The sequence below is a fragment of the Dipteris shenzhenensis genome, chromosome 10 (assembly GCF_047967505.1).
Source record: "Dipteris shenzhenensis isolate YYH24624 ecotype China chromosome 10, Dip_SZ_1.0, whole genome shotgun sequence".
Taxonomy (NCBI): domain Eukaryota; kingdom Viridiplantae; phylum Streptophyta; class Polypodiopsida; order Gleicheniales; family Dipteridaceae; genus Dipteris; species Dipteris shenzhenensis.
This window is the reverse complement of record NC_141605.1, coordinates 46,720,485-46,792,573: the sequence shown is the minus strand read 5'-3', so window position 1 is coordinate 46,792,573 and position 72,089 is coordinate 46,720,485. Positions and strand designations below refer to the sequence as shown.

General features: G+C 42.5%; 1 protein-coding gene across 1 annotated transcript; it reads left to right on the top strand.

Annotated features, from left to right (window-relative positions):
* Window positions 1-21,332: 21,332 nt before the first annotated feature.
* Window positions 21,333-47,431, top strand: LOC147897903 (calmodulin-binding protein 60 D-like). The gene is made up of 9 exons (XM_087380213.1): window positions 21,333-21,830; window positions 21,917-22,116; window positions 22,210-22,285; window positions 23,152-23,210; window positions 23,402-23,895; window positions 24,295-24,455; window positions 24,624-24,827; window positions 39,212-39,410; window positions 45,703-47,431. Exons 2-9 carry the CDS (start codon window positions 22,034-22,036, stop codon window positions 46,326-46,328), a joined length of 1,902 nt encoding a protein of 633 aa, XP_087236339.1. The 5' UTR covers window positions 21,333-21,830; window positions 21,917-22,033; the 3' UTR covers window positions 46,329-47,431.
* Window positions 47,432-72,089: the final 24,658 nt, after the last annotated feature.

Below are 72,089 nucleotides of genomic sequence, written 5' to 3'. Positions count from 1 at the left end.
TGCATGCCCCATCATTAGACAGAGGTCCATCCATAATTGTGAGCTACTTAGCCTTCAAAATAGCATCAATGCTCACAATAGCAAAGTTGATTGTTGCAAGATCAATCAAAGGGGGGTTGCCTGTGCTCAAAGGAGAGGAGGCTTCTAGCAAAAACTAGCTAGTATACTTTTCTTAAGGAACATACAAATACTACATGGGTTTACATTGGGTTATTGTTATTGTGGCATCAACATGCAGAGAAAGAGGGCAAGTTGCACTTTCTTTGCATATTCTCCAATTGTCATCCCTCAGATTTGTCTATTAGATTCCTGAAAAACACTCTACTGCTGAAGAAATTCCAAAACGATATGAATGATACCCTCGTATTCAATGGAATTGTATATGGCTAGATATCTTCAAACCCGTGATCTTATATTTGTCCTCACTTTAACTCAAATCTACTTAGACCCAAATGATGCTTTTTAATCAATTGCAATCACCAATCCTTTAGGGACCCATGGGCTCCTGTTGCTAAGATTTCTATATAGACCACTCAGAACAAATATACATTAACAAGGCTATGTATTTCTTTAAAAAAGCTTTGAAAATTATTGAATCCAATTCCATCGATCATAATAGACACACCATAACCATTACAAAATAGATTCTGACAAGAATCCTGATACTTAATTCATTTTGCTACCAAAATAGGCTACCAACACAATCAACTAGCACTAATACAAGGCGCATACTAAAAACATTTAAGTGAGTGTTGTTTGCATGATTCTTACCAGATACAAGGATTTGGTTTTATCTATTAAAACAACCACTTGCTCCAACATGGATTCCTCTTCCTTTAGAACTTTCTCCCATTCCAACTTCTCTGGCAAATCACTCTTACAAAACTAACGCACAATTGCAGATGATGATGTGTTGCCTTCAAATAGTGTTTCTTTGTAGCTCATTCCTCCACCCTTATCAAATAGGTGTTGCATGGTCTTGTCATCTTCTCTTACACTCCTTTTCCATCGTAACCTCTTACAAAGCCAATCAAGAAACAAAAGAGGAAATGGAATAGAGCAATGAAGGACAACCCTCACCAATGAACACAATAGTTGCAAACTGACAATCAAATCCTTATTCGCTTGAGTTACCACCTCAGACATTGATAAACATATAAGCCATTCCTTGCCATCATGCAAATTCTATGTCATATCAAATCTCTCCTCTAACTATAGCTATGCATCTAATCGAATTGCCATTATGCATTTGATTCAACCAATTATAGTTACTCTCATCTAGGCACAATTATGGACCTAACACAACCACAATTAGCTTCTTACTTAACCCCCAATTGGTAAGCCACATGAATCTACCTCACTTTTATTTATAAGTGTAAGCTTTTAAAATCCTTTTATAATAAAACTCTCACATCTCATGTAGCTAAAAGGAAAGACCCTATCAAGTGGGTAAAAGATGTCTTTAGTTCAAATCCCCTCTTTGCATGTTATCCCTTTGACCTTAGCTTAATTTTTCACCTAATTGAATTTCTCCATTTTTCAAAGATAACAAAGGTTCAATTGTTGTTGTTTATGCATGTAGGGGTGGCTTTGTGTTTAGGGTTACATCAATGTATGGACCTCATTCTCTGCAAGATAGGATCAATTGCTGGGAGCGCCTAGAGGATTGCATGGTGGAAGGTCACTGGATAGGTGGGGGAACTGAAAAATTCATGACCAATGAGTTGAATCGGTTTCACCCAGCCCCATCAATCACAGCTCTAGAAAAGGATTCATGGGAACAGTTGGTGATGAGCAAAGGCTTGGTGGACTCTATTGAGCTAGATCCTGTGAATCTGAAAGGGTTCTCATTTTTAAACCACAGAAAGGGTGAGGAATTCAAGGCTGCTAGGCTAGATTGATTATATGCTTTGGAAGAAGGGTGGTGGATAAGAGGCCCCATTCATGGTGATTGGATATCCCTTACACCTTTAAAAAGAGTCTTCTAGAATCAAAAACATTCTACAAGGAGATTAGGGAGTTATGGGTTGATTACAAAGTAATATTTTCTCATCCGTGTGTTAAATGGGACGCCGCCATTTGCAAAGTAGTTGTCAAATCCAGGGAGGTGGATCACAGGCTGCGAGAGAGCAGGAAGAATGAGGGGGGTCACCTGATTCTGGCACAAAAATCCACTGAGGTAGCACTAGCCTTAAAAATCGGCTAGGTGATAGGTAGTCGGGGACTATCCCTCCATGTTCTTCTTTCAGATGGTGAAAGCAAAGCATGAAAAAGACATGGTGGACAGAGTTATGGATAGGGAAGTCCACTTGGTCACCAGATTCTGGCACGTGGCGGACGTGTTTAGGAAGGCATTAAGTGCAATTGTGGGTGAAGATGCTTGTACTGAGGATGAAGGTTGGTGGGAAGAGGTGGTAGATTACTGGAGGGTGTCCACCCAAGGATCTCTAACTATCAATGTGGCTTGCTTGCCAGCCCCTTATCCACAAAAGAGCTAGAAGACACACTCATGGGGAGTGATCATGCCCTTGGCCCCGATAGCCTTCCAAAAGAATTCTTTATACAGCTCTAGGGAGTGATATGTAATGATATGAGGGACACGGCCAATAGGGCCATCTTTAGAGGTTCCCTCTAAGAAGATGTGAAAGCTAGGTTCATAAAGCTCTTTCTCGATAGCCTTCCAACGGAATTCTTTATACAATTATGGGGAGAGATATGTAATGATACGAGGAACATGGACAATGGGGCCATCTCTAGAGGTTCCCTCTAAGAAGATGTGAAAGTTGGGCTAGTGAAGCTCTTCTTGAAAAGACAAACACTCCTCAAGGCTGGGGACTAATGTCCCATAATGATGCTTAACACCTCCTACAAGCTGATTACAAAAGAGCCGGCAATAAGGATTCCTGAAGTCTATGCAGAGATCATGGACCAAGAATAGAGTGGATTCATCAAAGTCTGTGACATTTTCAATGATATTCTAAATGTGTCACTTGCTCTGGATATGTCACGCTACCTGAACAAGAGGGCCTCAACTCATTTTTTCCACCCAGCCACGGATTCCCTTAGTTACATGAACTTACTTTCTTTTTTTTAGTTCCTTCTGGAATCCTCCCTCCTAGCCTAGTGCCTGCCACATGGTGTTCTCTTGAGTGCCATATGTCCATTTGGACCTTAGAGTCTCTATGCCCATTTAGGCCTTACTTATGCACTCCGTATAGATGCAAGCACTATCGAGCCCTCTAGTTTCCTGCTTCACCATAACCACACTAGACGATTCCGGGATTATGGTTGACGTAACATTCCCTTCCCCTTAAGAATTATTTACATCCTCGAAAACAAAATTGGGAAACCTCCTCTGGAGACTGCTTACCTTTTCCCATGTTGAACTCTCTTCAGATCTATCTTTCCACTTAACCAGACATTCTTTCCATATATTATGTCGTGTTCTTTTTTCTTGTGTATCTAAAATTTTTTCTGGTTCATGTGGTAAATATGCGGGTTCAATAAGTTCAACTAGGACTTAATTTCCAATGAGATTATCATCATCTCCTAATTTTCTTTTTAGCCTACTAACATGAAAAACTGGATGTACTCTACATCCCTCAGGTAAGGCTAATTTGTAAGCAAGTTCTCCAATCCTCTTAAGTATTGTGAATGGTCCACAATACCTAGGAGACAACTTCGGACATTTACCTGTTTTTAGAGATTCTGAAGATTCAAGTACCTTAAGGTAGACTTTCTCATTTACTTCAAACTCCAACTTTCTACGGTGGGGGTTTGCATAACTTCATGCTCTATCTTAAGCTCTTCTTATGCTATCTTTAGCTAACTTAAGCATTTAATTCATATCCTCAAGAAAGTCTTTGGCCACTTGAACCTTCTCTTTTTCAAGTCCCACGGTCATTGGGGCTCTAGGTTGAAATCCATACATCATCATGAATGGACTAAAACTTGTAGCTGAATGTTTGGCACTATTATATGCAAATTCTAATATGGGCAAATACTGTTCCCAATTAGTTTGCCGTTTATTTACATATGTCAAAGCATATCCTCAATTATCTGATTGACTCTTTCAGTTTGACCATCACTCTGTCGATGGTCTGCGGTGCTCATATTCAATAAAGTTTCCAGTCTCTTAAACACAGCCCTCCAAAAATGGCTGTTAAACTTGTTATCCCGATCACTAACAATACTAATTGGTAGCCCATACAATCTATAGATATGCTTCACAAATAGCCTAGCTAATTCTGGAGTTTTAACATCTTCATTGACAGGAATAAAATGAGTCATCTTGGTCAACCGATCCACAATTACCCACATAGAGTTGTGCCCCCTCTGTGTTCTAGGTAGTCCCACAATGAAATCCATGGAGATGTTTTCCCATTTGCCAAATGGAATCTCCAATGGGTGTAGGAGACCTCCTACCTTAAGGTGTTCAGCCTTATTGACCTGGCATTTTTGGCACTTTAATACATAATCTTGGACGTCCTTACCTATTCCAGGCCAAAAGAATTGTCTTTTCAGAAGTACATATGTCTTCTAAATTCTCGGGTATCCAGCACTCGGACTATCATGACATTCAAAAAGGATTTGGCACCTATTTCATTATCATCCGGGACACATACTCTGCCCTTGTAGAGTAGGTAGCCATCTTCAATAGTATATTTTCTCCACTTGAGTCCTTTATCACCAACCTGTGGTGTGTCACCATTTCCATGTGACTCCTCAGTGAAAGCCTCTCGATTAGTTGGATCCCTGTTTTTAATTGCTTTCCATATTTCAGAGAAGTGAGGATCAAATTCACATTTCCCTTTTAAGGACTCTAGGAAATCATTCTAAAATTGAGTGAAACTCACTTCATTAACAATTGGCATTCGGCTAAGAGAGTCTACTAGCACATTAAACTTCCCTTTCCTATATGTCAATTGTATATCCAACTCTTGCATTAACTCAGCCCATCTAGCTTTTCTACCTTTAAGCTCTAGCTGATTACAAATCCATTTAATGCTTTCTTGATCAAAGATGATCTCAAATTTTGCACCATATAAATAGTGCCTCCACTTCTTTAAAGCATAGACTATAGCATATAGTTCCTTCTCATATGCTGAGTAATTCCGTTGGGCACGATCTAGCTTTTTGCTTTCAAAAGCTACTGGTTTAAGACAGGAGCTGCTGCTATAGCTACCTTTAATTTTTTAAAACTTCTCTTTTGAGGTTCATCCCATATGAAGGTGCTTCCCTTCCCCTTAAGCTGGTCCGTCATCAGAACAGCAATCTTAGCACAATCTTGGATGAATCTCCTATAGAATCCTGACAAACTTAAGAATATCTGTAATTCTTCCAGATTTGTAGGATGTGGCCATTCCAATATGGCCCTTACTTTGTCAGGGTCCATACGAACCCCTTCTTGGGATATTATATGTCCCAAGTATTTCACTTCTTTTGCAAAGAATTCACATTTGGATTCTTTTGCAAAGAGTGAATTATCTCTAAGCAGTTGGAACACTTTTTGCAAATGTTCCAAATGTTTTTTTTTTGTTTTACTATAAATAAGGATATCGTCTAGAAATACTACAGCAAATTTCCATAAATATGGCCTTAAGACACTATTCATAAGTGTCATGAAAGATGCTGGAGCATTTCTTAATCCAAATGGCATTACTTTAAATTGATAATGCCCATACCTAGTACCAAATGATGTCTTAGGGACATCTTCTTCCCTAATTCATACTCGATGATATCCTGATCTTAAATCAATTTTAGTAAAGTATTTTGCCCCTTGCAATTGATCAAAGAGCTCATCAATGCGAGGCATAGGATATGGTGATTTTATTTAATGCTCGGTAATCTATGCATAAACGCATAGTACCATCCTTTTTCTTTACAAGTAAAACTGGTGCAGACCAAGGTGAACTACTTGTTTGGATTTGGCCTTTTCTAAGATATTCCGTTAACTGTCTTTCGACCTCATGTTCCTCCGTTTGATGAAGCCTATATGGGGGTTTACAAACAGGGGTAGATCCAAGAATTATATCTATTTTATGATCTACTTCTCTCTCAGGAGGTAAACCATCAGGTAAATCAGACGAAAAAACATCTTCAAATTCAAACATTAAATCTTTGAAAGAAGATTTATGCTTTTTAACATTATCAAAACCAACATTACTTCTTTCCGATGCAAAAGACATAAAATCACCAATAAAAGTAAGTTCACAAAGATATACCTCGCATTCTTCTTGGTGTAGTAGTCATTCCAATTCCATTGAACAAATAAGAGGAGAGTTAGGCACATCATGTTCTCCTTGAATCTGAAAGACTCTCCCCTCTTTTTCAAACATAATGGAGTTATTAAGATAACTCCTCTGTAAGCTATGCCCAAGACTATACAGCCATTCTCGACTAAGCACTACATCTGTTCGGTCGAGATGCATGATTTGGAAATCCAAGGCATCTTGATAGCCTTGAATATCCATCTCTACACCATATATCATGGTGTCCCAAACTTTTTTATCACTGCCCTTCGCCAAAGAGACCACATATTTATGGGCACTAGGACTCTCAGGCAATTTTAATTTCTTAACTAACGAGTAGTTTAAGAAATTATGTGTTGCACTATCATCAACCATCACTCTTACTCTTTGCCCCTTAATTTTTCCATGCATCCTCATTAAATCATGAGGACCAAAGGTGGGCTGCCACATTGCCGATGATAGACAGCACATGTGGGTGCTATCCTCATGATAGACCTCTACCTCAGTGTACTTTTCAGTACCATTAAGCGGTAACACTTGCACTGCATGCACTTGTTTTTGTGGAGGTCTATTTGGGGCTTTAGCTCTTGCTAGTTTATCTTTAGGACTATGTGGTAGACAAAGCAACACACTTCTATGCGCGAGACATCCATGACACTGCGCCACCTGCAAAGATGAACACATAACTAGAAGTGGATCTCCCGCTATCCACATGCCTTGCATAGTCTAAATCTGTGTACCCAACTACATGCATCTGTCCTCTACCAAAGCACATACACATCTCCTTGGTACCCTTCATGTACCTCATGATGCACTTAATTGCCTCCCAATGCCTCTTTCCTGGATTAGCCATATATCGACTAACAACTCCCACTACAAATGCAATGTCTGGTCTAGTAGCTATCATAGCATACATAAGACTCCCCAACCATTGATGCATAAGGAACCTTGGCCATCATGCCCTCTCCTCATTTGATTTGGGACTATCGACCTGACTTAGTTTCACATATGGAGGCAATGGATTACTTACTACCTTCCCCCCCTCCATATTGAAACGTTGCAACACTTTTGTAACATAATCCTTCTATGAAAGCCAAAGGAGCTTCCTACTTCAGTCACACATGATGAGCATACCAAGAATATGACCTATAGGTCCCAAATCCTTCATGTCAAAGGCCTCATGCAACTGTCCTTCAATGCATCCAGCTCATAAGTGTTCTTGATAGCCAATAGCATATTATACACATAAAGTGCTAGGAGTATCACGCTATTATCCTTAGCCCTTTTAGTGTAGAGGCAATCTCACTTCTTCCGAAACCTTGGGACCGAATCAAAGCATCAAACTCTTGCTACCATTCTCTAGGTGCTTGCTTAAGGCCATAGAGACTCTTTTTCAGCTTGCAAACCAAATGCTCTTTGCCCTTTTCTTCAAATCCTTCTAGTTGTACCATGTAAATTTCCTCATGCAGATCCCCATGCAAGAAAGTTGTCTTGACATCCATCAGCATAAGCTCCATAACCTCTACTACCACAAGTCCAAGTACACATCTAAGTGTGCTTGTCTTCACAACTGGAGAGAAGGTCTCATCAAAATCCACACCCTTCTCTTGCTTGAACCCTTTAGCAACCAAATGGGCCTTATACTTAGGCACATCATGACCTATGACCTTCATCTTGTAGACCCATTTACATGGCAATGCTTTCTTTCCATGTGGAAAGAAACCAAGTCCCAAGTCTTGTTTTTCATGAGTGAATTCATCTCTGATTGCATAGCATACTCCCACTTGCACAGATCCTCATGCATCATAGCCTCTCTATAGCAAGAAGGCTCCCGCAATTAGTAAGCATCACATAGTCTGCCCCTGGAGCAAATCTCTCAGGCGGTCAAGATATTGTAGAGCTGATCTTCTCAAGGGCATTTCAGCTTGCTGTCCCACCTGCATATCAACTTCATTGGGCTCATTATCACTAGCAATAGATGATCTATCATCTTCCCTTGATTGTGTACCTCTGGGAATACCTAGTGGCACTATTTCTAGCACATTCAGTGCATGGACAACTTGCTATGTATCAACATATGCAAGTGGATTCACATCCAGGAAAGTGATTCTCCTCATCTTTCCACATCCCTCATGGGTGTCTTATGCATACCTTATCATCTACATCATTGGAGACCCCTGATACCATGACAAAATATGAAGATGGGAGAGGAGAAGAGTGGAGATGAGGAGAGAGGGCACAGCTAGAGAGCACACCACAAATGACTAATTGTACACTAGATTTAGTTGAAAATGTAGAATATATACAAACCCATTTAGGGTTAGGGTTAGGGCATTTGACCCTTTCCTTTATAGCACTCTATATGTGTTAGTGCTATGCACATGTAATCACATGATGTTGAGTGTCGTCTTTCAACAAACCTTGCATGGTCTGCTCTTCCAACTTTCAACGGGTTAATTTGCTTTGGGAATCATGGGCTTTTGCTTCTATACAAAGCTACACAAATCTCATTAGTAGAACAGCAATAGCAAATGCAAGCGTTGAGCTGATAAGTGTCATCTTTGAGAACCAAGCATTTAGAAAATTTCACATACTCATCATATACAAAGCACCAAAGACAAACGCCAAATGACTAATTGAACTTCTCCAACAAGCATTAGCAAAAATAGACAAGAAAGAGCTGCTAGTGATCCTTGGTGCCTTCAACATCGACATTCAAAAACCAACACATGTAATGACCTTGCTGGGGTCCACACTTCAAGAAATATTGTGTATCAGAATGATAGCCTAACCAATGATGATTTACCAATCGACATTGCATCACATTTGGACCAACATAAACACCCATAAAGCTATAGCAAAAACAATCTATTCCTATTAGTCAGACCATTCCAATGCTTATGTTATGATCCCAAAGACATAGCTTCCACTTTACATCAAGTACTCTTTCATCCTCTCCCAAATAGTAGAAGAGAACTAGATGCAATCGAATGACATGCTCCTACTTCATACTAGATTGCTCAACCTAGACAAAGAACAAATGTTTGCAAACTATACATCTATAGCTTTTGACATAAGACAATTGCGAGTAGCTGGCATCTATGACTATTCACAATAAATTCATTCTATTTGTGAGATCCTCATGCATACAAAAATAGCATCATCATGCTTGCACTTTAGCTCTGCTGGTCACTGCTCATTTTTGCACCATCTATGCACTGCATAGAGTTTCCTAAGGGCTAATTTCATTTCTAAAATCATACTCGAAAATCCAAAATCAATATTACAGGCTATAACCTAGAATCAATATTGTAGATTGTGATCAATAACCCACAATCAATATTACACACTGCAGACAATAATCCAACAAGATAGAACATCACAAAAAATGAATTCCTACATACAAACAGGAGTCATTTTTTCCCTTGCTCTTATTTTCCAAAAATACAAGATTTAGCTTCATTGTTCATAGTCCAAATTTCTTGCAAGAGCTTGTACCTTACATATCTACCAACTGAAACATAAAAGAATAGAAGTGTTACATATAAACAAGAGCCCATTGTGAGATCCTCAGCAGTTTTTGTCTTATTCTTTCTTGTCAAAAAAACTAGATTTATATTCTTCATTCATGGCAAAAAGTTTCTACAATGCAACTGTACTCAAGATATCCAGAATAACAAGGCCAACAAAATACATCTGGCCATGGGTAGGAAGGATCCTTTTTGCTATTACAATAGCACTCTAGGCCAAGTACCCATGATAAGACAAGAAAAAGAATTTCACTTCACTAAGCATGCCCCCAACAAAGTAGCACTATACCAAGACATAGATATATGAAATGTCCTTAGTTGCAATCAACTATGCAGCAGCAAGAGCCACATCCAATTTCATTTTCTAGGCAAGCTCATTTGATTTATTCATCACACTTGTCCATCAGCTTTTGCCTTTGATGGCTACATCAAGGAAATTGGAATTAGTAGAAATACATGAACCATATACACTTATAGTCCATTGAAGCAAGAAAAAACAAAGGATCCCACTTATGCACAGACTCGAGTCCCCCTACCAACTCTACACACTATTCACCACTACAATCAATTCATAGCTCAACTTGAAACCTATTGATAATAAAAAAAGATGAGCTATATGCTCACCAACATAACTCAATTCTACCGCATTTCACATCCTTTGCATATACATGATGTTCACAAACTCGTTCACATATTCCCATCCCAACACACACAACACTCTCTTTCAAATAAGCCTTTATTAGACCATTTTTTGAAAACTTGCATATTCTCCAGCTGTTGTCCCTTAGCCATGTCAAGGCCATGTCTTATTAGATGTCTAAAAAGCACTCTACTATTGAAGAAAAAAGGGACCAAAACAACATCAAGGGCACCCTCATATTTAATGCAATTGTATATGGCTAGGTATTAAATCAAACATGTGATCTTATATTTTTCCTCACTTTAACTCGAATTAGCTTAGACCCAAATGATGATTTTCAATCAACTGAAATCACCAATCCTTTAGGATCCCATGTGCTCCTATTGCTAAGATTTCTATAAAGACCACTCAAAGCGAATATACATTAACAAGGCTAATCTAAAAAAAAGCTAAGGAAATTCTCAAATCTGGTTTCATCAATCCCAATAGATACATGATAACCATTACAAAATAAATTCTAACAAGGAGTCTTCATACTTAATTCATCACTACCAAAATAGACTACCAACAGAATCAATTAGCACTAATACAAGGCACATACTAAATAAATTTAAGTGACTATTGTTTGCACAACACTTACCGGATATAAGGATTCGGTTTTATCATCTAAAACAACCATTTGCTCCAGCATGGACTCCTCTTCCCTTAGAACTTTCTCTCATTCCAACTTCTCTAGCGAATCACTCTTACAACTTACGCATATGATTGTAGAAGATGATGTGTTCCCTTCACAAAGTGCTCCTTTGTAACTTATCCCTCCACCCTTCTCAAATAGGTGCTGCATGGCCTCGTCTTTTCTCTTACACTCCTTTGCCATCACAACTACTTCCAAAGCCAATAGAGAAACAAAATAGGAAATGGAATAGAGCAATGAAGGACAACCCTCATCAACAAACACAATAGTGGAAAACTAACAATCCACTCCTTGTTTGCTCAAGTTACCCCTGAGTTACCACCTCAACCACATTGATAAACATGTAAGCCATTCCTTGCCATCATGCAAATTCTATGTCATATCAAATCTCTCCTCTAACTACACTTATGCATCTGATCAAGAACCATCATTATGCATTTGATTCAACCAATCACGATTACTCTCATCCAACCAAAATTGTGGACCTAACCCAACCATAATTAGCTTCTTACTTAACCCCCCAAAGGTAGGCCACATGAATCTCCCTCACTTTAACTTAGAAGTGTAAGATTTAAAAATCCTTTTATAATAAAATTTTCACAACATCTCATGTAGCTAAAAGGAAAGACCCTATCAAGTGGGTAAAGGATGTCTTTGCATGTTATCCCTTTGACCTTAGCTTAATTTGACTATCTCTACCTTTTCACCTAATTGAATTTCTCCTTTTTTCAGAGATGATGAAGATTCAACTGTTGTTGGTCCTGCATGTAGGGATGGCTTTATGTTTAGGGTTGCATTAGTGTATGGACCTCATTCTCTATAAGATAGAATTTAATTGCTGGGAGCACCTAGAGGACTCCATGGTGGAAAATTAATGGATTGTCAGGGGGGACCAAAACTTCACGACCATTGAGTTGGATCAATCTCAGCCATCCCCGTCAATCAAAGGTCCAAAAAAGAATGCATGGGAACAGTTGGTGATGAGCAAAGGTCTGGTGGACTATGCTGAGCTAGATCCTGCAAATTTGAGAGAGTTCTCATGGGTGAACCGCAAAAAGGGTGAGGAGTTCATGGATGCTAGGCAGAATTGATTATATGCTTTGGAAGAAGGGTGGTGGCTAAGAGGAAGCATGCATGGACTTAGGTATCTCAGACCATGTGTCGATGGTCTGGACATTTGGCACCCCCTGGTGGTGGGTAGATCCTTGGATATCCCTTACACCTTTAAGAAGAGTCTTTTAGAATCCAAAAAATTATGCAAAGAGATAAGGGAGTTATGGGATGAGCATGGAGTAGCCTTTTCTGACCCGTGTTTTAAATGGGATGCTGCCATCTGCAAAGTAGTTGTTAGAGCCAGGGAGGTGGATTGCAGACCTGTAAGAGAGTCAAAAGAACGAGGGAGATCACTTGATTCTAGCACAAAAAATCCATCATTGGGGTAGCACTAGCCTTAAATCCTATAGATCCCTTTCTCTCACCTTTGATGGTTGAGACAGAGTCAACATTGTAGTTCAAAGAGTGTGAAGAAGCCGAATAGGCCAAGGTTTTAAGCAGACGGATGTGGTTGGCAGTCGCGGGACTACCCCTCTAAGTTCTTCTTTTAGATGGTGAAAAAGAAGCATGAAAGAGACATGGTGGACATAGTTATGGATAGGGAAGGCCACTTGTTCACCAAATTTTGGCATGTGGTGAACCTATTCAGAAAGGAGTTAGGTGCAATTGTGGGCGAAGATGCTACCGAGGATGAAGGTTGGAAGGAAGAGGTGGCAGGATTATTGGAGGGAGTCCACCCAAGGATCTCTGACTATCAACATGGATTGCCTGCCAGGCCCTTCTCCACTAAAGAGCTAGGAGACGCGCTCAATTCCATGGAGAGTGATTGTGCCCTTGGCCCGATAGCCTTCCAGTGGAATTCTTTATATAGTTTTGGGGAGTGATAGGTAATGATATGAGGGACATGGCCAATGCAGCCATCTCTAGAGGTTCCCTCTCAAAAGATGTGAATGATGGGTTAGTGAAGCTCTTCCCAAAAATACAAACACGCCTCATGGTTGGGGACTGGCTTCCTATTATGATGCTTAATACCTCCTACAAGCTAATTGCAAAAGCGCTGGCAATAAGGATTTGTGAAGTTTGTGTGGAGATAGTGGACCAAGAATAGAGTAGATTCGTCAAAGTCCATGACATTGACAACATTCTAAATGTGTCACTTGCTTTGGATCATGCCATGAATGAAGGTCAGAAGGTAATCCTCTTTGGTTTTGACCTTTAAATCTTACGATAGGGTTAGATGGGATTTCATTCTTGATGTGCTGTAGCACTAGGAGTTTGGTTCGAGATTTACAAGGATGGTTGCCATGTTGTTTGGTAATGCATCAGCTATCCTCTACCTCAATGGTGGTGTTTTAGGATCCTACCCCCTTAGACATTCGATGCGCTAGGGTTGCTCACATGACCCACTTTTGTTTGCCATTTGTACAATTCCTTTTATCCATTAAATCAAACTGTGTGTGTCACAAGGTCAAATCAAGGCTGTGTCTCTCTCGTTGGGTCATCAACCAGTCACCCAGCTCTTCATTGATGATACAGTTGCCTTCATAGTCAAAGAGGATCCAATGTTAGGACCCTCATGGAAGCTAGGCAAAATTTTTGTTGCACCTCAGGGTCCTAGAGGAGTCTTGCAAAAACATGTGTTATGGACCAACCGGTCCCTCCTTGGCTAAGCTCCTTGCAAGTTAACTTTATCCCACCAGGGGAAGTAGTCAAGTACCTTGGGGGCTCATTGGGTGTAGGGGTCATGGTTAAATAAAGTTTCAATTAGTTCATGGATAAGATCATGGGCAGCTTAAGGCATGGCATGGTTTACAGTTGAGTTGGAATGCAAGAGTGCTGGTGATTCACCATCTATTAGCTTCCACCTTGACATCCCTAACCACTATTTGGAAATTCTCTAAATCCAATTGGGGAGAGTTTGAGTGTTTGTTGCGAGCCTTCCTATCGGTCAAATATGGTGAAAAACTGTGACTTCGAATACACTCCTTGATGTGTCCATGAGTATGAATTGTAGCTTTAGGTTTACAATTATAAAGAATATGCTATCAGATTATGAATGCTTATTTTAGCAATCCAATACTAGTTAAGTCCACTTACTAAATAGAGTATATCGATCATGTATGGACTTGATGTTTGGATTTAAATGTTAATAACAATTGTATAATTTCTTTTGGGTTTGTCTCTTGATAAACAAGCTAAATTGTAAAGAAGGAAATCATTATCTAAGGCAATGAATGGCATAGTTTGTGATTGTGTTTTGAGTTGTTAAATAGTCAATCTTGTTACCGACAAGCCACGCTATTTAAAGGTCTAGTTAATGTCATACCAATACATCGTGGATATCAAGTATTCCCTTGTTGATTACATTATTATGTTCTTGCATTGAGTTCTCATGATTACCTTGGAAGAATGCTCACGAGAACCAAGTCATCTAATATTTAGTATCCAAGCAATCTAGCCTTAGGAGTACTCTTGTCTTTTAACGTGGTCTACGATTCCCTCGGCAAAATGCTTACAAGAATTAGGTTGTCTAATGCATGGACTCCGAGCAATCTAGCCTCGGGAGCACTCCATTTGTTGACATCGTCTGCAATTCCCCTGTCAGAATGCTCATGAGAATCAACTCATCTAATGTGTAATCTCTAAGAAATCTAGCCTCATGAGCACTATATTTTGATATAGTTTGTGAAGCCCTTAGCAAAATAATGCATAGTCTCTAAGGAATCTAGCCTTAGAAGTATTCCAATCTCTTGACATGGCCTACAATCTCCTTAATAGAATATTCATAAGAGTCAAGTCGTTTAGTGTGTTGTATGTAAGCAGTCTAGCCTTAGAAGCACTCTGGTCCTTTGACATGATCTATGATTCCCCTACTAGAATGCTCACAAGAATCAAGTCATCTAGTATGTAGTCTCTAAGAAATCTAGCCTTAAGATCACTCCCTGGTCTCTTGACATGGTGTGTGAAACCACTGGCAAAATGCTCACAAGAATCAACCCATCTAATGCATAGTCTCTAAGAAATCTAGCCTCGAGGGCACTTTTTAGAAGCATTGTATATTGACTCGGTTTCTAAATCCCCTAGTACAGTAATACATAGTCTCTAAGCAAACTATCCTCAAGAGCACTCCAATATTTTGACATGGTTCCTGATTCCCATGGAAGAATATTCGTAATCTAATGCATAATTTGTAAGCTATCTAGTCGTAGGAGCACTCTGGTCTTACGATAAGGTCAACAATTCCTCTAGTAGAATTCTTATAAGAATTAAGTTTTTGTTTTAAAGAATTAAGTTATCTAATGCACAATATCTAGGTAATCTGCCTTCAGGAGCACTTATTTGTGTCCTCTCTCTCTCTTGTCGTCCTCAGCAGAGGTGCTCCAGAGACACCTTGATGCACTACAGTCCTTTTGTGAGTCTCATGATTTGAAGGTCAACTTGAGTAAAACCAAGATTATGATATTCAATACATCCCGAGTCGTCATGAGCAATGAGCATTTCACTTTTGAGGGGTCTTGAGGTAGTTTCATCATACACTTATCTGGGGGTTGTCTTTTTCGGACCCACCTTCACCATGAGACTCGCGATGCAGGCGCGCCTGAGTAGAGGATATGCTTCATTGGTTAGACTTGAGAGACAATGCTTCCGCTCTCATTTTCAGGATCCACAGACCAAAGGGTTGCCTTTTTACTCCTTGGTCCACCCTACAGGGATGTATGGCAGCCCATGTTGGGGACCAGATTTGTTGGATATAGAGTGGGCTAGGGTGGAGCAGCTACAGGTTCTCATGTTATCATGGATGATCTGTGGTAAGCCATCCGTCCCTCACCAGATCATTCGAGCGGAGTTTGGGTCACCCCCATTACAGCTAGATGCTGCATTTCAAGTCATTACATATCTGTATCGAGTCAGGGAGTATGGGGATTACACATCCGGGCGTAGCAGGATACCATGGCTAGCACTGTCCTCTTCTATGGCACTTGCAACATGGGGAGATCAGAGGTGTTGGTATGCATGCACAGAGAGATCGTTTGCAGGATTAGGGCTCCACATGGACAGACTACCCCCTTTCCAGTATAGCATGGATGCTCCTTTCTCTCCCTTCCTATCACACGAGGTCAACCAAGTTATCAGTGAGGATCTACTATAGCTACACACATTCCGGACTTGGTTGGGCCCAAGTGATCTTCTAGTGAAGCTGGGCTTCTTCTACAAGATCACTTCTTACATATCACAGCGGAGGGTTTCATTGATCCACCAGGATACATGCAGATTCACCTACCCCACTCGTTGAGGATCTCCCTTGGGCAATTCCGGGTCTCTTCACATAGACTTTGTATCAAGAGCGGCCGAGCAAAGCGGTTACCCAAGGAGAGGCGCATATGCACACTGTGTGACATGTAGGAGGTTGAGACAGAGGGACAATTTATCTTCAGATGTCCTGTTTACTATGAGATTCGAGGGCGTTTCTACTACCTCTTCAGAGATAGTTCTGGGATGTTGGCTTGTGTCCTCTCCTACCCAGACCAGTAATGTTTGGCTGGTTTCATTCATGAGATGCTCAGACACCGAGATAGGATACTCCGAGCACGGAGACAAGAGTAGACTTCTCCCTTGACTGATACCTCTCAAAGCTCTATCACGGAGTTCTTTTAGCTAGATCACATAGACCCCCACGAGGCGAGACCTCAACATGACCGTGACCCAGAGCCTGTGACCCGACAGCTCAGATAGAGGGTTGACTCACAGATCACACTTGGGGATATCCCCTCCTTGTTTAGGGTCGGCGGAGCCTGACCGACGGGGGTCACAGTGGCCTTGGTTAGACGCAGAGCTACGACCAGGAGACGTACCAGGAGTGCACCCTTGAGGGGGCGAAAATGCTCTATTGTTGACCTCATGCCTCCACTTCCACAGCCTTATCCATCCTGATGTTCTGTTGCTGACGATGATGATGATGATGGTTATGATGGTGATGCTGAGATTGAGATATATATATATATATATATATAGTCGGGATATGACTATGCTGTACTTAGGACGCTGTACTTAGGACTTAGTACTGCCATTTTACATTTTATTGCATTTTGCATTAGTGTGGACGCTCGTTTAGTAGCTCCACTACCACAACTCATTGTATTCAGGTTTTTTCGCAGTCTCATTCTTCTGAAGACTTTAATAAACTTTCTTTCTTTCTCTCTCTCTCTCTCTCTCTCTCTCTCTCTCTCTTTCAAAATCCAACTAGATGATTTGATTTCCATGACCATATAGCAAGATCAAGGGGCCAAGATATTCAAAAGTACTCCTCATACAAGATTGCTAAAACAGTTATAATCTAGGTGCTCTTATGGATTGGAATGCTGATTGTAGACCGTGTCAAGAGGCTAGAGTTCTCCAAAGCTATATTTCTTAAAGATTATGCATCAAACAACTTGATTCTTGTGAGCATTTTGCTACAAAAATCACAAATCATGTCAATAGGACATTTGCCCCTTCTACATGTTATCCTACTGAAGCCATTCTAGGTTCCATAAAGGAGGAGGTGAAGTCTACATTAGTCGTTAGTGAAGCTAGTTGAATGTTTGCCATATCAGAAGGAGATTTTGGATGTACTCTTAAACTTTTGGCTATAATCCATCTCTATTTTTGTTATTAAAACAGTTGTACTTTTTATCCAGTTCTAGATTGTCTTTTGATACTTTTCATGAGGCATTTTTCGATACTATTTATGAGGTTTTTACTATCTATTGCTTGAGTTTGTGGCTCATGGTTGTGTGCTAGGGTCTAACTAGAAACCTAGACACCTCTAGAATAGAGTGTATCTACCAAATCATGCTACAAAGTGCAACAATTTATTTTATGTAACGAGCATGTACCCTTTGCACACACTAGTGCCCAATAAAACATATTCTCAACTTGCATCTACCAATTCCCAAAACATCATGTATTTGCTCCTCTATTTTTATTTGAATGCTCCCAAACTTGTCCACAAGTACCAAAATTTTGCAAATAGCTTGAGTTGGACCATTGATAGAATCACATAAACATCTAAAAAGATGGCCCCAACTAGTTGCTTGAATCTTATGTTGATCTTGTCAAAGTGTTTATATCCCATATAATGCATGTAGTAGCATTATGTTGCTTATGTGGCACTTTTATTGCCATTAGAAAGTATTAACATCTATCAACTCATCAGAATGGCATCAAACTTGATAATACAAAGCACACATATTGACTAAGGTTACTATCACTCAATCATCACCTCTTTTCAATCTATCTTCCTTCATTTGTCTTCAAGTTCCTAGTTTCATATTTATGTAATTACATCACTTCTTGTGATTTGTTTTAAGTTACCTATTTCATGTTTATGTAGTTACATTACTTTTTTTCTAAATTTCCAAAGATCCTAACTTGCAAACCATACTTTAATGCACATGATATAAAAGGCAAAGTTGTAGGAAAAAGGAATACTAAAACTTCTTTGTTGAGCTCAAATTTTAAATACTCATGCATTTGAAGATATTTCAATCTAGAAATTGCCCTTTAGTCCATTTCTACTTTATTTCAATTAGAAGTTTTGGGTAGTCAATGTTTCCCTTGTGTTTTGAGACCACACATAAATAAATTAATGAGGTGTTTTGGTAGTAGATTTGGGATGTCAAGATCTTTAAGGGAAGACATACCACACTTGCGTTGGATGCACTGTTTGTTGAATATAGTCTATTTTTCCTTTAGTAGTCCTTTATAGTTTTAGATAGCCGATGTTCTGCCCCATAATTTGGAGCCACATATAAAGAAATCAGTTAATTTAGTCAAAGATTTGAAATGTTTGGACCTTTAATGAAATCCATGTCATGCCTGAGTTCACTAAACTCTCTAATTTTCAAAGACGTAAACATACACTTTCTTCCTTCCAATTTGATGTCGTCAAAATACTAACCAAGACTATACTCAGAAGGTAGGAAAAACAACCGCCCAATGCTTTTAAGCTCCTCAAGCACACCAATGGCATGAGTTTCAATCTTCTCCAATAAAATTTCTCGGGCCAGCCACCTGTAATAGCAATATGCCATCGCATTGGAATAACAAAACACAAGAAGTAATATTATGATTGCCGAAACAATAGCACAAAAAAAGGAGACTTAATTGGCTTACGCTCGGTATGGAATATCTGAAGGAGGCATGTGATACATATTCTGCACAATTGTGCTAGCCTCCAACAAAGACAGGTACTGAGCGCTTGCTTCAACTTACACTTAAATATACAAGAGGAGGGAAAAAAATAAGTTTTTTCAAATTTCACATTTATAGGAGGGATATAATTATTGACCCAAAAATTCACAGTAGGGGTATATAAAATAGGGCAAAAAGGGTTACAGAGGGGTTTTTAAAATACCTTTTGAATGCACCTTGTACACATGGCTTACACAAGGTGGACCCCCCCTAGCGTTGGCTATGCGGGAGTTTCGCAATAGCATAGTCTTCAATCTTGTCAAGGGTGGTGATAACAAAGTGACAACAATCATGATGTAGGTAAAAGGTATCCTCAGGGACTTTGGTTGGGTGCTTACTCATAAGGCCCCGTTTAACCTCCTTTTGATTGGGGCGGCCTTGAAAGGGTAACTGCTTGCAGCGTATGCAACGGGTGTGTGGCCCTCTTGGATCTGCCAAATTTTGTACATGGTCTTTTATTTGGGCCTGACTAGCCCCTTAATATATCCAATCTGTTTTCCTAAAAAAATAAAGCCTTTTTCAACCTAAGTTAGATTATTTGTATGTAACTTGTTGAGATTGGAGCATTTCCTATAAAGCCTTTTCAATTAGGCTTCGCCTAATTTTATGTATGTAACTTGTTGAGATTGGAGCATTTCCTATTTCAATTACTCCATTAAAAAATAAAGCCTTTTTCAAATAGGCTTCTCCTAATTATATGTATGTAACTTATTGAGATTGGAGTATTTCCTAAAGGAGTATTACCTTGTTCATACTCTCCTAATGGAGGATTATGTGAGATTGTATGAGTAAGGTAATACTCCTTTAGAGCCATTTGCTCTTTTAGGCCAAATAAAGAAAATCTCAAACTTGCTTTCTCTTTTGCGTGCACCAAGCAACTGGTGCCTCCTCAAACGATTGTTCTACACAAGAAGTTTTGAACCTACTCCTCACTAGCAAGTGAGTGGAGGCTATGAGGATATAAAAGTGGCACTTTGATACCTTTCCCCCTCCTCCACCCAAAGGCTTTTGGTTCTTCTTGGAAAGAAGGCACTCTACATACTAAATGAGATAGGCCCCACCTCGTTGGGTGTGATGAAGTTGGCCCCTTTCTGTAACCCTACATTAATTCATGTTTGTCCCTCCTTCCTTTCTTTTAAAGAGTGAAACGGCAGCAACTTCTCATAAGCTTTTTACTTGGAGATTTTGATTTTGCAAATATTTGTACAACATGATGCGGGATGTAGTGAGAGAAGACATGCGAGGGGAGAGAGAAGATGAAGGTCTTGCGGTCTCCCTTGTTACTTGGCCAACGCTAGAGCGTTTTATGAAACTCTAACATCCTACAAAGCCATGTGGCACTTTTGAAGCTGTTAGATCAACTGACCTATTATTAGCTACTTACAATAGCCCATATAGTTAGCAGCTAGTCCATACACTTAGTAGGTGGCGAAGCATTCTAGTTAGGAGGGGCTTTCGAATATACTTCCTTTGTGTTTGGGAAGGTCTGATTCCCTTTAGAGAAATGAGTTGTGCAATGTGATGTTAAACTAGGATAAGGTTCGTTTTTCGTTAAGATTCGAATCGTCTAAACCAGGATTTAACGTGAAGTGGGTTACGGGACGGAAAATTCAAAGGAAAACGCGTGGCAAAGTCTCCCAATAGAAAAAGGCCACGTGTCGGGTCAGACGCGGCTGCGGACGTCAGAAACCGCGTCCGTAGCAGGAAGTGTGGACAGTACGTCTGCCACGTCATAGCTGCCACGTGCGCCTGGCGCCATCCAGGTCATCAGCATGCAATATCGGAATTTAAAGTTTTATGCTGCGGAAACTTCTCAGCCGTCGATGGATCCTGTGATCTCATCGCAGCCGTCGATGAAGGTTCCAGAAACGGAATATATTGAATATAAATTTAAAAAAACCCGAACTGGCATTTTCCGCCATAGCGAGCTGGTCGTCTCCTTCGTTTTGCCTCTTCACTCCTCCCAGGAATTTCAGGCAGCAAGAAGAGGAATCAGCAGGAGCAAAGGAATTCTGGCCGCTTCAAGAGTAATTTCGGCACACGAAGCGATTGCACGCGCAGCAGGAGCAAAAACAAGCGGATTCGAAGAGCTCGAGCAGCAACAGCAATCGCACGGGCAAAGCAAGATCAGGAGCGTCAGAGAATTTTAACATCGACAGGAGGCACAGGAACAGAAGCTGCAGCAAGTGCAGGAGCGAAATCAAGAGCAGCGAGAGAGGAATCAAAAGGAGAACGGCGAAAGGGAGCAAGACGAATCGAAAGGAGGATGAGTAGCAAATAGTCGAAGCATCAGCACCGAATAACAGGAACAGGCGCAAGAGGCAAGCGGATTCTAAGAGAAGCAAGAGCCAGGCAAGCGAATCTGCATATCAAAAGCAAACATTTTGCAGCCTGCATTAATCTCATCTGCTTCAACCACACAAAGCCGGGTCAGTCCATGGCTTTCTTAAGCTTGCAAATCCCTGCTGTTAGTTTAAAAGTCAACATTTTGTCTTATAAACGAGCGATGCTACAGGACGATTGACTTGGATCTACAGACCTCGTACGTCTGAGACACCGCGCTGCCGCGTTTGCTGGTATCCTCGGTTGGCTTGGCAGTGGCAGTGCTCGACACGAATTGAAGTAGATACACATGACGCACAAGCGTCCGTTAGAAGGCGACGAATCGAATGAGAATGTATCCGAAGAGAAAAGGCAGAAAAGCAATCTTCAAAGGTGCTTTGATCGTTATCTTGTCAAGACAATCGCGATTTTTTTGTTGCTGAAAATTTAAATTTCACTGAATTGTGGTTTTGGTTCTTGTGACAGTGTCGTTATGGAAGCTATGAAGAACAACAACTTGCAGAAGTTCTTAGTAGTCTTGGAACCTCTTGTTCGCAGAGTGGTACGCTACTGTCTGGTTTAAGGTTGATTTAAGATTTGGAATGAAAGTTGATTGATCACAGTGCTGCGTATATGTGGAGTTCTAGTAACTAGATCAAGGTGAAAATAGCACACACCTTTACAATCTGATGTTTGTGTGTGCGTGCCTGTCTGTCTGTCTGTCTGTCTGTCTCTCGATTGCCCGCATTCTCACCCATTTTTTTCTCCTCTGTTGCTGAAGAACGGTCAAGGTTGTGGTGTTCCAAAGAACTCGAGGGTTCAAGTCTTATCGTGTGGTGGCCCTCATTGTAATTGTTGCTTCACAACTGGGTTGTGAATTCTGGATCGGTTAGATGCACCTTGTTTCTTTTTTCTGCATAAGTTTGACCTAAAAGTAGGTGTTTGTGTCCTCTTCGTTGGTGAACTTTGAAATTGTGAGACACACCCGTTGTGTTTTCATTATTTTCATAAGTCTTAGCTATAGCCAGGTGCCTATGGACTCTTGCACATCATGTTGAGTCTTTCCAAGATATACGGGTCTCTTCTGAATCATTTTTCGACTTAGAAAGTTTATCTTCAACTGATGAGGCATCATATCCTCTTGTGGGACTGTCCTTTTTTATGGTGCATCTTTGATTCTCTTGGCTTATATGTAGGATTGTCAAGTGCATTTTGTTGACTGTGTTCTTGAGGGATATGGTTTTGGGGAGCCCGGTTGGGGACAAAGGATGTCTTCATTTTGAATGTGACAATGTGTCATGTTTGAATGTTTTGTGGGCAAGATTTTGGCCTAGTTTATGTAGATTGCGCCTCATGCTTTTGCCAGACTGTTGAGGGAGTTTGTTTATGGGGCATTGTGCCCTGCTGACTTCTGCCTTGATGGAACAGGTAAGTGAGGAAGTGGAGCGTGCAATAGCTAAATATCTTCCTCCTATGCATGGGCTCAGGTTGGACCTTTTGATCACAGAACTGTCACTTTGTGAATTGGCATTCTTAGGTTGCATCCTGCATTCAGTTTCCTGATCTTCAAGTGTGCTGTTGGAGTACAGGAAAATTTCCTGCAGTTTGTTTTTTTACCCCTCCATTATCGTCGTTCTGTCATGGTTGGTAATATTTACATTTTGTTGCCTTGAGATAGGCTTCCGCCAAAGCATCTCCAGAGTGGAGATTCAAAGACTTTACGACTTCAGTTCGTGAACAAGCTGGCACTGCCTCTTTTCACGGGTAGTAAGGTGGAAGGAGACCAAGGAACCGCAATACGGGTTGTTCTGCAGGATGCAGCAACAGGGCAATTAGTTACTGTAGGTGATGAGGCATCAGCAAAAGTTGACATAGTTGTGCTTGAGGGGGATTTTGCCAACGATGATGATGAAGACTGGGGCTCAGAGGAATTTCAGAACCATGAGGTGAAAGAGAGAGAGGGCAAGCCCCCACTTCTTCAAGGAGAGCTTGCAATAGTTTTGAAGGAGGGTGTGGGCATTCTTGGGGAACTTGTTTTTACAGACAACTCCAGCTGGATTAGGAGCAGAAAGTTTAGGCTTGGGGTGAAGATATCACCTGGATACCTCAAGGGATTGCGTGTGCGTGAGGCGAAAACAGAGGCATTTAACGTTAAAGACCATCGTGGAGAATGTAAGACATTCTATCTCATCCTGTGTTTGTCTTCCAATGGAGTGGAAATAGTGTTCCCATTCATAGTGGGAGTAGGTAGTGCGTATTCGCTGTTTTTATGATTCTTATTGGTACCATGGCTAAGCAATAAGATTTATTTGCAATTCATTTCTTATGAATTGGCCAAAATAGTTAGGGTGCATAGGAATGAAGGAAGGAGGAGGGGGGAAAATGATGGGAAAAGAGTGCATAAGGACATGCTTCCCTCCCCTCTGTATCTTCCAGGCTCTAATCATTTGCAGAATGTTCTCTGGGCGCTTCTTTTCTATTCTAGCATTTGTTTCAGTGGATGTTGAAGTATATATGTGTAGATTTTATGTTCTCTGAGTAGCACCTTATTTCTCTTCATTTTATATACAGTATACAAGAAGCATTATCCACCTTCTTTGAGTGATGATGTTTGGCGATTGGAGAAGATAGGCAAAGATGGTGCCTATCATAAGAGACTCTGTGAAAACAAAATCTCAACTGTAAAGGACTTTTTAATAATGTATTCAACTGGGCCTTTAAAGCTGCGTGAGGTCAGTGGCTTTATCTACATTTCACGTTTCTGTCGAATGCCTTTAAGAACTGCATGGTGGGAGCCAACCTTTACAGTTTTCATCCAAGTAGGTAGGAAAAAAGCTTCTGGTTGGTGTTTCTTGTTTAGATTTGCGTGGTACCCGAGTAAGATTTTGCTGTCCATGCAGATATTTGGAAATACCATGTCCACCAAAACGTGGGACAGCATAATTGAGCATGCAAAGACTTGCATCCTGAATGAGACACAGTGCGTATACTATCCAGACGACAGCCATAGCATCGGGGTCATTCTGAACACAATATATCAGCCGTTGGGAATTGTCAGAAGTGGGTCATATGTACCTTCAAGCTCACTGACAGAGACAGAGCAGGTGGTTTCTATCAAGGTCTTCTTTGTATGTCTATCTGTTTCTTGCAGTTCAGGTTAATAGTTATTTGTGAATTCTAGATATAGAAAATAAAAGCGCCCTTATGGCCTGCAATTTCCTGTAAACTATTTTTTAGTAGCAACTTCAAATAATTTTGGAGGAAGATGTTAGAAGGAAAGTGCCCCCTTTAGAACCTCATTATTTCGCAATCAGCTACAGACATTCATGATATCCTGGGTCCCCACTCCTGGTAGCTCCACACTACAACCATCTCATTCCTAAAGAAAGACATGAAAAATGGCAAAACCAAGGATCATGAAGGTCTTTGAGCAGAGCTCTTGACCCATGATTGGGGGTACTTGCACCATTCTTGGCTAACCTATTCAATGAAGCCTTGTATAAGGCTTTCATATAGCTTGGACCACCAACACTACCACGCCCATTCACAAGGAAGGAGACCCTATGGATGCTGGTAACTAATCGTACTATTATGGTGGGGCTAGCTGATGGACAAGGTATATGGTCAGCATTAAAGATGCTTGCAAAGCTATCAAATGCATATGTGGTCCCTCTCATGTATGTGAGATCAATATTGCATCATTGGGATATAGCAAGATAGGCTAGAGTTGATCCTTGACGGTGTAAACTACTCGGTGCTTTCTATCAATTCAGACAACGGATTTTGCAGAGGCGTTTGAATGAAATGATTGCGAGTTGCCAAACACATATACTTGAACTTAAGAGTTTGCAATTAAGCTGGAATTAAGACTTATACAGCTTAAACACAAAGTGACATCATTGGAAATTGCAATATGATTGAGGGGCCAAGACGGCCCCCCCCCCCTTATCCAGGCTCACTTTATTCTTGAAAATGGAGATACAAGACCAAGGTGCAATGCACCTTCCAAATTGATGAACTCAATGAAAACCTAGGACCTAGATACAAGACTCAAGAGCATATGTGCAAGGTAGACAACAAAAAAGGAGGACTCCAAGCTCAGGTTTCAACTCTTGGCTTGCCCAATCCACAAGGAAGAAGCCTGCAACAATCACCACTTACATCCAACATTAGAGACAAGCACTAGTTTCTAGAAAGATAGTAGAAACAACATGAAATAGTGCTGTAAACGAGATAAACTTGACAATACAGGCTCCCTTCGTGACTTGACCCTTTTTGTAGATGAAGTCCTTGATGCCTGTGAAGCTACCTTGGATGAGGAGAGTGTGGAAATGGGGCTGGAATGAGAACAGCTTAGAAAAACAGCCTGTAGGCTAGAGAGAGAGAGCTTTTATGGAGTGAGCTGTAGAGAGAGAGTGCCAATGCTGATCCCAAGGGAGGGGATGTAAGAGAGGAGTTGCTGCTGTTCCAGAGGTGCACAGAAAGGCAGATTTCTGCAAGGGGAATGGGCTGGAACAGTAGAGAGAGAAATTTTGCAGTAGAGAGAGAAAGACTGCAGCAGGAGAGAGAAAGGGGCTGTGGCTGCTCCAGGCTAGGAGAAGGAGAGAGGATGCTGCTGCTGTTCCAGAAGAGCTGAGAGGGGGCAGATTTCTGGAGAGGAGGGGCTGGAACTGTAGAGAGAGAATGTGCTTTTAGAGAGAGAAAGTGCTGCTGAGGTGAGAGAATGGCCTAGGGAGAAGCTGGCTGCACCCAAGGAGCTGGAGAGGTTCTGGTGCATCATCCAAAAGGAGGGAGAAGAAAAGTGACGAATTTTTCATGTGAGGAATGAAGGGCAGAGGCCTTCTTTTATAGGCTCAGCCCCCCCCCCCCCCCCCCCCCCCCAGGTCTAGAGTGGAAGGTGGACACTTGTCCCAGATTTTTGGTGGGCTGCAGTCCCAAAGAGGACAGCCCACAACCTGCCCCTGCCCCAAATCTACCAGATTTGGGGCCAGACACTTGGCCTGCATGCCCTGCCACTTGCCATGCATGCTGCCACATGTGTGCGACAGGTGGACTGACCTGCCAGCTCAGATTCCATGTGGCAGTCTGCCACGTGTCACTCCCAAAAACCCAAAAATTTCAAAGTTGCCAGAATTCAATTCTGATCGCACCCACGGGTTCCTAACAGCTTAGACTATCTATTGACGTACTCTAAGGTCATAATTGAGCCATACTGAGCTCATTTGTTTGTCGTCTTATCTTGTATCTCCATTACTGTTGGCATGCTGCCAGGCCCACACCCAAAGCTCAAGGAACATTCTCTTGAATGGTTCCTAGGTCGGTATGCAATCTGTGCATTTGATTGGTCCCATGTTTGGGTACTCAGGTGGGGTGTGGTTTCCAGATGTCCCTCTCAAAGAGAGGCCATTACTCTTGTGGGTCACTAATGCCCATAACCCCAAGCAAGGGGGTCCACCCTCAAATGCTAGACTTAGTCCCCATTGTCTGTAACTGAACAGTGAAAACATTTCATTTCTTAATAAGCATACTATTGAAAAACAAAAAGAAATAGTACCAAGCAAGTGGATACATGTTGAAGCAGGATGATAGACGACCTATTGCGTTTGAGAATACACATACTTAGGAGGTAATGCATGCCTTTTTAAGCAGAGGATATACTTCATTAGCTTGGTTGGAGAGACAATGCTTTCATTCACACTTTCATGACCCTCAGGCCAAGGCTTTCTTCTTCGAATCCTTGGTCCGGTCAATAAGCATGAGTAATTGACAGGAGATCGAGTTAGAGGAGCACGTTGCCTTCAGGTGTTGTGTAGACTATGAGATTCCTAGTTGCTATCATTGTCTCTTCAGAGATGGTTTCGGATCCCTCTCTCTATTCCTCTTCTATCTAGATCGGGGATGCTTGGTCACGTTCGTCCATGAGGTAGTTAGGCACAGAAAGCACTTACTCAGATTGCCGAGATAGGGGAAGGGCTCACAATTAGACTCATCTTCTTCCTTTCTTCTTTTTTCTTGTTTTCTTTCTCTTTTGTTTATTTGATGTAGTTTAGTAAGTAGTGGGTTTGCCCAAGAGACTCCGCGGGTCTTTAGAAACCCAATATAGCTCCTTATGCTTGGGCACTGATGACGACATGAAGTGTTGCTTTGCTTGCTAAGTATGTCTTCCTTGTGTTTTTCAAAAAGTTTTGGTTACCTCTTTTTTCTTCTCTTTCGTTTTTTGTTTTATTTTCTGTGTAGACAACAAAAAATCTAAATTTGTATGATTGGATATATTCTAGTCTTACAAAGGTATACCATCTTAGAGTATGATTATGGAATTCTTGCAGCTAGATCACACAGACCGCAGATGGTCTGTGAGGTAGAGATCCAGAGCCAATGACACGACAAACCTGTCAGAGGATGGACACATAGATCATGCTTGGTGACATCCCATCTATGTTCAAGACAGGAGCACAACTGACAAGGATTACCATGGCCCTTGTCAAATGCAAAGCCATCACCAGGAGACCATGACATACCACATCCATACATAGCCGTCAACGCTATATCTTTGACCATCATGATATCCCACACCTTTTTGGGACCTCCACTCACATATCTGATGTATTTAACGAGATTTAAGACTTGATATGATGATGATGTTGTCGCCGATGTGGTACTTGCATTTAGCATGGGTGATTAGTAGCTCCACCCTTTTAGCTTATTGTAAAAGCTCTCTCTCCGTCTTATAGATCCATTGGTCATCTGAAGACTTTAATAAACTTGCTCTCTCTCTCTCTCTATATATATATTCAAACGATGTGGTCTTATTTCCTGATCCGCTAAGGTGTCTAGGGACGTCTGGACACAGTCCATACATTTTGTGAGACACATGATTTGAAGGTCACTGTTGGTAAGACCAAGGATATGATCTTTGATACATCCAGACAGTCACACCCAAAGAGCAGTTCATCCTTCGATGGGTTGCCAGTTGAACTTGTTGCATTATCCCCTCCCCCAATCAGGGGAGAATTTGCTTTATACTTGGAGAACTGAAAGATACAAAGTCTCTTTGAGAGAGCGAGGAAACATGCTTTTGAAGAGTACACTGTGCACACGTATTGCAGACCCAAAGACCTGAGAGGCAATGCCAACCAATACCGAGACCTTGATGCTGTCCACACTGACACGATGTAGGGCACTTCTGCAAGGCAAGGAAGAGGCTTGTACTGTCCACCGTGCGCGTGCACATTGTGCATGGAAGAGATGGAGAGAATGAGCGTAAAAATTTTTAGCGCCAACCCTGCCTAAAGTGCCTAAAGTCATCAATGGCCTCTCCATCTCCCACACATCACGAGTTGATGTGAATGGACACGACAAAAATCGTGTCTTTTCATGTGCTTGGGCTGTCCTAAAACCAAGGGACGCACCTTTTCCACCATCGGACACACCTTTTGATAAAGAGTTTTGACTCCTCACCCAAGGGACACACCCCATCGTGGAAAAAAGGACACCTCTTCATGTGGGGACACCCCTTTTGAAAACAGGGTCACACCCCTTCATGAAAAGGTACACCTATTCCAAGGGTCACACCCTTAGAATAGGCACACCTTTTGGCACCAAGCACCTTATAAAAAGGGTACCTAGAGGGGCTAAAAAGGAAAACCCAGCCCCATACCTTAGGTCTTACCCTAGACTACCCAAGGTTTAATTAAACCCACACTTTAATTTTTGGCAACCACCCAACCTAGGCAGCCACACTCAAAATGACGATCCACGATTGACGCCCGTACAGATTTTCGTCACGCAGGCTCGCCTCCTTTTCCACGCCATACGCAGCCCCCCCATCAGCCGGTTCGCTGCCCTGGGTGCCTGCTAGTCTCTCAGCGCTGGATCACCGCCCTTGCTGCCGTGATTCAGCCTTGGAAGCCCGCAGCCTATTTCGCCACAAGCAAGCAGGCTGCCCCCTTTTTTGCCACCATACCTGCTTTTGACCAGCAGCTGTTCTGCCCTCTATCGCGATTCAGACCCGCTGAATCCTGATGGCTTATCTCGCCATCTTAGCCTGTGGAAAACGCCCTGTTGCTGCCTTCCAATCTTGACCAGCCAAGCCCAGATCTGCTCCTCGCACCCCACCGGTACTTGCCTCTGAATTCAATGCAGGAAAAACGTGATTGGCTCCACGAAATCTGCCTTTTCTGCACCCAGCCTCTGCCAATGCCCCTATCTGCCTCGAAAGTCTACCAGGCACCTATTTCTGGTTCACGGATTTGCAAGGACAGCAACATGGACCTCCGGACAGTGATCTGCAGGCCTTTTCTACGCAACTAATTGGCAGATTAAATCTATGACAGGTGGATTCTTTCCATTCTACTTCTAAGGATTCTCTTTCATATTGTCATTTGACGCTTATTATCAAATTACAGCAAATGAAAGCCGCTTCCTTAAAGCATGGAAACCCCTGGTAATTCACCCGTCCCTTCAAGGACACCTCAGGCATCATCTACCACACAATATTGTGTTCAGATTGCACAACCAGCCCATTTCGGAGCTTTTACATCGTGGGTCTTCTGTGTCACGTGCCCCTACAGTGACTTGGAACACATCCTATATCTTTTGCATGAGGCACCTCAGTTCATTACTTCCTTAGCACAGTCCAGGCTATGTTCCACGAGACACGTAGATACCCAGAATCCGATATTCCTTACGAGTTTGCTGTCCATCTTTGGAGAGACTTTTACCCCTCAGCTTCAGCATCTCCAGGGTACTCTCCACCTCCTTCAGCTCCCAGATATCCTACTATACAGGTGGTACCTTCCCCAAGACAGTATTTACACTCTGAAGGCACTCCTTCTCTTGGATATCCTCCACTTCCGACAGCAGCTCCTTATCCCTTCTCAGATCTGTGGACTCTGCAACCTACCCCTGTACTCTCACGAGCAGTAACACCCATTTCGGCATCACGAGTGTTACCTCAGAAAGGACCTCCTTTACCAAATTTCCACGGCTGGTTCCATCCTGCTTCTCCTGCCCCCTCCAACATGAGCAACCTCAGGGAGCAGCCCGAATCTTCTTCCAGGAATGGTACAAACTAGAGCGCAGGTTCGTGTTCTTCTCACAGGGACCTCAGACATGTCGCAACGCTCGCGTGCAACCTCTTCGGAGATAAGCGACTCAAGTCCAAAAAAGACCCCTGAAGTCAACTTACAAGGCGAAGCACTACTGCAACTTCAAATTTCCCAGCTTTAGGACAGCATCTCCGACTTGGTCCAGAAAGTCCAACAACTCCAAGATTCTCGCAGTACCACACATACAGAGGATGACATGACGCAACCAGACGACTATGTGGACTCATTACCACCAGAGGTAGAAAACACTGAACTTCGTGCCCTCTACCGTTTACTCCAAGCTTCCAAAACTAAAAGACTTGACATTAAACTTCCGGAAGCCTACACTGGTCAACGAAATCGCCAAACAGTTGACCAATGGCTCGCAAAATTGCGCATGTACTTTGATACTGTTGACCTCACGGAAGGCAAAAAGATTGCCTTGGCAGCCTCCTTCAAGGATACAGCTTTCCTATGGTGGCAAAGACGCTTAAAGGACGGCAAAACTGTGTTAACCTGGGAACGTTTTGAACATGTGCTCCGTAAGCAGTTCATACCTGCCAATGCGGACTTCCAAGCATGTTCAAAACTCCGACAGTTGGAGTAAACATGCTCCTTGTCTTCCTACATCTCTCAGTTCACCACATTGGTGCTGGAGATTGATGGGTTAACTGATGATGATCGCCTTCATGCTTTCATCTCAGGCCTAAATCCCTCGTTACACTTTGATGTCTTTAAAGCAAACATCACCACCACAGCTGGCGCTATTGCTTACGCAGAGCGCATTACAGATTTCCAAAACACAGGGAAGCAGAGTGCTAATCGAACACAGAACTCTACTATGGTCAAAGGTGCTCGCCCTTAAGATAATCCCGGTTTAGAAAAAACTCGGGTAGTCAAGGTCAACGACAATCTCAAGATCCCCATAAGTCTCAGAAATCATATGTTGGATTCCAATAGAAGCACTCCTCCAAGGATCGCGCCTCTTCTTCTTCACAAAGTCATCACCGTCATCCCCAACATAAAGGTGCGGCCACTGACAAGAAGAACAACTCCAGCTCAAAAGGACTTTGTACCATTTGTACAGGCGACCATAGATGGTTCGATTGTCCCAAGCGACCAAAGCAAAATTCCAATATGGAACCTAGCACTTCCTAAACAGAAGATGCTACCCCAGCACAAGACAAGAAAGGTAAAGTTGTTCGAATGGCAAATACCATCCACCTGAGCCTTGCTAACAACCTCGAACCTTCCTTGGCTACTCAAGTACTTTGTATTCAAGGATCGATTCGTGGAATAACGGTCACTATCCTCATCGACAGTGGCTGCTCTCATAACTTCCTAGTTAGTTCTATGGTCGACAAACTTCGGTTGACCACCAGTCCTAGTCTCATGGACTATCAGATTGAACTTGCAAATGGAACTACCTTCTTGTGCAACACCAGGATCAAAAACTTGTCTTTTCGCATTCAACATTATACGGACAAGTTGAACTTCGACATCATGCCTCTTTCTCGGTACGATGTCATACTTGGACAACAGTGGCTCTACGACTATGATCCATTAATCAGTTTTCGCAGCCATACTATCTAGTTTGTCCATCAGGGAAAACTTATTGAGCTAACTGGTTCTAGGGACTCTCCTTCAATCCCAATTGCCTCTGCCCTACAAGTAAAGAAGTGGGTTCGTAAACGTCAAGTAAAGACTTCACTTCTGTGGGTTATGGTAGTAGAGGGGACACCAACAAAGGATCCTTCTGAATACCTCAACCAACCTTTTTTCCAGCCCTACTTGGATTTTTTTTCACAGGAATTGCCCAAGCAGTTACCACCTCGACGACCAGTGGATCACCCAATCGAACTTATTCCCGGCAGTAATCCACCGTCGAAACCTCCTTATCGGGTTTCTTACACTCAAAATGAAGAAATCCAAAGACAGGTGACCGAACTACTCGACAGAGGTCACATTGGGCCCAGTCGCAGCCCTTTCGGATCTCTTGAACTACTTGTCGAAAAAAAGAATAAGTCAATGCGCCTCTGCATCGACTAACGAGCCCTCAACAAGCTTACTATAAAAAACAAGTATCCATTGCCTCGCATCGATGACCTCTTCGATCAACTTCTACACGCAACACAATTCTCAAAGATTGATCTTCGTTCAGGTCATCATCAAATTCGCATACGAGAAGGCGATGAGTACAAGACAGCTTTTCGAACAAAGTATGGACACTATGAATGTTTGGTCATGCCTTTTGGGTTAAACAATGCCCCGATCACATTCATGACGCTAATGAACGACATCTTCAGGCCTTTCCTCGATAAGCTCGTCATCGTTTATCTCGATGACATCCTCGTTTTCAGTAGATCCCTATATGAGCACAAACAGCATCTTCACTAAGTTTTTGAAGTTCTCTGCGCAAATTCTCTCTACATCAACATTGAGAAGAGTGAGTTCTTCAAGACCCAACTCGAATATTTGGGACATGTTATTTCAGCTCAAGGCATTTCTGTGGATCCCAAGAAGGTCGAGGTAATCCGAAACTGGCCTACTCCTAAGAATGTTCATGATGTCCGCTCTTTTCTCGGATTGGCAAACTTTTACCATACAAAAGTCTATCAGTTTTTCGAAATCGCAGCTCCTATGTCCGAATTATTGAAAAGCACATAGGTTTTTAGTGGCTTCCCGAAATAGAGTATAGTTTCCAACAACTCAAGCAAGCACTCACTACCACACCAGTTATGGCTATTGCTGACCCAAACCTTCCATTTGAGGTCATGATCGACGTTTCCGATATCGCTACAGGAGCAGTCTTGATGCAAGAAGGCAGAGTTATTGCTTTTGACAGCCATAAACATTCTGATATCCAAACCCGATACCCGGTTTATGATAAGGAGTTTCTTGCCGTTGTACATGCTTGTCGCTCTTGGAAACATTATCTCATGGGAGCCGACTCGGTGGTTAAGACAGACCATCACTCTTTAAAGTATAACTTTACTCAGTCAGTCATGAACGCTCGACAAGCACGTTGGGTTGAGTTTCTGGCCAACTTTCACATGACCATTGAGTACATTCCAAGACTACGCAATGTAGTTGCAGATGCTCTCAGCAGGTTAACTCTAGCATTAGCTATGGTAATCTCTACATTATCTGTGGATGTTCCGAATTCATTCAAAGGGAAGTATTTCAATGATAAAGACTTTGGCACAGCAGTACAAGTTCTTTGAAAAGATCAACCTTCGACTTCCGAACAAAAGATTCTCATCCTATTCTTATACGGGCGACCTTTTGTATTATCAAGATCGCGTCTGTGTACCACATGACAAGGATGTTCGACGTCTTTTGTTAAAAGAGCATCATGTAGTTCCTTATGCTGCCCATCCAGGCATCAACAAGACTTATAGGCTACACTACCACGATCCTCCAGAGGTAACACTCAGATTATGGTAATTGTTGATCGATTGTCCAAAATGGCATACTTTGTTGCTTGCAAAAGCAGTGCACAGGCTCCTGACATCGCCAAACTCTTCATACAACACATCTTCCGACACCATGGATTACCCAAGAATATCATATCCGACAGAGATCCTAAGTTTACCAGTCACTTTTGGATTTCATTGTTCGAATCTTTGGGTACAACTCTACTGTTCAGTTCAGCCTATCACCCAGAATCAGATGGCCAGACTGAAAGAGTCAACTAAGTTTTGGAAGAAATGCTTCGACATTATATTCAGTCACGCCTAGCGCTTGGGAAGAGTATCTGCCACTCCTTGAGTTTGCTTATAATAACTCTTTCCATAGTGCCATCAGCATGACTCCATTTCAAGCAGCTTATGGACACACTCCGATTGTACCAATGAATTTTGTACTTCAACATCGAGTGGCCCTAGCTGATCAACTGGTTCAAGAAATGCAAGACATTCTACTCCAAGTCAGGGATCATATGCGGAAAGCGCAAGAGCGGTATCAACGGTCTGCCAACAAACATAGACGTCACTTGGAATTTGACACTGGTGACATGGTGCTATTATTTGTAGCCCCACATCGCTATAAGACGGTTAAGTCTGTGTTTCCTAAGTTGCGACCAAGATACTATCGACCTTTCCCGATTGTCAAGAAAAATTTACCTTTAAGTTACAAATTGGAATTACCACCATCATGGGGTAAAATCCATCCGACATTTCATATTTCTTGGCTAAAGACGTACATTCCAGGCGATGAAACAGTTCCTCCTGCAGGTGATTATGTCCCAGAAATCGAAGACGATTATGTTCTCCTTATTCCTGAGCGTATTCTGGACCATCGACAGCGAGAGACTCGACATCGACTTATCACGGAATTCCTTGTTCTTTGGTGAGATCTGGACGACTCCGATGCTACTTGGCAATCTGATGAAGACTTACAGCAGTACCCTGACATTTTACATCAGTATTTTCAGAATTTACCGTGATATTTTCTACATCAGTTCATTATCTCCACCAGGGTCTTATTTTGAGTGGGAGGGGATGTCACGATCTGTGATGTATTCCTTTCTCTATATCTAGACTTATGGATGGTTTGATGAATGGACACTTGCGGAAGGGTATGCCCTTTCGACGGGACACTTCCTATGAGGCACAACCCTTCACAAGAGACATTCTGTTGAAGAGACACTCCTATTGTAATGTACCCTCTCATCAAGGGTCACACCCTTCACAAGGGGTACACACCTCTTCATGCACATACACTTTGGAGTACACACCTTTTCATGTGTGACTCTTCACTCTCTATATAAGAGAGGCCCCAATTGTATGGATGACACGACAGCTACACTACAGACACTCAAGCAATACAATTATTCCTTGTTCTCTGCAATTTCAGTCTCCTTTCTGTTCCTTAGCACATTTCTAAATATAGTAAATCTAGAATTTCTTACATTCTATAGTAGATGTCTTAGGGAGCCTTATGTGACTTAAAATTAGGGCTTTGCACATTTTTACAGATTTTGGTTGCTTTTGGAATTTTGTGACTGCAGTAAATGATGTGAAACATCAGTTTTACTGTGAGCGTGAATGTTGCCTCTTGTCCTCGAGCTTCTTGAGTTGTGTATGAGTTATTCTTTTCTCTTGTTATCTCTTTTATGATATATTGACTTCTAATGCAGACGGCCTTTAGTTTAAAGCTTTTTCCTTGCAATTATGGTGCCATTACAAAACCATACGTGCATTTCCCCCCAAAATCATATCGGGGTTCATGCAATGGGGAGTAGAACCTCAGTTTTATTGCATCAGCTGCTGCACAAGTATTTCAACCCTTGAGGCTGTAGATGCAGAGATTTTGCTGCGCAATGTTGGAGGTCACTGCGTCACTTGTGAGGCCTCATATGAGGACATAAGGGCAGAAGATCTGGGTAGATCTGAATTAGAGAATGCATGTGTATGCCCATATAAGGGGCTGTCTACGTGTTCATATGGCTGCAGGCCAGCAGGGAAGGGGCCATTTATAGGTCCTGCTATGCTCAAGTATGTGTGGGTGTGTGGATTTGTATGTGTGAGAGCATATTTTTATACTATGGTCTACACCCACTGTTGGGACTGACGACGTCAGTGGGGATGTCATAGTAGCCAGTCCCTGCTATGCGCGATGGAGTTTATGGTTTTCAATCTTATGAGTGACTATCGTGAGATTGAAACTGCACTATGTTGTGTTTTTAGAGGATGAGTTTGGGAATGTTCCTGGATTCATCTAGGTATATGCTTCTGCCATATTAGTGGACATGCAAATTTCACCTTGTGAAGTTTTCGTCCAAGTTGCGGCCTGTTGGTATTGCGGTATCTATCTTACATGGTGCGTTGCCCTATCAGCTAGATTTCGATGCTCATTTGGGAGAGACTAAAATGAAATTGTTTAGACTTCACAACCAGTTGTAGCTTGAATGAAGAGATTTGGACTACTTTTTGACTAGCCTTCTCCTTTAGTGCTAGCCTTTGTCATGGCTGAGTCTGCCCTTCGCCTCCGGAGTGCCAACAGAAACTCAGTACGAAGACTTTGTATAAATGGATAGTCAAGTATGTGTGGGTGTGTGGATTTGTATGTGTGAGAGCATATTTTTATACTATGGTCTACACCCACTGTTGGGCAGCTCTGATGACGTCAGTGGGGATGTCATAGTAGCTAGTCCTTGCTCTGCGTGATGGAGTTTATGGTTTTCAATTTTATGAGTGACTATCGTGAGATTGAAACTGCACTATGTTGTGTTTTTAGAGGATGAGTTTGGGAACGTTCCTGGATTCATCTAGGAATATGCTGGCTGTTTAAGGTTTGTTCTAGGGTCAGCTGACCTCAGATCTAGGCTGACCTTTGGTCGGCTGAGTTGGCTTTCAAGTCGGGCCTGTTCAGACCATGGTTGGCCTGATGGGTTTGGTCCTTCTTCCTGGTCATTCGGCCTATTTGTTGGAGGGTCCAGCCTTCCTTCCCCTATTTGTTGGAGGGCCCTTGTGGCCTTCTCATTTCACCCCTAGCTAAAAGCACACAGGAGAAGAGAAGCTCAGCCAATAGGCCTCTAATTGACAATGTCAGCCTTCCTTCTAGCTGTAGTGAGCCCAGCACTTTCTGAATGTGTGTAGCTTATTCTTGAACACACTTGTGGCCGTAGTATCTGCTGTTTATTTAGAGCATTGAAGTTTCATCATTGTGCATTTGTGTGAGTGAGAGGGGAGAGAGTTTCCAAATTCCTTTGTATGTATTCTGCTGTGGGGTTTCCACACGCACACTGTGTGAGCTCCTGGGCATTACTATAAGTCTTCCGCTGTGTATACCCTCTGTTGGGTAATTTCTAACAAGGGCTAGATTCATGCTAAGCTGCTAAGCCTACAAAATTTAACTAAAACTATTGTCAGAATATCAGGGCTGCTTGCTGTGGCGGTGTGGAATCACAAACTTCTTTACTTGATGTGCGTCACATAGAGGTGCAGACTCATCAATAGACAATAAACCAGCCAAATATAGAAGACACCCAAAACTCATATATTTCCGTCCAAATCTATGGACACAATACAAAAGAGATAGATCCAGAGTCCCACCAATGGTGTGGTCCTCTGATCTAACCACAAGGTCCTTCTCCTATCTGCCGGCTATCTCTAGACTCGAGCCCGCGTGCTCCACCTCGAGCGTCTGTAGACTTTCCGTCCAGTGTGTTCTTCTCCACCTTACTGCCTGTGAATCAGCCTAGGTGGGCAGCCCCTGGCAAGCTTTGTCTGCAGCACACAGGTCCCTGTTCCACTGCTCCAACCTGCTTGTGAATGGCTGCTCCAGAAGGTATGATGATCTCAGCACCTTGCTGCCCTAGAAGACAGCCTAGGCTCAGCCCCAAGTGAGCTCAGTCTGCAGCAACTCTGGCCCTGCTTTGCCTCCTGGATGTAGGCCCAAAGATCAGGCTTCTGCTGCTCCTGCTGCTCCTATGTTTGCTGACTTGCTGGATGATGAATGAGGCCAAGAGCCTCTCCTTATATAGGCCCTAAGGCCTGCTGAGAAACCTGACCAGTCTGTCCCAATCTGGGCCGACTGGACAGACCAGGTTGGCTGGTCCAACCGACCTGGTTGGCTCAGCCCAACCAGTCCCAATAGGGCCCTTTACTGGCCCCACAAAATCGCCCTCCTGGGCTCTCTTTTCAGGGCTTGCTGGCCCACGATTCTATGCAGGGGCTGAGCCCTTGGCCAGCCCTAGGTAGGGCCTGGTTGGCTGGCTTTGCCCAGCCCAACCAGCCCTCCATATGGGCTGCCATGTGCTGCCCCATCCCCTGCCATGTCAGCGCCTGTTCTCCCTGCTGGTTCTGCCCTTTGCCAGGCTCTCTCCAGCCACGTATGCAGCGCCATACTGTTCCGTACATTGCTGATGTCATCGCGCCTTTTACCTGGGACACCCCGCCAACCATGAATGCTCCAGATCTGTCCTAGATCCACACATCCAGGTAATCTCTCTTTGGGCACATCCTGCCGTAGGTCTCCCTCCCCCACACTCTCCTCATTTGGGGGCTTACAGATGGGGAGGTGACCTTTCCAACAGCCCTTGTGTCAAGCAATCTAGTAGCTTGACTCTCTTCCAAACAGAGTGGCAAAAGTACCTTGCATTTTTTCGGATTGTATAACTACGAAGCATAAAGGATTTTCAGCAAATGGAGAGCTTGGAAAAAAAAAGGGAAGGAAAGAAATATGGTGCCCTTTATAGCTCTCTTCTCATATTGCTCGCTTGATTTGTTGGCTATTGAGTCTGCTAATAAGAATATCTTTTCCTGTTGTGATTAAAAATTGAGTCAAATTTTTATGGAATTATTCATATGTTTTTTCCATGAATTTCATTCAGGATTATAAAACAAGGTTGGGAAGTAGAGGGAGGAAATAACTTGGTCTTTCATGCCTTCATACAGGTATACATGGATAGGCTAGTTCAGGAGGCGTATAATGATTTGAGTAGCGTTTGCAAGCTTCCAGCCACAGTGGGGCATCAAGAGTTTGAAGGGGTCATGAAAAGTAAAGACTCAACTGGTGGTGCAGTTCTTCAACCACCATCTGGTTCTAAGAAAACTTCGAGGCTGAAAGATGGGGCTGGGAATTCTCTTTTGGGAGGTAGGCCATCTTGAACTTCATTAATAAGAATGGCTCAAATCAATGTCTTTATTCTACTTTTGCTATAAGGTTTTCGCTATTTCTTTCGCTTTCTCATTTTTTCACACATGCAAAGTTTATGTTTGGTGTCTGCAAGTCTAGTGGCCAGCTTTGAGTAGTGTGTTCGTATACAGCCAAAGTATGAGTACGGCGACTTCATAAATGTTACTTCTCTACCTCGGTAAAAAGATTTTATGATAGCTGATTCCTATTTTGTTTGAAACAATGACTTGTATACCTCAGGATTTTTTTACGATTTAGGGTGTTTGGCAGACTGCTCTTCAAGTTTGGGGATCTTTGACCTCTGAACACACTATAGATCACTGGATCCTCTGGCAGAATTTAAGTCACCTTCCTGAAGCGAAGACGTTCAAGCAAGGTTGCCTATGTCTATCCCTTGGACTCTTGAAATGTTTTGATAATATCCTTGAGAGACTCGCAAAATCTATGGGACAAACCAAACAGAGCTAAAACATATGATCTCTCTTGCTATAGCTCCAAATAGAGGTGCCACTTACCCCAAAATTTCGGGTGAAACCTTCCTATGTTTTTAATCTCCCCAATGTGGCTGCCAATTTGCTTGGGATTTAAATCAAAAGGATTGTAGCTGCCAATTTGCATGGGATTCAAATCAAAAGGATTGTAGAGAGTAAGAGGCTGCAAGTTATGGCTGTCAATGTTCCTTCTGGTGTGTTCATAGTTACCGTAATAGAGAACCAATGGGCATTGTTACTGAGCCAAACCCTACTCGCAGCAAAGTACTTTAACCCACGGAGCACACTTGCAATAGTTCCTACTCAAAACTGAACAAAATAGAGCAGATCTGCCTGCTAGTTTTGTCCTGGTTCTGATCAGCCTTAGGGCTGTAGATAAGACAATTTGAGGGCAGTGTGTCCTGTTTCCCTCCTCCTGCCATGTCATGTGCACGGATTGGTATCCGACGTGTACTAGGTACATAAGACTAGCTCAAGTAGCTTGGGGAGGCTAAGAGCTAGGCAGGCTTGATTCTCGGGTTGAGTGGCAAGGGTACAAACCAGTTAGAGGTCTTCGCTATTTTTGGCGCTTGGGGCCCGAGTCTATATAAGGGGCCCGGACGTTCAGTTCTCAGGGAGCTGACGGGAGCAAGTTTCGTTCCCAGGTGCTAGGTCTGATCCTGGATTGAGTTCCGCTTTCTTCATTTGTTGTCTCTGTTAATAACAAAAATGATTTAAGTGTGTTTGAACAACGTGAATTGAGAATGCTGTTAGATAATTTCATGGATGTATTCACTACTCAATTGTCGGAAGATTTACCTCCAGAGCGAGCAGTAGATCATCGCATAGACTTAGTACCTGGGGCTCAACCTATTAGTGTTCCACCTTATAGAATGAGCCAGCTTGAGGAGGATGAGTTAGCTTCATAGCTACAGGATTACTTGAATATGGGCTATATTCGCCCAAGTAAATCACCTTGGGGAGCACCTGTTCTCTTAAGAAAGAAGAAAGATTCCACATGGAGAATGCGTATAGATTATAAACGAATGAATAAAGTGATAATTAAGAATTGATACCCTCTACCTCGTTCCAATGATCTAATAGACCGTTTGGCCGGAGCGAAGTATTTCGCTAAGATTGATTTGCGTACAGGTTATCACCAAATCCGTATCTATGCTAAACACATAGATAGAACCCCATTCCGAACTAGGTATGGCCACTACGAGTTTCTTGTATTACCTTTTGGTTTGACCAATGCTCCTGCCACCTTCCAGTAAATGATGAACGATTTGTTCCGAGATTTTCTGGGCAAATTCGTTGTAGTGTTCTTAGATGACATCTTGATATATAGCCGAACGCTAGAGGATCACATGGGACACTTCCGGATTGTCTTAGTTATTCTAAGACTGCATGAGTAAATGTGACTTCTTTATGAAGGAGATCATTTATTTAGGACTCAAGATTTCTTCTGAAGGTATTAGCATTGATCTGGATCGTATCTAGAAGGTTTTAGAATAGCCTATCCCTCAGACTGTGAAACAACTTCGTTCTTTCCTAGGATTTACGGTATTTCTACGGAAGTCTGTGCGTGATTATTCACACATCACGGCACCTCTGACTAACATATTGAAAGGTCGTGGACGCAGGTCTACCCAACCGATCTCTTGGAATGATGCATTGAACAAGGCTTTTGAAACCTGGAAGTTTTCTATCAAGAAAGCACCTGTTGCATTACCCGATCCTACCCGGCCTTATGTTTTAGAGGCTGATGCGAGTGATTTTGCGATTAGGGCAACTTTATTCCAAGAGGGCAGACCTGTAGCTTTTGAGAGTAAGAAGCTAGACGACACCCAATATCGTTGGCCCACACTAGAAAAAGAACTCTATGCAGTAGTGTATGCCCTGAAGGTTTGGAGACACTACTTGTATGGTTCGAAGTTTCTTGCATTGACCGATCATCAGTCAATCAAGTATGTGTGTGATGGGTCTGTCTTGAGGGGACGGAAAGCTAGATGGGCAGAATTAATGCAAGATTTTGATTTTGAAATACGTTATCGCAAGGGTTCATTGAATAGTGTGGCGGATGCGTTAAGTCGAGTCAAGTTTGTAAATGCTATGACATTTACGGAAATATCCTCAAACCTATTTCAATCCTTAAGAGGGCTTTGCGCAACTGACGCGGGAGGTCAGTGGATGATTAGGAACGGCTTGCTGTTTCGGTTTGGAAAGATTTGTGTGCCAGATTTTCTGAAAATCCGATCCAAGATTCTCTGGGAGTGTCATGATGCTCCTAGTGCTGAACATCCGGGTATACATCGGACTCTGTCTCTTGTGAAGCATACCTTTTATTGGCCTAAGATGCGTGCATTTATTGAAAACTATGTAGTAGGTTGCCGGGTTTGTCAGGTTACTAAGGCAGAACGCCTTAGAAGCACGGGTTTATTACAGCCATTGCAGATTCCAAGTAATAAATGGAAAAGTATTTCCATGGATTTTATTACTGGTTTGCCACGAACGCGCAAGGGTCATGACTCCATTTGGGTCATAGTCGACCGTCTAACAAAAATGGCTAGATTCTTACCTACTAGAACAACTATTTCAGCTGTTCAGTTGGCTCACGAGTTTGTGGACCACTTGTTTAAGCTGTATGGTTTGTCCTCTGACATAGTCAGTGACAGGGACTCGAAGTTTACTAGTAACTTTTGGACACTTGTTTTTGAGAAGTTGGAAACTACTCCAAGTATGAGTTTCTCAAATCATGCACAATCCGAAGGCAGTACAGAGAAGGTCAACCAATTGGTTGAAGATATGCTTCGGGCATATGTTTCTAAGAGACAGTCTTCATGGGAAGATTATCTACCTATGATAGAATTTGCTTATAACAGTGCAAAGCATTCGAGTACTGGATACAGTCCTTTTATGCTTATGTACGGGTTTCAACCTAAGTCACCAGTTATGGTTGGGTTAAAAGGAATCCAAAATGATGCTGCAAAGACCTTCTTGCTAGACATGCAGGAAATGCTGCAGTTTGCCAAGGAGTCTATTAGAAGTGCCCAAGATCGGGACAGATTTTATGCTAATAGACATCGTTCACCTAGAGAGTTCTATGAAGAAACGATGATATATTTGAGAATTCCCAAGGAATCCAAGAGCCTAAGTACGGGTTTAGTTCCGAAGTTATCCCAAATACTGTGGTCCCTTCAAGGTTATTAAAAGAATTGGCCCAGTTGCATATCGACTAGAATTGCCTCTTGATGTTAAAGTGCATCCAGTCTTTCATGTCAGTAGACTGAAAGAAGTATTGGGTGCGGATGATCAACTTGTTTCTCCTCAAGAAATAATAGAAGTTACAGATTTGACTTTTATTCCACACGAACCTGAGTGTATTCTTGAATTTCGTGAAAGACAGATTCGTAATAGAACTATCACGGAATACAAGATCAAGTGGAAGGATCGTGTTGAGGAGGATACAACATGGGAGACATTACAAAACCTCCAAAGGACATTCCCGGGTTTTTTTAGTGAACTCAGGAGTGAGTTCTTAGAGGAGGGGAAGTATGTCATGTGCACGGATTGGTATCCGACGTGTACTAGGTACACAAGACTAGCTCAGGTAGCTTGGGGAGGCTTAGAGCTAGGCAGGCTTGATTCTCGGGTTGAGTGGCAAGGGTACGAACCAGTTAGAAGTCTTTGCTATTTTTGGCGCTTGGGGCCCGAGTCTATATAAGGGGCCTAGAGGTTCAGTTCTCAGGGAGCCGATGGGAGCAAGTTTCGTTCCCAGGTGCTAGGTCTGATCCTGGATTGAGTCGCGGACGCGCGCCTGCATCATAGCGTAGCCCAAGGCAGCAGATGACAGGCTTCACAACGCCACTTGGTGGTATGGGACACAAGGCTGGTTAGGATCTGGTTGGGAGATCGTGCCAGTAGCTCAGCTCGTGGCTCGGAGGGGACATCTCTTGATTCGAGATCACATCCCGTAGATGTCATAGTTGGGTGGTGAGCAGCCTGCTCAGTTTCCTCATGTTGTGTGTGATCTTGTGTTTGCTTGTAGATTAGAGGTTTTAGGAGTGCTGGGGACGTGTCATGCCACATATCTGTTCTAAGGCTCTTCAGTAGCTGCTGGGAGGCGATTCCAATGATACATATTTATGCCCAAAACGTAGGAGAGGGATAAGTGTCTTCTCCCCTTCCTGGATCTGGCTGACCTGAGCGACGGACTGGATGACTTTGGTCAATTAGCCACCCTGTGTCACAGCCTGACCAACCTGCCATAATGGACGGATATTGCAGAGATAAATAAGGCATCCAACGGCTTGACTGCATACAACAACATCAAAAGGTTCCTCTGCATCATTCATGGACAGCCTCAACTGGTTATATGGGGGTTGCAATAGGCTTGGAGTCCTGAAAATTAAACCTTTGCAACATTCCCTCAATATATTTAGACTGTTGAGCACAATGCCTTCATCTGTCAGCATAAACTGAATGCCCAAATAGTAGTGTAATAAACCCAGATCAGACATCTGAAATGAAGCTTCAAGTTACTTCTTAAATTCTGCAATTTTCTCTTCATTTGTGCATGTGAGAAGCATATCATCCACATATGGGACGATAATTAGGAAAACCTTTTGTGCCTTTCTTAAATATAGGGTACTCTCAGTTGGACTATTCTGAAGACCCTGGTTGGTAAAAAATGCATGAATTTTCTCATACAAAGCACTGATATAAATGCTTCCCGAGGGCGGGGGATGTAACGGGGGAGCGAGGGGAAGCCCGCTCTTATGGAAGTGAGGTGTACACTAGTGGAGGATAAACAACTTGCTGAACTGTGGTGTTGAGAAGGACAGGCTGAAATGAAGTACAAGGGTATAAAATTCTAACACCCTTGGTCGAAATCCAATTTGGGATAAAAACCTTACAAACTGCTAACTCACCCAGTAACTCAGGCACTAACTGTGGTTAAGGGAAACACCTCAATGAACAACTAACTCAACCTCTAACTGTAGCCATGCCTTAATATTTCCATAAAAAATATTCTTGTTTTTGAAACCTTGTTTGTTCTCCTCTTCATTGGCGATTATGCTGTCTGTTGATTGCCTCTATCTTGGTCGGACATTTCTTGACCTTGCCTTTCATCCTATTCTGCTTCTTTCTCTAAAACTTTATTTTCTAGATGTGATATCATCATGCTTTGACGTTTTTGACATATATGGAGGCTAAATGTAGTTGTTCAGTACCCAAAACCAAGGTTTGTTAAAACTATTAATCGGTGGAGCCTCCATCACACCTCCCCCCCATAGAGCTTCGTGGGTCTGATTTCCTCGCTGAAATTGTTGATTATGTTTACTCTCCTTGTATAACTCAAGCTTGGTCCTCGTCCTTTTTTCAGGTTAGTTTGAGCCTATGAAACCCTTCTTCATATGTGGAGAGCTTGTCACTTCAGTTTCTAGTTTGAAAATTTGTCATTTGTCATTGAAATAAATTATAAGACTTTTTTTCTACAGAGAGCAATAATAGCCCACCTCTTATTATGTTTCCTGGCTCATAGAACATTGTTCTTGTCGGCGCTGGATGGCATTTCTAATGTATGGCACATTAATGGGATCATGCACTTAGTTGAGGCTCTAGAATATCTGGACCTACATCACTATGCATACTTCCCTCTTTTAGCGTAACACGACTTGATCAGCCAAGTTAATGGTGGCAGAAACCTGTTGTCTTAAGGTCGTTGCCTTTTGGTTGGAAGAATTTAAAGGCTGTTTTGCATATTTGTGATACAGGTGGATATGGTTACCCAACACATGATGAGAGAATGCAAATGGCACAACTACAACAGATTGAGCAGTTTCAACAGCTGCATGAACAAAGAGTGACAAGAAATCTTCAGGAAAGTGCTGCCCCACCATTCCTAGTTGGTACTGGTTATGTGAGCCAAAACGAGCTGATGTCATCTACACTTGGCCTTAGTATCCAGCAATCTTTGTTGAATGTTGCTTATTCACCTGAATCATTGGGGTTCGTTGGGTATGGGCAGTATCAACCAAGGGAATTTTTTAATAGCGGGCAAGATGGAAATTTCAACCAACATGCTGCAGATGTATCAGATGACTACAGTGAAGGGAGAGGCTATGGACTCTGGGGAAACGAAGAAGTGCAGTTGATGCCCAATGTCAACAAAAGTGATCAGTCCATAGGCTTCTCAACCAGTTATGCTTTGCAGGGGGATGTCAGATTTCCACTTTCAGATGTACCCATTTCGCACAGCTACAGGGATGGAAGAGAGGATTTGCATCGGAGGGCTTTAATGGGGTGGTTCAAGCTGAAGGCAGTCTTGAAATGGGGAGTCTTCACTAAGAGAAAAATTTCTTCCAGGCAGCAAGTACAGATCCAAGAGTTGGATGGTTGATTTGAGTGGCCGACAAAGATTACTTTCTTTGTTTTGAATGTGGTATTATGATTCAGTACAATGGTTCTTTTCAAAGATTGAACCTTTGAGATGCAGTGCTGCAGTTTTCAAGCATTCTTCTTTTTACATACTGAATCTTTGGAGCCGCTGCTCCAGTCAATGGCAGTTGGATTGAAAGTGCACCCTTGCATGGCTTTTAAAGCAAGCTTATATTTCTTTGCTTTGCTATATACCTGTTGTCTAGTTTGCACTTGCTGAGTAGCATGGGAAAAGAATCTGAGTACTCAAACCTTCCAAGAAGCTTGCCCTCCATCTTTTCTACGAGAGATACTGCAAGCTTTGGGAAAAGTCATGTTTGCCAGTTCAGGGCTTGAATCAAAGATGATCAATCTCTTTGTCCCAAGAATGTGGAGTATGGGAAATGTATTGAGTGGCCTTGGTCGGTTTAAGAAGCATTTATTGTCTCCAGACGGAAAATTATCCAAGGGAAAATCAATATATTTATGAACCTGAGGAGGTGGCACTGATCTCGAGTTCTGTACGGAATGCTATTGAGCATGGAAAAGAGGGCCAGGTTTTGGCATATCCACATCCAAGCACACTAATCAAGAAGAGTATGCTTATGTCCTGTGCCCGTAGTTATGATTGCAGCTCTAGTTATTGTCTCCTCATCAAAGCTGTCATTACAGTGATGTCGTCAACTTATGGCATTTGGGATTATTCTTTTATTCGTTATATTGATAAGTTGTACAGCAAGCCTCGTCTTGCCTCGAGCAACAGTTAATCTTTTCAAGCAATGAGAATGAAAAAGAGTTTTTGTCAGTCGTCAAATGCTTGCTGTCTGTAAAAGGGGACATGCTTTATCTTGAGCTGAATGCCCTCTGTTAGCTGTTCATGGTGGATGGTGGTGTATTAGATATCACTGACATGGTAACTCCACCGAATTCTTATAGGGGGTTAAAGATGAAACTAAGCAGAAATAATTAAGTCTTCTTGCAAGGTGTATTCTCTGATTGTACCACTATAATCCAGCATTGGCTGGAAAAACCGTTTTGGATATGGCTGTATACGATGCGAGATAATGAACTCAAATTCTTTTGAAAGAGTTTTCAAGTCCTATTGTACTGAATGGTCCCTCAGTCCTGTTGGTCGAAGGTCATGGCATCCACCATGTTTGCACAATAAACTTATCAAGCAACCCTAGATTCGAGTTGGGAATACAACCATTTCCATCATCTTTCGCGAGGTTTGCGTTAAGTGGTTAATGTGCAAGATTGTGGTGCTGCATTCTTTCTTTGTGAAGGGATACTGCAAAACATAATATTTTCATAAACATAATTCGATTTCTGCATGCTTGTAACTTATTGTTTCATGGACAACTTAGTGACTATCATGGTAAGACGTCTATGTCGTGGTAGCTCCAAAAAGGATGACCTCGAAATTCCCCAGTAGGTTATGAAAAGTGTCATGCGTGTGCAGAATGATGGTATATTTGTCATTGGCAAGGCTTAGTCTTGATCTTGTTTAACGAGGCCATCCATGCGATCTTGCACTTTGAAATGATACAATTTTGAAAACTGCCCAGTTCTTGGTTATTCTTGCATTGCGCATCTCACAATTTTTGATTATGATATGTACTTTGAGTTACACTGAATGTTAGATCATTGATGACTAATGTAGTATATGAAATACATAGTAATGAACCTAGGACAAATGGAGATGAGCCATCTCCAGAAGTCATGTATTTGTAGGTGATGAGTTGAGAAGGCATACTACACTTGTTTCCCTAGGCTAAAGTCGCTCTGAGATTGAAATATACTCACTGTTGTATCAATATTGCAGAACACATAGTAAGTGATCCCAGCAGCTAAGTGCCGTGCTGGAACACATCTTGCTCAAATAAAATGTAAAACGTCCTTGTAAGGGTCATGAATAAACATATTAATGCTTTAAATGTTTAATGCACCCCCTTATTATGTGCAGCTCGTCACACAAGCATGCACCCATGTGTAGGTGTTGTACATGGTCTTCATTTATTTAATTGGCTTAACTGCCTTGACATATGAAGAATGTGTCTCCATTATAAGATCAAAGTGTTTTTCAGTACCAGGCTGAGAAGGCAAGTTGAGATTTCCTCTCATTGTCAACGCAAAAATGTGCTCTTTAGATGGAGATTGTGTGGAGTAGTAGTGGGTGGGAGAGTGGACGGTTTGGCAGGGGGATAGACTATCAAACTAGAAAATAGATTTGGTTCATATGGCTGATACGTATATTGTTGTCCATCATGTATAAATGGAGCACCAAAATAGTGCGTTGATTGTGCACTTAGCAATTACAATGTATACTTGGAAAATCATGCTTCCAAAACATGCATCTCTTCTCATGCCAGTTGCTTGGGCCTTGCTTAAACCTTTTCATTTGCATCACCAATTTATGGTTGTTGAATATATAATTTGTTCGCTAGTCATTCTTTTAGCACACAATTCTTGTCATCAAGTTGATACCCACTCCATTTGTTAATTGTATCAAGGGATAAACAATCTAATGAAATATGTGTGTGCTTGGGGCAAAGTTCATCATACCGTTAACAATTATCGTACATAGTCTTTCCAAGGGCATTCATTTGTTGTATGTGAATGTCCAAGATCGGAATGGCATTCGTTTTGGTGGATATACAAAGTTGAGAAAAAAAAAGATGCTCCCAAATGTCATTCTTCTGCAATGCTTCCATTTCCACATTGATGGCTTGAATCTTTCTTATCACAAGCTTGTTGATGGCGAGTATTTCATCAATCTAAATAATGGATGTTATGGAAGCTATTGGTGGGATCTCATATTCCTTGAGTACATTACATCTTTCATGTGCTTCTACAATATCCTTTTGTCTAAGGGGTAAGCCTAGGACCTGGTTCAAGCGGGCTTGCTTCGTGCTCGTGATTCTTACTCCATTGCTTATTGTATGCACTTATGGTGCAAAGATAGGGAAGGTGTTGCAGTGCAAGTATGCAAGGAATGGGACTCAAAATGGAAGGTACTTGGTGAATATTCCATTGGCATGGCAAACCACCACCTCCAAATATAGTATCGGGTTGCATCATAGCTAGTGCATGGTGGTCAGATCAAAGTGCCATGTTTTGCTTATTTTGATAAATGAATTGGTTGCTGTGTGGAAGACATGAAGTCTTACCTGGCTGCCCACCATTGATTCCCATTGATTCCAAATGTGTTCGGCAAACCTTTTTGGTGAGCTAGACACTGCAAGCAAGGAGTCTCCCAATACAACAAAAGAGTTCCCTATGTCACTCCTAGTCTAGTGCCCTATGAGCCATCCTCTTGGTAAACCTCTAATGACTGTAGTGTTCATGGTAAAGTGCCTTGTGATGGTTGCACTGGTGAACCCTTTGATGACCTTAGTGTCTTTCGTAAATTGCCTTGTGATGGCCACATAGCTCCTGATGGTCAATCGTTGTGATAACGACAAGCCTTCGAGTAAAATTCCTATGACTGTGATGCTCTTGAGTAGAGAGCCCTGTGGTACCTGTACACCTCCTACTAGAGGCTCATGTGATGACTCCAAACCTTGATGTGGGCTACGCGAGAATAGGGAAAGTGTGGACCGAAGTGAATCAAGGGGAGAAAGAGCTAGGCATGTGAAGAGGGTTGAGATTATGGTGAGGATGATAGAACTGAAGACGGTGTCACCATTGGAGTTGCAAATACAAGTGTGAGCAGTGTAGGCATGGGAGGAGTGATGACCCAATGCAGAGTAAATACAATAAGGGTGCACATGGTGCACAAGAGCACTGGCTCTAAAGCCTAAAGAATTTAAGGAAAAGTGCTCCTAGTCCCTTTTTGTCCCTTTTTTTTTTCTTGCATGAGTTATTGGCACCAAGTGGGAGATTAAGCCATAGCAATGCATGGGACTTCCACTCCTTACCACCTTTGCTAGGGTGGGTCATTGGTACTATTTATCGCGTCTCCCGGTGCATAGTCCTAATACCTATTCATAAACCAATTCATTGAACTAGAATCTTTTATTTTTGGCATTTTCGATAAAAGCAGCTTATTCAAGTAAATCTTTGTTGGAATTAGCACCACCAACTAGTCAAAAAAACACTCACCACAAGTGCTTCTAGAGTTAAGCATTAAGCACGATGTACCGTTCTCGCTGATGCCACTTGAACCGGGTATTGTTGTTGTTGTCTATTTGTATTTACTTAGTAAATGGAAGCATTTTCTTCTAGTGTTTCACAACGTGATGCTCATACAGATGCTTTATTTCTTGCCATGTGCGGACTTCAATGCAGTAGTTTGAAAATTGCACCCACATAATTGTCAATGAATTATACCGTGTTGTACCCCTAAATTGACCATCTGCTCCATTCACAAGACCATCCATTGTATCATAGTTTTTCGCATACAACTCAACCACCATGTCATGTTTCAATTTCATCTCTTTCTGCAGACATGCATGAATTGAGTGCAACAATGTTTGCACATGGGATTGGTGTAGTTGCAGATATTGATATCTGGCATAAACACATTGGTCATGTTAATGTACATCAACTTAAATTAATGCAAGCCCAAAATATTATTGTAGGATTGCCTAAGTTCAAGGTTGTAGAAATGCATAAGGTAAGTGAAGCCTATCAATTTGGAAAACACGCAAGAAAACCATTTCCTAGACATGTTCAAGAGAGTAAGAGGCCATTGGAATTAATCCACTCTGATGTGTGGACTACTAAAGCTGCATCTATTGGAGGCTGTCATTATTTTGTCACTTTTATTGATGACTACAGCATAAAAGTTTGGGTGTATTTTATGAAAAAGAAAAGTGAAGTGTTTGGGCATTTCAAAGCTTTTAAAGCTATGGTTGAAAAAGAAACATGCGTGCAAATAAAATGCCTAAGGTCAGATGAAGGGGGAGAGTACCTCTCGAATGAGTTTGCAAGTTTCCTATAGGAGCATGGCATAAAGGAGCAATATTCATGCAGTCATACCCCACAACAAAATGGACTTGCAGAAAGGAAAAATAGGCATATTGGAGAGGGATGTCATGGCATGCTTAATGAAAGAGACCTGCCAGATTATTATTGGGCTGAAGGAGTTGCTACAGCAGTCTACATAATGAACAGGACTCCCACTGCAGCAATACATGGCATGACGCTAGAGGAGAGCTATACTGGTAGAAAACCAGATATTTCTCATTTGAAAGTTTTTGGTTGCATTAAAATCAAAGTCGAAGAAAGCTTCAACATTAGGTGAGGTTGAGAAGTCGGTTAAGCAAAAACTGCAAAGCTTGAGAATGACGAAGAATTGCCCATAGTTTTGCTCTGGAATTTTCACAAAGAACCACCCGATTAGGGTGTGCTAGTATAATCCAAATACACATGCAAATCATAGCCAACTGCAGCCATGAACTCTGGCAACCAGAGCGAATTATGTCATCATTGGTGCAAATGCCTTCTTAGCAAGAGTGGCACCAACAACAAGAGAACAACAACAAGGAAATTGGGGACAACGAAAAGATTGGAATCAATAGAGAAATTGGAACCAGCAAAGGAACTCAAACCAGAATAGCTTCGACACAGACCTAGACCAAATTGCCTATAATCAATCAAACAAGGATTGGAGAGAAGCTCAACTATTATAGGATTTGGCAAGGATAAGCCAAACTAGCCCTACCTTTGCAACTGCCGCCATAGGCTAATGCAGTGATCATACAAGAATTGGCAAGTCTAATGCAACAAAGGCTATCATACACCATGAGAAATCAACATCATGACATCAATTATGTCACATTTGATGTCTCAAAATGTATTTGAAAAAATTTGATGCTTTGTCCATCACTTGGTCCGAGGGCCCAGTGAAGGAGGTCTCCCGAGAAAAAGAAATTGAAGGAAAGACAAATTCAAGGGAAAGATCAAGAAGAAGTTCATACAATAGCATTGAAAGAGATACATATAATATAGACTAAGAAGATGACCAACCCCATCTGAAAATTGAACCAAAAAACTAGTCCGATAGTAATTCCAAGAAGTAATCCAACAATAGGTTTAATACAAAGTTTGACAACCCCGCAAGAAAAGTCCATGAGGTAGAAAGCAAGAACTTGTTGGAGGAAATTTTTTTTTGTAGAACTACTTAAATCCTTGAAACAAGCATCAATTAAGATCACATTTGATTAGCTATTGAGTTTGGCTCCAGCATTTCAAGAAACATTTCTCAAGAAACTTCAAGATGGAGGTAATGAAGAAAATTGAGGAGGAACAGTAGTGCCCAAAAGGACCACCAATTCTGTAGGTGGAACCAGATGACGTGGACTACAAGTTTCTGATAATAAAAGTGCATTATAATGGCTAAGAGATATGATCGGGAACATTGTTGCATGGGGGATCTGGTGTGAACATTCTCCTACAAAGTATGTATGAAAATATGGGATTAATAGTTGAAACAGGCCTTGTTTCAAGTAATATGATAGATCAACAATAAGTTCAACCACTGGTCATTCTTCAAAACAAAAGAATTAGCATTCAAGGTATGAATTTTGTGCTTATCCAGATGAAAAAAGGCAACATATTGTATCCCATGTTACTTGGCCAACCATGGTTCAAAAAAGTCAAGGTAAAGTAGGACTGGGGTGCATCTAAGATCATAGTCCAAAGTGAAAAAAAAAAGCTGAGACTTGACATGACCCCGAAGGTGGTCTTCAAGAAGTAAAACATACCTCTCATTGTGCAATCTGTGAACATGCTAATGGAAATGGATGACGATGAGGAGCAAGTATTCCTTGATGTGAACCCATCCATTGAGCCACCACTTGACGTGGACGTCAAACATATTGTGCAACAATATCTAATAAAAGCAGCATTAGTCCACCAAGTTTTGATCAAAGGCCTCAGATAGTTCAAAAGAAATCCAATAAAAAGGTGCTAGACCTAAAAGCAGAAGAGGAGGATGAGGACAATTCTATACAACAAAGGCGCTAGACCTAGAAGCCTATGAGGAATAATTGTAAAGGACGTCAAGAGTAAAGAAGGATGATTTAGAGGAACTAAATCTTGCCATAGTAGAAAAGCTAGAGCAAATAAACATTGGTGTGCATCCAAAAGGAAAGTTCAAACAAGATTTGGTGCAGTTGTTGGTCAAATTTAAAGATATCTTCACTTGGGAGCACATGGATATGAAGGGAGTTGAACCAAGTCTGTGTACATTAGATCAACCTCAAGAAACATGTAGTAGATGCAGTCACAGAAAATGAAGTTTATAGTTTTTTGGATGGATTCCGTGGATACAATCAAATCTGAATGCTTGAAGAAGATAAAATAAAATGGCTTTTGTTATGAAATGGGGGGTTTTTTCCAGCAATGTGATACATTTTAGCCTTAAGAATGCACCACCAGCATTGTAGGGCTGGATACAAAAAGTGTTCACACCATATTCAACAACTTTTGTCAAGGTGTCTCTGGATTACTTTAGCATGTTTGGAAAGAACGCAAATCACATTGAGCATTCGCACTTATGCCTCACCAAATGTAGGGGATCCACACTCAGCCTATATCCAATAAAATGTGCTTTTGTAGTCCAAAGGGGTTTCCTATTAGGACACATAATTTCTGAAGAAGGGGTGGCGATAGATCTAAGAAAATTGGTAGCCATCCAGAAACAAAAGGCACCGTGCAATGCAAAGGAAGTCATACAATTCAAGCTATTGGTGGTGTATCCCTTTCATCTTTAATGTTCTCCTTACATTTCTTTTCTTCTCCTAGATCCTCCCGTCCTATGAGCAAATCTGCCATAGTGGACCTAGTGGTATTTTCAGTGACAAAAGAGAAAGAGGACTCTTGAAGCTCTGACAACAATTTTGCAAATCTCCCCCCAGGATTAGGCTTGCGAACTAGATATGCTAATACAGACTGAGAGGTAAGGAAGAAAAATGGCCGAGGTAATAAACAGGAGCGAAACTTTCTGACTAAAAACACCAAAGAGACGGCTTGCTACTCCATTTCTTCATACCTTGTTTCCACCTCTGTAAGCTATCGGCTGGCATAATAATAGATGGGTTGCATTCTACCTGCCTCTCCTTTTTGTAGCAATACAGCACCAACTGAATGCAAAGATACACTTGGATTTACATAAAAGTCTTGAGACCAATCAGGGGGCTTCAATATTGGGTCCTTGCTCATGGCCTCCTTAAGTTGCTAAAAAGACTCCTGTTGCTCCACACCCCATTGGAAAGAAACTCCCGGTTCTTGTCAACAAGTTCATGGGATGCACTATCTCTGTGAAATCATCACAAAAGTGTTGATAATACTTACTCTTTCCTAGAATTTTGAGAACATCAATGACACTCTTAGGACTTGGCAATGCCATGATTGCTTGAACCTTGTTAGGATCCATTTGCAAGCCTTCTTCAGACACAATATGCCCCAACAAGACTACTTTTTTTTGAGCTAAATGACACTTGCTAAATTTTAGACACCCTTTTGCTTCATCAATCCTAGCTAAGGCCATCTTTAACTTCTCCATGTGATCTATGCGCCAAGAATAAATGCAAAAATCATCCAAAAACACCTGTATGAACTTTCCCAAGTAAGGCTCAAGCACTTGACTCATGAACCTTTAAAATGTAGCTGGTGCATTGGTCAACCCAAAAGGCATCACTTTGCAAGCAAAAACTCCCCAAGGTGTGACAAATGATGTTTTCTTTTGATCTTCCTCCCGAATATGAATATGAAAGTACCCAGAATACCCATCACATACAGAATACATCAATTGCCCTGCTACTTGGTCTAGTATTTCATCTTGGAATGGCAAAGGAAAATGATCCCTCTTAGTTCATGCATTCAAAGGACGAAAGTCCACACAAACCGCCACTCATTTCCTTTCTTTGGTGTGACAACTATAGGAGATATCCATTTTGAATCATCAACAGGAAAGATGAATCCCGCCTCAAGTAGTTGTGTTACCTCTTTCTTTAGTGCCTCAGCTTGGATCACCCCCAATCACCTTAAGCGTTGCACAACTGGCTTACTTTTTGCCTTCAACTCAATCTTGTGCTCCACAAGAGAGATTGGTCAAACCTGTGAAGGTCAAACTGTCATAAAAACTGCCTTCCACCCATGCTAATTTCGCCTGAGCAAGATGCTCCCTCAAGACTCCACCTTCATCAACGATCAACCACTCATAGAATTCACCTAGAAGAGGGTAAGTAACTCCCTTGGTGGCTTAAGAAATGAATGGACCATGTGTGTGCAATGAGCAGCCGAATAGAAAGAACTTTTAAGGCTTTGAAAGAAAGAAAAGGGAAGAGAGACTCAAGAGAGGGAATACGAAGTGATCTTCATTGTCAATAGAGTGAGGCTCCACTCCAATGCAGCTCAATATACTAGAAAGACAAGCGAGGAGGAAAGGTTTCATACATACAAGAGAGAGCGGAAGCTCCAAGACTACTCAAATATAGAGAATAAACTAGAGAGAGATGGACTCAAGAGTCTACAAAAGAGAATATCTACAAGAGGGAGAGAAGGCTCATGGAGGAGGCTTGAGGAGACTAGACCTACAGCAACATGAGGCCTAATGGTGGAAGAGATGTTGAACAAGGGAGAGGAGCACTCCTTTTATAGAGATTTTGTCACGCTCCTTCACCCATTAACAATTGTTGCCTGTAGATTCCTTTCCCCATCAATCACATAAGCCCGTATATCACCATCCATGTCCTTTTTGGCTATTCTTGCCATGTGTCCCATCAAAAGATGCTCAAGACTCTTAAAATATTGAGAAAGTCAAGAGTCTCCCCACATGGAGCCCATAGGGACCCTCTCTTTTCCATATGTCCACATCCTCCTTATTCCACATAGGAATTCTAGAAGGATTCCTCTTGACTCCACACTCCTCCACATGCCTTCCACACGCTTGGCATGTGATCTCTCTTATATTATTGGAATACATGGACATGAGCCCAACTCTTTATATGACTCAGGGTGGTAGCAAGCTAAGGGTGTCCACTTTTTGTTCACTCCCCAATCCTAAGGAGGTGGAAAAATAAGCTTTTTAGCACACAAAAATGCAAATCTCACCTACTTCCCTATGGATCTAGTCTTTGAAGTCTTCTGACACAACATCACACTTGCTATTGTGCACACAATCGTATAGTCTGATCGAAAATTCGATGCACACACAAAAAATTTCTTTGTGTCACACGGCATGGTTCCAGGGTGGTCACACGTTTGTCACGAACAAAGAGTGTCATATTAAATTCTAAATTTCTCACTCATTTTAGATTAAATGTTATTGAAACTTTGTAAGTGGTCTCTTTGCATTATGTAGAGCTTAACTTGATTTATTGGTAATTTTTTGAATGATTTATCTAATTATAAATAATTATTTATAATAAATAAAGTCATAAAATACATGCATTTTAGTAGCACACCACATTTTTTTAGTATTTTGAATAATTAAGCAAATCCAATTCGGTGGAAGGTTAGTAGGCACATAAGGGTGTGTGGTTGAATCATCAAATCCCAAATCCAACGGTTAGATTTAGGAAGATTGAAGTTTAATTTTTACTTTTACCCCTTAGAGGATCAACAACGAATATTAAAAATAAATCTAGTAATTCTCAAACATAACCAAACATTTCAAAAATGTCAATATTTTTAGTCCTCTGCATGATGAATAAGAGGAAAAAATTTTGGTTAAATTTGAGTAAGGGAAACGTACGATATGGCCTCCAACAATTAAATCTCCCTTTTGTGGGGGAAAAAGGGCCACCCAAGCCTAATACCAAGACAAGGTAGGCTTGGTATTAGGCTTGGTGAGGTAGGCTAGGAGCATCACCGATCCTAGTGGCAAGCCTTTGGAGTCTGCATGCTGCCCATGTGGAAGGCTGAGTCATCAAAACCATGCCACGTTGTTAGACCACGTGGTGCCATCTCATCAAGCAGATGTGACATCATTCCTTGCCATGTCACCTTACATTGCCACACGTGCTGCCACATGTGCCACCTCATCATTCCACATCATCAGCCATGTGATCACACAATGCCACCTTGGCATACCTCCTCAACCTTGCCATGTCACCAATCCCTCCACCTCAATTTGCCATGTCAATCTACCACCTCATGAATGCCAACTCATCATGCCACATCACCTTTCAATGTCATCGAAGAGGCCCAGTACCACATCATGACCATGCAGGAAGAGACTATATTACCACATCATGACCATGCATGGTGCCACATCAGCCAGATGTATACACATGATGATGTGCGAGGCATACAATACCTCGATTGAGGTATATAACCTGGGTGAGGCATACAATACCTCGTTCGAGGTATGTGACCGAGGACACCTAGAGATACCTCGATCGAGGTTCATACATACATGCGCAATGCACTGAATACCTCGATCGAGGTATAAGGTCTGATCAAGGTATATGATCGGGGCTCTGGGCATAGCAGACCTCTCCACCAAAACTAAGCCAATTAGTATCAATCTTAGCACCTCTCCACCAATAATAATGAAGAGCAATCTAAGAGCAATCTAGTGGATGAGTTGAGCCTCTCTATAAGACACCACGTTTTGGTTCATTTCACCCATTCTTAGCCATTCTTGCCTCCTCATCACTTTGTCACACCTTCCATCCTACTTTCATTGAGAATGGGTTCTCAAAGCCGTAGAGCTAGTAGACGTGAAAGATGTAGGAACCCCCCCCCAAATCTCATTGACGAGGAGCGCAAGCGGAAGGCTCGTGAGCGCAAGAGAGCCTCTAGAGCTCGAGCTCGCACTGCCACCACTGATCCACCTCTAGCTCTACCTCTACATCCCACCTCCACCCCCACCCCCACCTCCATTGTCCCCCCATGCTCATTCGCTCCCCTACCTCTAGCCTCCGCCCTTCCCCTAGCCACCTTTTTGGCCTCCACCTCTACCTCTTCCCCCTCCACCCTCCTCCCTCCCTTTCCCCCTCCCCCTCCCCCCGCTCCGCTTGGCGCCTCCCTTCCCCCGTCCACCCTACCATCTCCCATTGATCCCCTTGCCCCACCTTGCAGCAGTAGTGTTGCTTCACGACGTGACTTGCCGAAGTCCCCTATCCGTCGTCGTACTAGCAAGATTGTGCAGTCTTTTTTTTGTGACCTCACGCCAGCTTCGCAGTCTTCTCTTCTTACGTCCCTGATTGATCACCCTGACTTGATAGAGTGTAGGAGGCTTGCTGGTCTTGGTGCACGTAGAGATAGGGTTGTATCTAGCGAGGTCCTTAGCAGTGTTCGACGTTCCTATGCTTCTATTAAGCATAGGAACTCCAGTGATGCCTTGGCAGCACGTCGTGCTATTGTGGCTGCCATTAGTAGACCTCATATGATAGGCCATGTGCGTACCGCTTCACGTCTTCTTCAGATTGCACTACGCACATTGCGAGCAGGCATCATTAGGAGGCAGAGTCTAGAGGATAGTGAGACTGATGCTCTTTGGGCTTCGAGTGGTCGTGCACCTCGCATTGATCTATTGTTGGATGATTCCACTAGGTCCTTCATACAACAGTTTTGGGAGGAGCATTGCAGAGCATCCCCGATGTTCAAGAAGGCATTGCGGAAGAGGGTGTCACGTGGTGTGTACATTGAGCATGGTGCATGTTTTTTGGAGTGTACCCAGACTGAGTTGTACACTCAGTTTGTAGAGGTGCACCCGGAGTTCAAGATTGGGCAGAGGTCATTTGAGCGATGTAGGCCATGGTTTGTGCGATGCTCTCAGGAGCGTGACACATGCTGTTGTCGCTACCATGTGGATTTTGGATTGATGTATGATGTATTCCGTTCCCTTGATGGTCATAGGGGAGTGGTTCCTACTAGCCCTCGCGACTTCATTCATTCCATATTGTGTACACGAGATGGTGATGCTTTATTCCACTCCCTTGATTGTGTGGAAGGCACGTGTACTTTGTGTGGTGAATTTGCTAGAGTGCCACGAGTTGCACTAGATACTTGTGATGTGCAGATGGTTCGTTGGCAGCAGTATGAGTACTGTACCTTGACATTAGATGGTGGTGCACAGTCGAGGAGGTTGCAGCTTGTGGGGAAGGAGACACCACGTGTTGTATTCATTGACTGTTTTCGAGGGAAGCTGTACCGCTACATACGCCACTCGCACACAGCGAAATGGGAGGATCGTCAGTTTCGTGCATGTTTGAGGACATTTCCTATAGGGGTGGTTGTCTCAGTGGTGGACTTTGCGGAGAATTACACCTTTGCACCACAGCATGAGATCCAATCGGAGTATTATTTCTCCGAACAGGTGACGTGTGATTGAGTATTGATTTTTTCCCCGCCTCATTATATTGAATTATTTCAATAGTCAAATTTTTTTTTTAATGCCATATTGCAGGTTGCTATATTTGTGCACATTAGCTATCGTCATGCACAGGCTCATGTGGATGGCATTGATAGCACCATGGACTCACGCATCATTGTGCGAGAGTATCACTTCTACATTAGTGATGATCGATCGCATGATGCCCATTTTGTGTAGCATTGCTTCACTTTGCATGATAGTTTCTTGAGGGATCATGGTGTCACATGGCAGCGGCGCTGGATCTGGTCAGACGGTTGCGGTGGTCAGTTCAAATCCGCTAGACAGTTTTATTGGTTCTACAGATGGCACCGTGAGACAGGCATTCCGATCACATGGAGCTACTTCGAGACAGGGCACGGTAAGGGAGAGCACGATGGTGCAGGTGCTTGCGTGAAGCGTGCTTTGCGTCGATACCAGTTGCGTCACAGTGCCGATCGCTTCAAGGATGCAGATGATGTGGTGCGGTGGTGCAGCCAGCACTTATCCACTAGTGCTACGTCCTCGTTTCAGTCGCGTGACGATAGGGTGGTGAGCCGGTATTTTTGGTGCGTGGACATTGGGAGTCTTGATCGGTCGAGGCCTTTTGATTGTCGTTCTGTGCCTGGCACTCTTGATTTCCATTCCATCAGGAGCGTAGGTGAGTCTCACTCCGCGATCTTTTCTCGACGGTTTGCATTTTTTGCTCTGCATGCATTGATGATGATTGGGGAGGGTGCTCCATGATACCATGGGCCGATCCATGGGTACGGCGAGTGCTTTCTCCCTTCCAGCCTTGGGAGGAGATACATGATGATCAGGATGCGGGATTCAGTTCCTCTAGAGATTATGACCAGCTTACAGATATTTTGCGTATTGGTGATATCTTCGCGGTTATTGCTTCGGAGGGCAATGAGGAGGGTGTGGATTATTACTTGTTGCGATGCTCTATGCTGAAGAGTGTGCTGAATGAGGATACAGTGAATGGGGATGGGATGCACTTCAATGCTCATAGCATGATCGTAGGTGGCCACTATTTTCAGCAGATACAGAGGCGTGGTCGCTATATTGAGTTCCAGCAGTACATGGCGGATCAGGAGGCATACATGTATTCTCATCTTGTTGTTGGGATCAAGATTACTTTGAGTCGTGTTCGCACTCGCAAGGCGACGTCCACTCCACGATGGTGCCTTGCAGTGGCGGATCATGAGAGCATACTTGCAACTATTGGCATGAGAGCTGATCCTGAGGAGTAGCACATTACATATCATATTTTTTGGGATCATCAGTTGATCAGATTGATTTTTATTGGGTATCACTAGTTGATTACACTTTTTTGTATTCGATATGTATAGGTTCACTGTGTGACCGTACCATTGTAATTTTCATGGACTCATATTTTGTATTTCACTATGATGGCTGTATACACGTTCATACACATCGTTGTATTAGATTCTATTTTTAACATGATATCCGATGTCTTCTCAATGGGATTTGTTGTGTTTGTAATACAAAATTTTTTTTATTAGTAGTAATGTTGTAATTTGTTTTGTGCTTTAGGACATTTTAAAAACGTGACTAAGAAAATTCACGCACGTACTAACGAAATACGCGTGTGGACTTGTTTGTTGGGGATGAAACTTCGCACGACTCTTAGGCCACCCTAGACATACATCCACGCGAGATTTGGTCTGAATTGATTTGGTATGCGCCACGTGGAAGGTACAATGCGTACATTTTTACAATCCCTACTAGCACTCGTGACTACGTATGAGCTATGGCGCATGTACTAATGAAATGCGCGTGTGGACTTATCTGTTGGGAATGAAACTTCGCACGACTCTTAGGCCACCCTAGACATACATCCACGCAAGATTTGGTCTCCAACTTATTTGGTATGCGCCACGTGGAAGGTATAATGCATACATTTTTACAATCCCTACTAGCACGACTACGTGTGAGAAATGGCACACGTACTAACCAAATATGCATGTGGACTTATCTGTTGGAGATTAAACTTTGCACAGCTCTTAGGCTACCGTAGACGTACATCCACGCAAGATTTGGTGCCCAACTGATTTGGTATGTGCCACATGGAAGGACAGCTGTGTACATTTTTACAATCCCTACTAGCACGACTACGTATGAGCTATGGCGCATGTACTAACGAAATACGCATGTGGATTTATTTGTTGGGAATGAAACTTCGCACGACTCTTAGGCCACCCTAGACATACATCCACGCAAGATTTGGTCTCCAATTGATTTGGTATGCACCACGTGGAAGGACAAATGCATACATTTTTACAATCCCTACTAGCACGACTAAACCCTAAACCCTAAACCCTGGACCCTAAATCCTAAACCCTGTTGGGCACGAAACTTCACACGCCTCTTAGGCTACCCTAGACGTACATCCACGCAAGATTTGGTCTCCAACTGATTTGGTTTGCGCCACGTAGAAGCAATCCCTACTAGCACGACTAATCCAAAATCTCACATGTAGTAAAGAAGATTGTGCATGATACGGATTGGGTGAAGTATAACATCGAAGTGCATGCATTTTTGCAAGCACCTTTTCAATGCTTAATGTTTACAATTACTCCCATACACGTTAGCATACCACCAAAGTCAAAAGAAAATAGTAAAATTAAATTGTGGCCTAACATGTCACACCTTCCTTGTACTCCCATACATGAGTAGAGTTTAAGAGGGAGAAGTGGGATTGTTAATATGTGTATATTTTTTTGGTGCATAGCCACAACCACCCTTTCTTTTTACATAAACCAAATACCAACACTTTTCCTTATACCAACCGCCAATCCTTTCTCTTGTACATAAACCACTAAATGCAAAAGAAAATAGTGAAATAAAATGGTGGGCTAGCATGCTACACCTTCCTTGTATTCCCATATACATGCATTAATTGCCAATTGTGTTGATTTCTCTTCTTTATGTTCATTATCTTTTATACTGTTATGGATAAAATTGTCTAAGGAAAAAGGCATTAATATGTATGTGTGTTTGTATATGTGACAATAGTATAATAAGATATGGTGTGCATAGGGCCCAAGGTTGAGGTGGCAGGGCATGACCATGTGCCACCCTTCCATGTAAGAGGACCCATAAGGTATGTTGTACATAATCCATGATAGTAATATTATAAAATGCAAGGTGGCATGGCTCCTCCATGTGCCACCTCTCCACCTAGGCTGCAATTAGTGAGATATGGCTCAAAGTCCATGGGAGAAGCAATATAAAATAGGTGGAGATGGATATTATATTGAGTTATACCCTCCATATGAGATAGGCCCATGTGGGGGAGGTATAGAAGGACAAAGAGAGCTAGTTAAATAATGGGGAAAGTAGGATGAGGTGGCAAGATTCCTTGTGCCAACCCTCCACTTGTCCTCCTAAAGGTTTGAACATATTATAAAATTGGAAAGAGACCAAGGAGTATCATAGACTTGAGATATGGGGCTTGATTTATGTGGAAAATTGAGGCAAAGGGTTGTCGCACACAATTGAGAGTGCGTAACCACCTAGCCCACATGGGAGACTTTTCCACACACACCATGCATGTGGGAGGATTCATTAATGAGGAGAGACCTCCTCTCTTGGCTATAAAAGGGAGGGGCTATTCCTTGATGAGACACGCTCATTCTTGTAAAGCCACCTAGCTAGTATTTTGATATTTCCCTCTCTTCCCTTCTTTCAAATAAAGTATGGTTCTCTTTCCTTGATGTCTACATCTCAACATTCCTCCTCCTATCATGTACATGCTTCTCTTCCCCCTCTCCCTTTCCCCTTGTGTCATAGTCTCCCTTTTCCTTCCCTCCACTTCTAATTCCTTTCCCTCTCCTATGACATCCCTTCGCCCTCTTGATCTCCTTTTCTCGATGGCCTTTGAGCGTCGCCATACTTAGCCTCTAGCCTCTGGTCTCGAAAACTTTTCCGGCTAAAAGTTTTGGTGTGGCTGCTGGGATGCGAATCTCCACGGCTAGTGGCGAATCTTCTATTCGTACGGGTTACATCAACAAAACTATACCATCCGTGCTCTTTCTAAGCTACTGCGCGTGCATTCGATTCGTGCATCTCCTGTGCGACAGTTCTGTGGACTGCTGCGACTTCTGGTTGTAGACAGTTTTCTGCGCGACAGTTCTGTAGACTGCTGCGACTTCTGGTTGCGGACTGTTTTCTGCGCAACAGTTCTGTGGACTACTGCAACTTCTGGTTGCAGACAGTTTTCTGCGCGACAGTTTTGTGGACTGTTTTCTGCGCGACAGTTCTGTGGACTGCTGCGACTTCTGGTTGCAGACAGTTTTCTGCGCGACAGTTTTGTGGACTGCTGACAGTTCTTTGGACTGCTGCTCTGGTCGTGGTTGCAGACTTTTCTGCGTGACAGTTTTGTGGACTGCTGACAGTTCTCTGGACTGCTGCTCTGGTCGCGGTCTGTTTTCTGAGCCCCTGCAAAAGAGTAACAGCAGATCCCGCGCCCCCCTATCTCTTCTCTTTCTCTTTCTCTTCTCCTTCTCCTCTCCTCTCCTCTCTTTTTATTACAGAGTAGGATTGGAATCCAAGACCTCCCTCTTCACAAAAGAAAGTCTTATCATTGGGCCAACAAGTTGGAAGTGGTAAAAATGTAATGATTTTTGTTCATATATTGAAATTGCGGGAGCTGTAACTCTCTAACCGCAAGGAGTTTGCTCTTGCTGTAAAAAGAAAAAATATTTCATTTTATGTGCTCTATCCACATCTCTTGCTGGTTTGCCAATTCAGAACTTCTCCAAGCTCACTTCATGGACGCACGCCTTACGAGAAGGGTGGACATTTATGTCACTTCTTGACGCGTTTAAGGAATTGGTGCCTGTTCCTCCGCACCTTACGGCTACCAATGCACGTGATGTCTTCCTTGATCTTCATGTCGACCGTCAACGGCTGATTGTCCAGTGCATCATTGATGGAGATGACAGGTGGAATGATACACCGTGGATGATTCATGGTGAAGAACTATTGATACGCTGGGAGGATTTTGACTTTGCTTCTACTCATTGTGCGGTGATCGAACTACTTGCTGCTTCAGAGGTAATTAAAACGGTGTCCTTCATCGAAGGGTGGGATGTTCCCCAAGCTTGGGGAGTGATTTGGCGCATCTGCCTGTTGATTCCTGTGGAAAAGCTCGTCCTGAATGGTTTATTTACAATCTCATTACAAAGGTTTCTAGGCCTCGGCCATGGTTGGTAATGTTTCGACCAAGGAATCCATTTGTACCTAATCAGCCTTTTGTGCCTCATTTTGAGCTTCAAATTGTAATTCTTTTTGGGCTTAAGATAAACTATCAACAAAGAATTGCAAGTTTGTTTGGTGCTGAACGTTTGGCTCAAGTGTTGAATTCTCCCCACCCTCTCCTCCTATCTATCTTGGACTACCGAGAAACTTGGGATGTCCGAATTTTAGTCTTGGTGTGATGACATCTTGGATTCTTCAATTTGATGGAGCTTACAAACCTTCGATCAAGGCGGCTGGCGTGGGAGTGAAGCTCACTTCACCAGGAGGTGAAGAGTATTGTTACAGCAATTCTTCACCTACAAGTACTTGCAATCAAGCTGAGTACTCGGCGCTCATTTTTGGGCTACAAAAGGCACAAGAACATCAAGCCAAGCAATTGGAGCTGCAAGGGGATTCTCAACTAGTGTGTGAACAAGTTAGTGGAAGGTGGAAGGTGCAGAGCAAAGGCTTGGTTCCACGACATCAACAAGCCTTGGAACTTTGCAACCAATTTGAAGAGGTAAAAATTCAGCATATCCCTCGAGCTCGAAATCTTGTTGCTGATTTCTTGGCACGTGAAGCTTGTACTTCAATCACGCATGACGCGAGTGGAAGCGCCACCCCAACAAAGCCGCAAGCCACGAAGGAGGGTGATCATTTGTAAGGAATGCAAAGGTTGTGGTCATCATGAAACTAAGTGTTGGGCATACTTGATACGAGTTCACCGACTTCGGAAGATCATCAGGAAGGTTCTCAAGGACATTGCTCAAAAGAAGGATGCCAGACTGCACACCCCTTGAAGAAATAGCATGGCGACTACAAGAACTGGAAGAAGCTGAAGGTGATGTGCAAGCTCTCCAACTGTTGACATTTGTCATGGCATTCTTGTTTGCCTTGATGAACAACCTCATGCAACGCCGCGCCTCTAATCCTCGCTTGTAATGATCGAGGTGATATCATGAGGGTTGGTCCTTTTAAGATTGTCTATGTGCTATTCTATGCTGAAGATTCTTCTCGTGTAATATTTCACACTACACCAGTCACACCCTACCCTGCCTATGTGTGCTTTTTGGATGTATCTTCACCCGATTTTCAGTTCAAGCTTCCTCTTACTATTGTTCATCCATAGATAAGCCCCTCTTTTCCATCTTCCAAGCATGGCTGACATTCCCGTGTTTTGTGGATGGGTAGAAGAAAATCCAAATGAGTATCTTGTGGCCTTCAAGCGCCGTTGTGTTTCTCTCAACTTTCTTACTGAAGACAGATGGCTATTGGTTCTTCCCACATTTCTAGAGGGTTTGGCTCAAGTGTGGTATGAGAAGCAAACTGAAGACGTTCGCCAAAGCTGGCCAAGGTTGACAGCAGCAATGATTGAGTATTTCGGCAAAGAAGAGGAGCCAGAGAATGTGTACCTGCAGGTGGCAAATTTGAAGCAGTCAGAAGGTGAGATGGCGCGTCGATATGTGGATCGAGCGGCCGTGCTCCTAGACCGTTTGATTGCCACACAGAAGGACAATGTCGGGTTTCGAGCTGGAATGACTCAGCATGTGCTGGGCTACCTTGTAGCAGGAGCGAGTGATGAATTCCGCCTCAAGCTTAAATGGGAGAATCCAGAAACTATGGTGCTAGCACATGAGATTGCTCAAAAGTTTGATAAAGTTCAGTTTGACCCCACTTCAAAGAAGATGATTGTCCCTCCGCAACCCCCTCAATTCCTGCAACAACAACCTGGGGGGTCTAACTCAGGGGCATACCCCCACCCCTCATCAGGGTTGTATCCACCGCCTCCACCTCAAATGTATGGTCCTCCCTTAGATGCTTACCCTCAACAAGGTGGATATCCTCACCCTCCGCCTCGAAGATTTCCCCAGCCTCGCCCACGAGCCCCCCTCCTCTCTACTCCCATGGCCCCTCCTACTAAAGAGGCCCCTCCTGCAACAGAACCTGGAGTCAATGACCTAGCCAAGGCCCTGAATGATCTTCGGCTTGAGATGGTGGGCATCAGAAATCAAGCCAACCGCCCTCCAAGAGATCGTGCTAATGTTGTATGCTACGAGTGCCACCAAAAGGGTCATTATCGCACAGAATCCACTTGAATCAAGGTAGCAGCAGATGGTCGACGACTCGCCACCATGGGAGTCATTGAGGATTTGCCCATCACTGTCAATGGGTTGACCAATGGGTTGACCACCACTGTCAATTTCTATGTAGTGGACATTGAAGATACAGGCAGAAGTTACCCAGCCATACTCGGGAGACCATGGTTGAGAAAGAGTGATGCAGTCAACTATTGGAAGACAGGACACATGTCTTTTGGTGCTTCCAAGGAGAAGATCCCGGTGCAACCTGGTGCCATGGAACCAGAAGAACAAGAGGAGCATGACAGTGACACTCTCTCATCCTCAGTGTCTGAGTCCATGGAAGAATCAGACGGGGGGGAGACATTCTCAGAGGAAGAAGTTTACATGATGGGGGTGTCTCCGACCCTGTCACCTGTAGAAAAGATAACTGCTAGTCCTCAATAGCTCGAATCAATGCTTTCTCCAGACCTCACTCCAGGTGAGAAGGATGAGTTTCTTGAAATGTTCAAAGATTTCCCTGACCTCTTTGCAACTAGCTACCACTGTGACTGCCATAGAGCACAAGATAGAGCTGAAGCCTAATGTGAAGCCTGTGGCTCAGAAGTATCGGAGATTAGGGCCCCTGCAGACCGATGCTTTGCGCTCAGAGTTGCAGAAGCTTATAGAGGCGGGGTTTATTGTTCCGATTCACAATACTGAATGGGTTTCACCAGTGGTAGTCATCCTAAAGAAAAACAACAAGTGGCGGGTCTGCATCGACTATAAGAAGCTCAATGCTGCCACCAAGAGGGATGATCATCCTCTGCCCTTTCAAGACCTCATTCTTGAGAAGGTAAGTGGTCATGAGATGTATACTTTCTGTGATGGTTACTCTGGGTTTTATCAAATCAGAATTGCCGAGGAAGATGTGCTTAAAACCACATTTGCCACGCCCTGGGGGACATTTGCATTCAAAGTAATGCCATTTGGCCTCACCAATGCTCCTGTTACCTTTCAAAGATTTATGCAGATGGTGTTTGCTCCTTATTTGGGGGATTTCTTGGAGGTGTTTTTAGATGATTTCTGTATATTCTCATCACGTAAGGAGCACATCATGAAGGTTAGATTGGCCTTCCAAAGGGTCAATGATGCAAACGGCAGTCTCAACCCTGAGAAATGCACCATTGGAGCCACTCAAGGGAGGTTATCGGGACATGTTGTCTCATCCGAGGGCATCAACCCAGACCCCGAGAAGGTAGAAGCCATCCTCAAACTCTCCCCACCTACAACCAAACATCAGGTGCGCTCATTTGTTAATCTAGCAGGATACTATCACCGCTTCATTGATCAGTATGCTGCTTTAACACGGCCCATGACTATGCTATTAAAAGATGGGGTGGAATTTTCCTGGGAAGAGGATTGTGATCATGGTTTTGCACAAATCAAGAATGCTCTGGCTTCAGAACCCATTCTACGCAATCCAGACTGGTCAAAGACCTTCTATATCAATCTTGGGTTTGGTGAGCACACTCTGGCAGGTATTCTTCTCCAGCAAGGGGAGGATCGGTTCATGTACCCCGTTCGATTTGCTTCTCGACAATTGCTCAACACTGAGCGACGCTATTCAGAGGCTGACAAGCATGCATTGTCTTTGGTGTTTTGCATTGAGAAATTTAAGCATTATGTGGCTGGAAAGTCCTTCTTTATACTCACTGGCACTGGTCTTGCAAAGCAGGTTCTTCAATCACCAAATCCCATGGGCCGGTTGGCCAAATGGTTGGCAATTCTACAAGAATATGATTTTTCTTTCAAAATTGTAAAAGGGGGTTGTTCCAACTTGAAGAATGCTTTGATTGATTTAGAGGAGTGCCTTGATGTAACCTTGTAGCAGCCATAGAAGTTGGGGATCCTTGGTATGGTGGTATCTACAAGTTTTTGACTGCTTTCTCCTTTCCTTCAGAAAGTACTAGCTATGAGAGAAAGAAGATCCGCAGAGATAGTAGGCGTTACACCCTCCTTGATGGGGTGTTGTATCGTCAAGGCATGGATGGGGTACTCAGACGGGCCATTGATGCAGATGAAGTGCCTAAGGTATTGAAGCATTATCATGATGGATTTTGTGGAGGCCACTATGCCAGTGACTATACAGCTAAGAAGATTTTACATGCTGGGTACTATTGGCCGACCTTGTTCAAGGATGTCACTTTGTATTGCAAAACCTGTGAACCATGTCAATTCTTCGGTAGGAAGGATTTGCGTCCCGGGCAACATCACCCAGTGATGTCCATCCATCCGTTTCAGAAGTGGGGAATAGATTTTGTCGGGCCCTTGCCCATGACTGCCCGCAAAAAGAAGTATCTTTTGGTAGCCACTCAGTATGTCACTAAGTGGGCTGAAGCTATCGCCCTCTCTGCTGCAAATGGCAAGGCAGTTTCAAATTTCATATTTGAACGTATCTGCACAAGGTTTGGGACACCCATGGAGATAGTCTCTGACCATGGGAGTCCATTCTTAAATGAAGCAGTGGAGTTACTCATGGATCGCATGGGTATTGATCATCACACTTCTAGCATCTATTATCCAGCATCCATGGGTCAAACAGAGCGGACCAATGGCCTCCTTTGTAAAACCATGGGAAAGATGGCCGCAGGAAACAGGAGCCAATGGGATCAGAAAGTCACTGAAGCCGTGTGGGCTTACAACATCACTCATAAAACATCTACAGGTCACACTCCTTTTGAGTTGGTGTATGGTACTGAGGCAGTTTTACCACTAGAGATAGAGATTCCAGCCTTGAGATTGGCACAGGAACAGAGGATGACAGAAGATGAACATGTAGAGGCCAGATTGGTACAACTTGAGAAGTTAGATGAGACCCGACGCCTTGCACTACACCAAACAGAGATCCAAAAGAATCGTCAAAAGGCCCGATTGGATGCTAAGATTCGCAAGGGATGGGAAAGACACTTTGCTGAGGGGGATGTTGTGCTATGCTTTGATAATAGATTGGACCACCAAATGGATAAGAAGTTTCTGCCACTGTGGGCTGGTCCATACAAAGTCATCAAAGAACGTAGCAATGGGTCTGTACAAGTTCAGGAGCTACATGAACCATATGGCAAGAAAGTGATCAACAAGCGTTACCTCAAGCCTTTCTTTGTGCGTGATGGTCCCAGGCGTGGAAATGCTGTGCATTCCCTGCCTGGGGGGGGGAACTGTTATGGATAAAATTGTCTAAGGAAAAAGGCATTAATATGTATGTGTGTTTGTATATGTGACAATAGTATAATAAAATATGGTGTGCATAGGGCCCAAGGTTGAGGTGGCAGGGCATGACCATGTGCCACGCTTCCATGTAAGAGGACCCATAAGGTGTGTTGTACATAATCCATGATAGTAATATTATAAAATGCAAGGTGGCATGGCTCCTCCATGTGCCACCTCTCCACCTAGGCTGCAATTAGTGAGATATGGCTCAAAGTCCATGGGAGAAGCAATATAAAATAGGTGGAGATGGATATTATATTGAGTTATACCCTCCATATGAGATAGGCCCATGTGGGGGAGGTATAGAAGGACAAAGAGAGCTAGTTAAATAATGGGGAAAGTAGGATGAGGTGGCAAGATTCCTTGTGCCAACCCTCCACTTGTCCTCCTAAAGGTTTGAACATATTATAAAATTGGAAAGAGACCAAGGGAGTATCATAGACTTGAGATATGGGGCTTGATTTATGTGGAAAATTGAGGCAAAGGGTTGTCGCACACAATTGAGAGTGCGTAACCGCCTAGCCCACATGGGAGACTTTTCCACACACACCATGCATGTGGGAGGATTCATTAATGAGGAGAGACCCCCTCTCTTGGCTATAAAAGGGAGGGGCTATTCCTTGATGAGACACGCTCATTCTTGTAAAGCCACCTAGCTAGTATTTTGATATTTCCCTCTCTTCCCTTCTTTCAAATAAAGTATGGTTCTCTTTCCTTGATGTCTACATCTCAACATTCCTCCTCCTATCATGTACATGCTTCTCTTCCCCCTCTCCCTTTCCCCTTGTGTCATAGTCTCCCTTTTCCTTCCCTCCACTTCTAATTCCTTTCCCTCTCCTATGACATCCCTTCGCCCTCTTGATCTCCTTTTCTTGATGGCCTTTGAGCGTCGCCATACTTAGCCTCTAGCCTCTGGTCTCGAAAACTTTTCCGGCTAAAAATACATGCATAATAATTAGATTGGTGCATTGGCAAATGTCATATTAAGGAAATTGAAATAGTCCTTAGAAACTTGGAAGGCATATGCGATTGTGATTTGGAAGGCACATGTGATTGTGGTTCGAATATGACAAATAATTAGGTCTTGTTTTCTTTAATCACCAATAAGCACAAGTATTGTTAATAATAAGAGACAAATTAAACACTGAGTCATAATAAATAATAGCAAAATCATGCAAAGGACAAGTCTAACTCCATTTTTGAAAAAAATCCCCAAAAAATTTATATTTTTTAAAAATTATAGGGACAAAATATACGCTTCATGTCAATAATATTAAAAAACTAGAATTGTGAAAAAAGAATGCATAAAATATTACTTATATTTTATTGCAGAACCTTAAAATGTCTAGTATTATCATTTGCAAAAAGTATTCTCTCCTTTAATTTAAAAAACATGACAAATTGCAAAGGAGAAGAAACTGCTTCATTCAACTAAGAGAGTTGCTAGAGCTTTTTCTTTGAAATACCAATTGTTTTCTATGCAAGTGCCCATATCAAATCCATATACAAGAATTTCTACACCCTACAAACTAAGCATGTCCACACATTGGTGATTTGTCGAATTTTTTCCTTTTGTCATGTTGTTTAAGTATCTCTAGATCACACATTCCCTCAAGTTCATTGGTGTTGAAAGAATTTTTTATCAATTGATTTACACATAGGTAACAACATTGCCCTCGGAGTCATGGATAAGTTTTGTACCAATATACATTTCTAGAATACTTTTTGTAAATAGCATAAATTGAAAGTTGGTAAAATTGATGTTACTTTAATATCTAATTTCATTTGATGAAACAATTTTACATTGGGCTATGGCATTGTCTAAAAAAAGTAATTTTCT

Excerpts from the sequence above, each read along its gene's own strand:
- LOC147897903 (XM_087380213.1), top strand. The coding sequence starts at position 22,034 with ATGACGCACAAGCGTCCGTTAGAAGGCGACGAATCGAATGAGAATGTA. Across the intron at positions 22,286-23,151 it reads AACCTCTTGTTCGCAGAGTG|GTAAGTGAGGAAGTGGAGCG; the intron begins GTACGCTACTGT and ends TTGATGGAACAG. Across the intron at positions 24,828-39,211 it reads CACTGACAGAGACAGAGCAG|GTATACATGGATAGGCTAGT; the intron begins GTGGTTTCTATC and ends GCCTTCATACAG.